Source organism: Miscanthus floridulus, chromosome 16 (genome assembly GCF_019320115.1).
Source record: "Miscanthus floridulus cultivar M001 chromosome 16, ASM1932011v1, whole genome shotgun sequence".
Taxonomy (NCBI): Eukaryota; Viridiplantae; Streptophyta; class Magnoliopsida; order Poales; family Poaceae; genus Miscanthus; species Miscanthus floridulus.
Window position 1 is genome coordinate 1,661,560 of NC_089595.1, and position 72,089 is coordinate 1,733,648.

General features: G+C 43.2%; 4 protein-coding genes and 1 pseudogene across 4 annotated transcripts; 1 reads left to right on the forward strand and 4 right to left on the reverse strand.

Annotated features, from left to right (window-relative positions):
• Positions 1-25,958: 25,958 nt before the first annotated feature.
• Positions 25,959-29,505, reverse strand: LOC136513605 (autophagy-related protein 18d-like; annotated as a pseudogene).
• A 12,551-nt stretch (positions 29,506-42,056) lies between these two features.
• LOC136513607 (uncharacterized) lies at positions 42,057-42,587 on the reverse strand. Its single transcript, XM_066507575.1, has one exon. The coding sequence runs from the start codon at positions 42,585-42,587 to the stop codon at positions 42,057-42,059; it is 531 nt and encodes a 176-aa protein (XP_066363672.1).
• Positions 42,588-56,437: 13,850 nt separating this feature from the next.
• LOC136513610 (uncharacterized) lies at positions 56,438-56,968 on the reverse strand. The gene has a single exon (XM_066507578.1). The coding sequence runs from the start codon at positions 56,966-56,968 to the stop codon at positions 56,438-56,440; it is 531 nt and encodes a 176-aa protein (XP_066363675.1).
• A 3,858-nt stretch (positions 56,969-60,826) lies between these two features.
• LOC136513611 (uncharacterized) lies at positions 60,827-67,220 on the forward strand. Its single transcript, XM_066507579.1, has 3 exons — positions 60,827-60,911; positions 66,279-66,675; positions 67,100-67,220. Exons 1-3 carry the CDS (start codon positions 60,827-60,829, stop codon positions 67,218-67,220), a joined length of 603 nt encoding a protein of 200 aa, XP_066363676.1.
• Positions 67,221-69,067: 1,847 nt separating this feature from the next.
• LOC136513612 (uncharacterized) lies at positions 69,068-69,571 on the reverse strand. The gene has a single exon (XM_066507580.1). It carries the CDS (start codon positions 69,569-69,571, stop codon positions 69,068-69,070), a length of 504 nt encoding a protein of 167 aa, XP_066363677.1.
• Between the last annotated feature and the right edge of the window lie 2,518 nt (positions 69,572-72,089).

Genomic DNA, 72,089 nt, shown 5'->3' on the forward strand with positions numbered 1-72,089 from the left:
GCCCTCTGTATATGCCGCCGGAAAATTCTGCATTCATTAGTGGAATGAGAAGTAGCGTTATGGAACTTGCAGAACTTCTTATTTTTCAACTGATCAGGGGCCAACATAACATGATTATCAGGCAACTTGATCTGTCCCTTCTTAAGCAAGAAATTAAAGAGCTTGTCTGATTTTGTGACATCAAAGTCATAGCTCTCCTCGACTCCTCTTCCCCAAGGATTTGGCACCATTACTATCTTTTTGCCCCAATTGCATTCAGCCGCAGCAACATCTTCTTCTTCATCTTCATAGCCATCATCGATTGAGTATGGATTATAAGCTTCGGCCACTATGGTACTCTTCTAGAATCGGGTATCTCTGTGTATACTCTGGAATTGGCTATTGAGCGCTGCCACTCGTTGTGCCAATTGACCCAAGTTGTCAAATTCTTGTCCCAGCAGTTTTTCTTTCCACATTGGTAGCATCCCTTGAATGGCTAAAGCAGCTAGCTGATCATCAGTCAAGTTTAATGAGAAGCATAAGTTCCTAGTCTCTTGGAACCTCTAAAGAAACTCAGTGCCTGATTCATTATTCTTCTGCCTTATAGATGCTAGATCGGTAATCTTCTTTTCTCCAGTCCTAGTATAAAATATGTATGAAATTTCTTTTCTAGATCAGCCCAATTGGTAATGAAGTTGACCGGTAGTGATGAAAATCAAGTGAAGGCTGGCCCTAACAGGGATAAGGAGAAGAAAAGAACTCGATGGGCCTCCTCAACTGATGCCTCACCTAATTGTGTAAGATACCGATTGACATGTTCTATTGTGTTTGTACTGTCTTGGCCAGTGAACTTAGCAAACTCTGGAAGCCTGTAATTTGCAGGAAGAGCGACCAAATCATACCATTCTAGATATGGGCGTTTCTACGAAAAGGTTAGCCCTTTTGGCTTCAAACCGAACTGATTCTTCATCATCTCAGTCACCTTTAGCAACAACTTGTTAGCACGTGAATTTGGATTTCTCTGCACCTACTGACCCATCTGTGGATTGAAATCCCATGTGCCTTGATACTCTAGATTTGGAATCATGTGAAGGGTGTTATAATCTATGCCATAATGATACCCTTGTGGAACATGCCGGTATTGCTAGATAGTCCTGAATGTGCGGCTCTGAGAGCCGATTTGTAAGGAAATCGACTAAATAGTTGATTCCAGCATACTCATAAGATTAAATCAATTAAAGCTCATGGAATTATGGAAGGTAAATCGGTTATCGCTCAGGATAGATCTTGTTATTTAGACAAACATTAGTCAATGGCAAAAGAATGTCAACAATGATTAATTTATGCTAAGCCAATGACTGCAAGTAACCAAATCCCTTTTTATATACAAGAAACAGCTCATCATCATTTAACCATTTAATAAAGATAAATCTAATGAACATATTAGATCTCCTCTATCGCTATGACGAGTGGGGCATGAGGCAGAATCATGCAGGCCATAGAAACAATAATAGATTCGATGATCCTAACTTATTACTAATATCAGTGGGGCATGAGGCAGAATCATGCAGGCCATAATACAATAATAAGATTATGGGGCTAACACATATTTCAACCTATCTTTACTTCAATGGTCTCGTGATGTGAACTATTCGTGAAAGCACTCGATATCGGCTAAAATAACCAATTCAGGCATAGCGCACAGTTAAGGTCATGCCCTATCAGAAACAAATCTACCAAGTAACGATCCCCACTCCACAGTGCTAACAGTGGGGTGTGGGGCAGAATCACACGGGCCATGAAACGGTTTTTGTTAGCCAACAGATCTATTCAAGACAAAACATGACTTAACCGCACACTATGCGCGATCAAGATTGACATAAAACGACCGATGAAACATAACTCATCGATTAAGATGCAGATTAGATCAGTTTAGATTAACAAATGATAGGTTAAACAGGATATAAGGCCGATGTAGATCAATCCCAATCAGGCGAAGTAATATTGTTGTAATTAAATAAATAATGGAAGCAATAAGCAATATCGGTAACTTAATGAATCTATCCGAAGGAACGCCACCCTTAGATAGAGCTGATAACTTGACCTTAATCTAGTTCGAGTAGTGGAGGTCGACCGGATCGATGCAGCCGTATGAACAGAAGTATAAGCCATGATGGTACTTACAGACAAGCCATGGAGGTCGACCGGATCGATGCAGCCGTACTTACTGAAGAACTCACCAAGATCTACTCTACTCCTACTCCTAAGGGGTGGCCAGAGCTGAAAAAAGTAAGTAACTTGTATTTGATTGATTGTGTGTCCTTTACAATAGCTGTGGTCCAATATTTATACCCGGAACGTACGCATGAATCCTACTTAAGCATGACTCATTACAATTTCTTGGCCTAAGAGAAAACATTTCTAATTTAAGATAACTTGGACTCTAATCTTTCCTTTTTGTAGAGTCCAACAGGCCTTGTCCTGGCGCCGATCGTAGCCTTTATTGTTATCTGCTGGCGCTATCTGAAGAAAGCCAATTCCAGTGTTGCATTTGAATCAGCTAATACCGACCTGCACGCAATTGATTCCTTGATGACATGATCTTGGGAGCCTTCGAGTCCCTGCAATTCTTCTTCCCAAATTCTGTTGTAAACAGTACAATACAATATATATATATACATATATATTCTCCTCTTCCATATTCTAGCTATGTATATATATGCATCGATCTATATTTATTTAGTTTGCTACATTTTACTTGGCACATTTTATATATTGAAATATATATTTATAGTCATATTTCTTGAATTTTATTAGGTGGGATGAATAGACCTCCCTCACCACAAGAACCAGGTTTCCACCCTGGTGATGATCCATTCGATCTTGATGTGGCCATTCCAAACCACCCTATTCCAGCTACTGTATGAAATATTTTTCAACATCTTATTTTTAGATACTAATTAATTAATAATTATAGTTTAAACTCCATCATAAGTGTTGTTTCATAATATGTATGGACTCATTCAAATAATATCATTGTTGCATATGTAGTAGACGATAGCCGCGACACAGTGGCTACAAGCAACACTTAGCTTGCTCATGGTGTCGGACATCATTGAGAACACAGCATCTGCTGATGATGGTCAAACTTGGATGTGTGAACTAAGCTTCTACATCCCTTCAAGGCTACCATCAGGGCATCAAGAATTTATCCGGCGAACAGGATCACGGATGCCTAGCAGGAGAAGTGCCTAGTTCTCTATCGTGCACAACTATTTGGTGGCACTTCAGCACATTTGCTATCAGGTGCCCAATTTCTCTCACTTCAAGATAGAAGCTTTACGTGCTGGTGATGTCCCTGTTTGCAAGTAAGTGAATACGGGGCGAGCTACAACCAAATGGATGTGGTAAAGTCGACGTCACTGATGCCTAAGTCATGGTTATTTATTGTATTGTTATTGTAATAACGATCTTTCATTTTTTATTTTGCCTGCTTGCAGGTGGTGCTCCATGACAGTATCTATGCTGCATTGGGCTTGTTGGCCATTCTAGACCAAGCTACGGAGAGACTTGGGTATGACTGGGAGTACTATACTAGTAACCTCGGCCATTACACTACTGCAAGACGCCAGTTCTGCATAAGATTTACTGACAGGACCAATCGTCGTTTAGTTGGTTACATCTATGGACGACCATGTCACCGGTCTTTTGAGGCATGAGAGTGCAATCATACGGGCATTGGCCTTCATCGATAGCTGTGATTATAGAATCTATGACATCAAAATTTGGCAGAAGAACATGGGAATTTGAAGGCTTCCAAGATCATGCCAATCAAGGAATCGATTGCATAAGGATCGATATCAGCTGATTCAGATACGACTCTAGGATCGGCTCTCTTTGAATGATGTCAGCAGATAACGATGATGAGCTGCAATTGGCGTTGGGAAACTACATATCAAACACTACAAAAAGGGAAAGATTAGGGTCCAAGTTATCTTAAGTTAGGAATATTTTCTTTCATACCAAGGGTCGTAATGAGTCATACTCAAGTAGGATTCATGTTTAGGCTCCAGGTATAACTATTGGACCCTGGCTATTGTAAGACACACAATCAATCAAATGCAAGTTACTTACCTTTTTGGCTCTGGCCACCCCTTAGGAGTAGGAGTAGAGTAGATCTCGGCGAGTTCTTCAGCGAACAGGGCTGCATCGGTCCAGCTAACCTCTGGCTTGTCTATAAGTACCTCATGGCTTATACTTCTGTTCATATGGCTGCATCGATCCGGTTGACCTCCACAGCGACTCTGGTATAAGCTAGTTATCGACTCTTGTCTAGTTCAAGTACTGCTGCATCGATCCGGTCGACCTCCACTGCTTAAACTAGATTAAGGTCAAGTTATCGGCTCTATCTAAGGGTGGCGTCCTTCGGGTAGATTCATTAAGTTAATGATCTTGCTGATGTTTTTCATTATTATCAGTTTACAGCAACATCAATCCGCCCGGACGAGATCAAATTAGATCAGCCTCATATCCTTTAGATCCATCGTTCGTTTTGCTACAACACGATGTTATCTACCTTGAACGACGGTTTATGCTTCATCGGTTGTTTTACTTCGATCTTGATCATGTATAGTACGCGGTTGAGGCATGAATAATCTTGAAGAGGTTTGCTGGCTAGTTGAATCTAGTTTATAGTTCACCATTATGGCTATAATGATCCGGTCGATCCCCACTAATGGCACTATAGATTGGGGGATGCTAGTTAGTAGATCTATCCCTGGTTAGGCATGACCTTAGCTGTTTGCTATGCTTGCATCGGCTAAATAGTCGATCGCCTATGCATTAACGCCTACGATGTGTGTCCATGATTCTGTTAAGCGTGAGTAGATCTGTGTGCTTTGATGGTTTGATTCGTCATCTTTTTCACGGTTGTATCGATCCGGTCGAACCCCACTGTTAGAGATAGCGGGTTGAGTCTAAGGAGTCCACGGGTTTGTTCATGCAAAATAATCGATTGTTCACACGCTGTAGTCCTTTTCACCTAAATCGGCTATTTTAGCCGATTCATCTGGGCCTTCACGTATAGCATGTCTTTTGGAAAGCCTATCGAGTTTTAGTATTTGGATGTATTTGCGGATTCTTTGGTTTTAGTTTGTTACTATCATCATAGCTGCCATCGATCCGGTCAAACCTCACTGTTGGTGGTAACAGATTAGATTCAGAGTGTTTGTAGATCCGTTCGTATTAGATAGTCGATTCATTCATGTGCTGTGTCTTTTTCCTAATTAGATTCATTGGCTTAATGGTTTACACTAGTAATATCTGTCTAGCTGATGATCTTACTTACATATATGCGTACTATACCTGTCAAAATTGAAATCAATCGCTACTCATAAGCTTTATAGTCCGTAACAGTCGATTTTCTATGTGGATCAGCTATTCAGTCGCTCTTACCATATGGCTGCTCTCGAAGCGGCACACTTGGAACTGTTTGGGCACAGACCAGCATGTTCCACTTTAAATTACTAATAAACTTTCTATCCTTATCAATTGCAGGGTTAAATTGATTGGCATGTCTTGGGAGGACTACACAGGATCGATCATCCCTGCGTTGAAGCCAGGTGGATCTCTAGCTCCATCAAGCGGAACCTTTTAGCTTGCTCGTGTGCCTCGGCACAAGATGAATTTTCATGCCAATAGGATGCAAATGTATGGTGCTTCGCATCCACACCCTCATTAGTGTTTGTTTAGGTTTAATTTGTAAGGTTTAAGTTTAATTCGGCTTGTGTTTCTCATTTAATTTATGTGCTGTGGAACAAGAACTCTAAATTCTGGTGCCATATTGGTCTCAAACTTTTTCTCAAGCTTGCACATGCTACAGGTGAATGAAACACCAAGTTTGGGATTTTTATGAGATGGTTTGATACTTTCTCTGATTTGATTGAATTTCTACGCGACGTCACTGATTAATTAGAAGTTGAACTGCGCCTACTCCGAAACGATTCAGAATGGTGCCAAACTTTTTCACAGGGTCTTATGTGCTCTAGGGACAATTTTTTTGGTCAAGGTGGATACAAAATTCTAGCGTGCCCAACATGTAATTGGGCCTCTTTTGTTCCTTTTTGCACAAAGAAAAATATAATAATAAAGAAAATAATCAGAAAAACCTAAGATCTTATGTGGGGCCATAATTTGGGTGTACATACTTGCAATAAAAATTTGTAGACATTTGGACATAGGCGGTACATACCTACTTCATAAACCTATAGAAGTCGTCTCATGTTACAGTGACTAAACACCTAGGTTCCCAAGATTTCTGTAGTTCATATGCATTCCAGTATTGTATTGGTCTCAAACTTTTTCTCAGGCTTGCACGTGCCATGAGTGAAGGAACCACCAAGTTTGGAATTTTTCTGAGAAGGTTTGGTACTTTCTACTGTTTCATTGAATTTTCGCGCGATGTCACTGATTAATTAGAGGTTGAACTGAGCCTACCCCCGAAACGATCTAGAATGGTGCCAAACTTTTTCATAGGGTATCATGTGCCCTAGGGACCAATTTTTGATCGAGGTGGATGCAAAATTCTAGTGTGTCCAACATGTAATTGGGCCTCTTTTGTCCCATTTAGCACAAAGAAAAATATAATAATAAAGAAAATGATTAGAAAAACCTAAGATCTTGTGTAGGGCCATAATTTGGATGTACATGCTTGCAAAAAAAATTCTTTAGGTGCAATAGGAATATAAATGCATGAATTTATTTAGTTTTAAAAAGGAAATATATATATATATATATATATATATATATATATATATATAATCATCATTGTCGGTTTACAAAAATCTACAGTGATGGGCAGAAACCGACAGTGATGACAACTACCTCTGTCGGTTTCATTTTAACAACCGACAGTGATAGGTATATTTTAAAAATCCTAAAAAATGTACCTTGCTTCGGGTTCGAGCGCGGGTCTTGGGGTCTAGAGTAGCGGGCCTTAACCACTGTGATATGATAGTACTCGCGTTAGCTATAGTTTTTAACTTTCTTTTATTTAGATATAGTGTAGTAAATTTATATTTGAAAATAAAACAAAATTAAAAAAATTGGCCCTCCTGAGTTCGAACCTAGGTCTCGGGCTCCAAAGTGTATAGACTTAACCGCTATGCTAGGATAGTAATTGCGTTAGGGTTTGTTTTTTATTTGCTTTTATTTATTTAGAGTGCAGTTAGGTGATTGAAAAATAAATCAAAAAGTTTGGCTCACCTGCGCTACATAGGGTTCAAACCTGGGCCTCGGGGTACAGAGTGTGGGGCCTTAACCGCTACGCTAGAAGTACGAGTTCGTAAGGAACCTAAAACTAAAACTACATAAAGGGTAAGTGGAACCGACAGTGTTGCATCTCATCACTGCCGGTTCTAGGCTACCACTGGTAGTGAAGAGGCTCATCGCTGTCGGTTTGGCTTTGCCATCGACAGTGATGCACCATCAGTATATTACCAGAGCACACGCTGGCGAAATATTTCGCCCTCTTTCGAATGCCCGCGCCGCTCTCTTCCTCCACACCAGCGAAGCACTACCTCTACCCGCCCCACCACCCTCTGTGCTTGCTCCCTCCTCTTCATCCACGCCGGCGGCCATTCTTCATAGTGTGCTCGGCGGTCCCCAGCGAGGAAGCCGCCCGATGCCGTGCCCCGCCCCGTGGTCCTCCACACCACGTTGCTCCATGCTGCCGTGCCACCACCAGTGCCACCATGCTGTCCCCCACACCACCGTTCGACGCCTGACACCCACATCTTCCTCGACACCACCCGACACCATCCACGCCATGCTGGCGACCTCGTCTTCCTCAACACCGCCAGAGCATCATTGGACCACCGTCAATGCCCGCGCCCTTGTCTAGTCATCCACATCGGTCGTGCCCTCGTCCACGCCTGCATCTCCCAAAGCTAGCCGTGAACCAAGGCCCTTAGAAGTGCACGGAGAGCTGCTACCACCCCTCCACATTGAGTGTATTCAGCCATGCCCCTTAGGTGTTTGCTGAAATGCCCGTGAGGATGACAACATCCTGTTTATCTCTTTTTCTCTAGATTTCCTATAAAATCACTTTAAATTTCCTTAGTAGCAAATGTTCTTTGATCTATGGCGAATAAATTAGCTTAAAACACTATGGTCATTTGAAGCATGGTTGAACACATACTAGTGCTCAAACATACAGTGAAATGAGTTAAATATTGAAATTCATGATTTAATTGTGTTGGAAATTGAAGTTTGAATATTTGAATATAGTCTACAACTTTGCTCGATGCACCAAACTTAGTTTGCTTGGTCTACAACATGTTTGAATGACATAGCACTATCAACATAATTTGGTTACATGTATAGGCAACCATGGCATGGTATGTAGTGCATGTTGGTCGGATGCCTGGTGCCTGCCTTACCTAGGAAGATTGCTATGCTCAAGTCAATCAATACCTAGGTAAATGTTACAAAAAATACAACATAGAAGCTAAAGCTTTGAGGGCCTACTATGGTCGAATGAGTGCAAACCATGTCCATCCGCTGGTAGTAGAGATTGAAGAGGAGCCACCCGCCGGAGATATGAAGATTAGGAGAATTGCTCCTTGGTCTTGGAAAGATGCCATGATTTTATTTATGGCTATGGTCATTGCTTTTCTAATTTGGAAGTTGTTGTAGGCTTTGTTTCATAGAACAGTAGGTGGACTTTGTTGCATGGAGCCAATCAAATAATGCATTTGTTGTACATGAACTATATGTGGAGTTATTATTAGAATTTGCATTAAATCTCTGTTAGTTGGGTAATATATATATATGCACAAATGCTACTAGTAGTTGTACGCAGCCAAAACTGACCACGATCATGTCACAGCCATGAATCATCATCGCCCATTAACCAGTCGCCTAAGAACTCATAGGCAACAAGAAGTGGCTGATATCGGTGGGATAGGAGAGCATCATGATCCGACAAACGGTGGTGGCAATAATCAGGACGATGAGAATGAAGTACCATGGACCCCTACCACTCTTCTCAAGCTGGATCAAGATGACCAAGATGGCCAGGTAACTTAGGTATCATGTGACTAGGTAGCCACACACGCTAATTAATTGAGAGTCTATTAGCTTACTTAGTGTCTCTAGCAGGAGGTTTAGCCGACTGAGCAGCTAGATGGTTTGGGTAGCAGCAAGGCCAGAACCAAGCGAGGCATGTCATAGCTTCCTACTAGTAGGAATGCACACTAGCACATCACTGAGTTTGACCAAGTTAGGGAGCCGCTCGCACCTAAAAAAGCTACGGCCAAATACAAGACTGTCATCGGGGCACTTGTAAGGGACTACATCCTGATTAAGTACAGGAAGTGGATTGGGAAAGACGATGACCCGTGGAGGGTTCCTAAAAGTGAGAAGGATGACATATGGGAGAAATGGATCCCATAGTATTTCACTTTCCCATAGGACTATGACAAGGAGCAAGTCAAGAAAAAAGCAAAAGAAATCATGGAGACATGCTTCAAGACTTTCAAGGGGACATTGTACAAGAAATTTATCCTCAAGTATAAAGAGCCAAATTGGGATGGTGGAGAGTACACCAAGCAAAAGGACTTCTGGCAGGAATTCAAGAAATATAGGCAATCCGAGGAGTACTTGGAACTAAGCAGGAAGAATAAGGAGAACTCACTTAATGCGATGAATCCTCATAAACTCAGCTCTCATGGCTACACCCGTAAGATGGATGCATTTGAAAGGGAACTTGAGGAGGTGGAATGCCTTAGCTTTGAGCCTAAGACTGCTAATTGGGAGCCCAAATTGATATATTTATGTATGGCGAGGGGTGTACACCATGGCTTGAACAGGAGCTTTAGCTCCACAAATCCAGCCATGAGCAGCCTCATCTAGAGGATCCCTGAGGTAAATGATGAGGTGAGGAAAGGGACCCATAGTACTAATAGGGATGACATGCAAACACAAGCACTCGGAAACAAGGAGCACCTTGGTTGTACTAGAGAAGCCAGTCTTGTTCCTTGGAAAATAGCATTCGAGGAAGAATCTTCCACTTATCGAAGCCACTCAAGGGGTAGAGCGGCACAATAGGTAGAGTATATGAGAGTTCTAAAAGGGATGAAAGAAAAATTCAAAAAATAGATTGATAAGAGGGTTCAAGAAAAAGTCAATGTACTTATGGCATCCATGGGATTAGGAGTAGTACCACAAGAACCTCTTCTGACTAGCTTTAGCCCACAGTTCATGGGTCGCAGCAGCCGTGGATCGACCCCTCTCGACGATGAAGAGGCGAATGCACCTCATTCGGTGGATAACATCACCGAACCCTTCAATGTTAGGTTGTACATCTGTCAGCAATGGATAACTAGCAAGGTGGCAGTTGGCCAGTCCTAGCCTGTAGGAGATAGGACCATTAATGGCCACCCAATTCCAACAGGGTGTGCCCACGTTAGCCTTGATACTATACTTGATAAGAAGTATAACAAGATGCACATTGATTACCCCACATAGGAAGACAGGCAATGCCTTGTTCAGAACAAGGGAGCTCATATGGCCAAGTGCAAGCACTTCATTAAGCTTGATCACCAGTTCTCTTCGGATGATGATGAGGCTAACAGCAAATCTTCGTCGCCTAGAGATGATCACTCACCACCTCCCTACAAAGGAGATCACACTACCTTCCTTGGTTCCTTGCCATCACCCTCGAGAAGACAGAAGTCTCCTTCTCTTCCACCTTGTCCTCCATCTTCATTAGCCCCAAGAAAAGAGCAGACTCCTCCTCCTCCTCCTCCTCCTCCTCCTCCCTCATCATCACCCCCAAGAAAACATAATTCTCATCCTCCTCCTCCACAATAGCCCAAAACAAGATCTAAGGCATCCTCGTAGTCACAGAAAAGGTCCTCAGATTTGGTCGCTAATGCACCCAAAGTGGACCAACAAAAAAAGAAAAGGACGATGAGTGGCAGCGTTACAAACTTGATGAACCAACAAAAGCCAGAAGTGGCCTCCAAGGAAGACAAAGTTTGATTTTGGAATCCATTTGCCTCACTGCCTAAGTGGAGGGTGCAGTCCGAATTCAATAGGCAAATAGAGAGTAAGCACAATTAATTAAGAGTCTAAGAAATACACCAAGAAGATCAAAGGAATTTCAACAAGATTGTCGAAGACAACCCCGGATTAAGTAGGGATGAAGCCACGAACATCTATTATGATTCACTATATGAGATGGCAAGACCGATAATGCATTTCAAAGAGGAAATTTCTTGGTGGATGAGGAGTATAAAAATTTGACAACATATATGCATGACTTGCATGATTATTACATGGCCCAAGCACTTGAGATGGGGCAGGTGGGTTTTGAATATATTATCCGCCCGCCGCATGTTTTCCATTATCCTAATGAAGAGAAGCACTTTGTCGGTTGGGATCACTTGTTTCAGCTATTTTTGAGACATGATCTCGATACACAAATGTTGACGCTTTGGACTATGTAAGTACCCTACTCGCATTATATTATAATTAAGTACTCTCTCGATACACAAATAGTTAACGACTGCACATACCCCATGAATTATGCAGGTGTGTAGCAAAACATTGCTTCAAAACAAAGTACGTTCATATGTCTTTCCTGGACCCCGAGCTAGTCAACGAGAGAACATACGGAAGCATGCATGGAAATAAAGTGGAAGATCTGTCGGAGACACTGACTGCCATTTTCAAAAATTTCAAGATGAGTAATAAAACCAAAATACTTCTAGCCTACAACTATGAGTATGTGTTCTCTGCTTTTATTTTTATGCTTGTTTTTTGTAGTTATGATTATTTGTTAACTAGGGTTTTGTGATTGCAGCAACCATTTCGTCTTCGTTGTTGTAGATATTAAAAGAAACTGTATCAAGATGTGGGACTTGAAGAAAAAGCCACTTTCTTTGCTCGATCCTCTAGTCGAAGTGCTTAATGCGTAAGCAAACCTAATAACATATTATTTTCTAATTGCACATAGCATATTCTAATGTTGCCCCTTTTTCACACTTTATAATGTGACACAGTGTCTAGGCAAGAATGGTCAGTGGGACGAAGGTCCCATTCCAGGTTGCACCAATGCAATTGGAGGCCCTAGACCAGCCGGCGGAAAACAATGAATGTGGGTTCTACGTAATGTGGGCAATGCTTCGCTACCTCAGCGTAAAATCAGAGGAGGCAAATGCTTTGGTGTGTATAATCCACATTTCATTTATATCTATTAATTCAACAAAATGATATACTTATTTCTCTAACATTTCTACCTTTTGAAACTAATTTTTTTTAATGACAGCACAAGAAATTTAAACACAATAGGCTGTTAGAAATGGAGGTCATAGCACTATCATTGGACCTAGCAGCTTTCATCATATCAGAGTGCTTAGAAAAAAAGGAACATTCTCTATTGCACAGTCCATGAAGTACAAGGCGTAGTACGGACCAGTGCGGCTCGCTAGACTATTGTAATTTCTTTTTCATTTCAAGGGATTGAGAGCTTCATAAGTACATTTCAACTATAACCGTAACATTTGTAATGTTTAATGTTGATGGACCTGTCGTCTACGTAGCGAATATAAAGCAAAACCCGATTACTCCAAAAAATAAAAAATAAATTATATAAAATAATAAAATGCGAAAATGAGATCACTACTGGTTTGCATGTCAAGCCGGTGGTGATGTCTTGAGCAACACTGCCGGTTCAAAGCTCAAGCTAGTAGTGTTGGCTTGAGCATCATTGCTGGCTCGAGCCACAAGCCGGCAGTGTTGGTTTGAGAATTACTGTCGGCTTGAGCCATGTTGACCGTCACTAACATCAATTATAAATCGTCAACATAACTTGTATTTATACTTAATTCCATCACCAAACATAGGTATAGGGGTTTAAACTAATAAATTCCATGAGTTTTGGTGAATGCATATTTTTAGCAGGGTTTATCCAGAAAACCATCAAGGGGGACCTTTTCATCAAAGGAAATTACGGAATTCCGCCACGTAATCGATGTGGGAAGACTCTAAAAGACTCTAGAAGGCGAATCACCGAAGCAGAGCCCGTGTCTCTGACATGTCGGGCTAGCTGGCCCCACCTAGAGGGCGCCCGACCTGTGGGCCCCTATGTCAGTCTCATGTTGTTATGTCGGTTCTCCACCACCTCCTAGGTTGTATCTACGTCGTCCTTTGAGTCAGTTTGATCCAAGGGCTCATGTTGGATGCTCTGGCCTATATATACTAGCCCCTGCCACCCTCCCTAGAGCTATCCTGAAACCCTAATTCAAATTCTCCTCATCAGGATCAGATCCAGTTATCAAGAGAAGATTAGTCCTTTATAAGATCTAGTCTTATGAATAGAAATAGTAAGATAGAGATTGAGGGAAGAGTTTGAAGGAGGTGAGGGCCTGTCGGTGCTCTCTTTACAGCTTGTACCTTGGTGGATCCATGTTCTACTTGAGCTTGCCTTCGAGATATCTCTGGTAATCAACTTCTAATTTGAGTAAGCATCTTGTTTATATTCAGGATCATGACTCTTTTGAGTGCTTTATTCCTGTTCTACACAGAGTAGAGTATTAATCTTAAGTGTAAGTGTGGTGCTTAGAATTGGGTTAATCGTGGATGCACCCTGCATTTTAGAAGGTGGTAGATCGCGTGAGTGACATAAGTTCTATATAGCCTGTACTATATAGCTTCGTTGTTCCTTTGTAGTCCACCTCAAATCTATAGGCGCACGTAGGACATGGTTGCGAAGGAAAGCATCCTCTGCTGGTGTCTTTCCCTAGTAATGTCTCTAGTTGAATAGTAGAAGGCATAATCTTACCCAAATCAGAACTAGAGAACTTTAGTTATCCTTTCTACACTCCTATTTATCCCAACCTTGTTGCTACCCTTAGTTAAGTTAGACCACAGTTAGTCTCATATGTTTCCCTATGGATACGATATTTGGAATACTTCTGGATGAAAGCTACAGCGGTATCCATGTGCTTGTGGATTTATCTGCGTACGTTAAATATACCAACAAGCTTTCTGGCGCCATTGCCGGGGAAACAGTTGCTGAATTAACTTCGAGCCTAGCTTAACATTTTATTTTACCTTTTCTTTTAGCATGGATTCCACTCCTATCTATTAATATGCTAAACCCACGAGCATAAGCCTAGAGCCACCAAAATCTTTAGAGCCCATCCTAACACCTGGCTATGAGCTGCGCCCGTGTTTTACAAAATTGATTTGGGATAAATCCTTCTCGAGAGAAGGCAACGAAAACCCATACTCACACATATAAAAGTTTGAAGAGACCTGTGCATGCTTGTGTATCGCTGGCATGTCTGACAAAACCATAAGATAGAAGTTGTTTTTGTTCTCTTTGACAAGAAGAGCTAAACATTGGTACAGTCAAACCATAGGAAGTGTGCAAGGAGATTGGGAAACGTTATGCTCTAAATTTTGTTTATGTTTCTTTTCAATCTCTAAAGTGGTTAGCCTTCAGAAAGAGGTTCTAAATTTTACACAACTAGAAGAAGAATCTCATGGTAAATCATGGGATTGTTTTAATGAACTCATCATCACTGGCCCAGACCTTGCCATTCAAGACCCTGTACTTCTTCAACATTTTTACATGGGTCTTAGCAAGGATTCCATAGAATCCCTTGATGCAGCCTCTAGAGGAGCTCTCCTTCATTTGTCTACTAGTGAAGCAAGGGCCATGCTTGATAGAATTAGTGGAAAGACTCCCTACACTAGCATTCATGATGAACTCTCCGAGAAAGAGAAGAAATTATCTCCCGATCAAGAAGAGGAAGTTCTAATAGCCAAATCACAACCACTTTAATCTCAAGATTTAGCTATCAATCCTAAACCACCAATACCCCAAAATCCCCCAAGAGAAGAAGGAATTACACCTTTGGAAATCCCTGTTGAAATTAAGGATGACCTCTTTGGTGCTGATTTTGGGAGAACATTAAATTCTCATCTTCATAAGAGACCTTTGAGCGAATATCATTCAAATTCTCCCAAGAAGGGATCTCTTAGGAAGCGTCTTTATTCCCATATAGGACATTGGGAAGAATTCAAGGATGGCATTTCAAGTAATGCCATAGAAGGAGAGCTAAGCCATCTAGAAGCCATTCCTATCCTCTCCCTTTCTATGTCCACATTAGATGTCTCATCTAAACCCATCTTTCAACCCATCCTGGACCCTGATGATCCCTCCTATGCTCTCTCTCCTAAGTGTCATGATGACCCTAGAAATCCACTAAGACAACCAAAGCATAGGAATTATGAAGGCCACAAGGATGACCGAAAAGAGCAATGACAATGGCTAGAATGTATTAAGAACTTGTATGACGTTGCTAAAGAATGGATGGATAAGGACAAAGCCTTATGGGTAGAATCCAAACTTGGCTTAGATCCAAACGGTGAGCTTAAATCAATCTCTTTAATAAATATGACTCATCCAGGTTTGGAGGAGGCCTTAGACGAGATCAACCTGAGAGTCACCAATCCAAGGGAAATCTTGGACAATAAAATGACCAATGAATGTCATAGGCATGGAATGATAAAGACAATGTTTCCGCCTATAGACATTCACGAAGAAACAACCTTGGAGTCTAAAAAAGAAGATGACATCAATGAGCATGGAAGCTATTTCATTAACACCTCATTAAATCCATGCTCGCATGAGAAATCTCCTAAATCAATTGGTCTCTAACATTGCCGCACATGAGGTCTTCAACCCCCTTATACTTTTTGTTCCTAAAAATTTTGAAAGGGTGGTTGTAGATACATATGTTTATCATAAATATTGCAAATCTCGTTGGCATGAATCTTGAAGATAGGTACACAAAGGTTGATGTTAGAGGGGAAATCACTTCACCAACTTGAGTGTAATTCGAAGGTTTCCCAAGGATGAGCTCCTGTCCTAAGACAAGCACATTTGGGAGATAATATAAGTTTTCACCATCTGCTATGATACCCTTGTGAAATAAGCCTAGAAATATAATTGTGAAAATATTTCTTTGGGTATTTTTGTTACTAACCATTCCAGGTTTGAAGCAAAAAGAATGAAGGATGACAAAGCCAGGTATGTCCAACCAACCATCATGCAACATTGAATCACATCCATCCAAATTTGATTTTGCCTTACAAAATTCAAGTGTGGGGGATGAATCTCTAAAAAATCTTATGCCATGTTGCTAATTCATCTTGGTTGTCTCTACCTTTAAGCCATGCTCAATTTGCTAAATAACAATCATGCTCTTTCATCTCTATTTAAATCAATCTCTATAATGCTTTCATGCTACCTTTGTTTGCTATAGTACGCTTAAGGTTTGGAGTATGTTCATACATCTTTTAAATTAAGCATGGAGCTTAGTTTAGTGGTGTTGATCATACTTCCAAAGGCTTTTAAATTAAGCATGGTGCTTAGGTTAAAATGCCTTCTTGAATCAAATTAGACATGGTGTCTAGGTTGATTTTTGAACCAAGAATATGCTATAGCAGATACTGGTCATTTTGTTGGACTAACCCTATGTAGGAAACTTTTAATTCAATATTGATAAGTCATGGTATGAATTCAAATCAGAGATGAAGCAAGACACAACTCATTCATTATAGATGTAAGAACTACATACCTCATTCAACAAGGATAAAAGAACTGTAAATACCAAAGTTCATTCACTTTGTCTTTTGCTAGAAGTTACCTTTACCTTGAGCCATGCTTGTATAAAACATGATCTCTATACTAAAGTAATCCCAAAATCATCTTTTCATTAGCATAGAGGGAAATTATAAAATTCTAGACAAACAACCCGTGTTTCAAAATTGTATATTCCTTCGGATATGTGTTGTCCACTAATCCTTTGCAGGCATAAAACAATGAGTGAGGCAAAAGGTCTAACAAGCTATCAAAAGATCAAAGTACAGAAAGATGGCATGACAAAAGGATGAGAAAGAAAAGGTGTGAACTAGGAAATAAGAAGCTCATGAACAACTCAAGGTGCAAGACTAGCCGAACAAGGAAAACTTCAAGCAAAAGGGAAGGATCATCATGAGTCATCTACCCTTCGTCATATGGTGACATTATGCTCCAACGACAAAGGTAACATCCTAAGGTAAATGATCATTATTTAAAAAAAGCTTTTCCTTGATTCTGGTAGGCATATAAATAAGAAATAAAATATGTTTGAGTTACAATTTACCTAATCAAACCTGATTAACTCAACATGTTTAGTTCTGCAAGCTTGTTCCTAGCACCACTTTCTTGATCTCATAGTTTTAACCAAATGAGCTAAAATATTACACATCCTATATCTGGAAGATGATAGTCATAATCATATAAAGATTAATACCTTATGGACAATCCTTCCATAGGTTAAGCAGCTGGATCTTTTGATCTTATCACCCATGACATAAGTGAACAAAACACACAACATCAACTTCATCTTGTTTAATGTGCCTAAGGCTAGAGAAGAATAAATAAATTTTTGGTTATGTTGGTGTTTTCCCACCAATAGAGCCCATGCACTTGACCTCCGCCTTGTCTTATGAGCAGGTCACACTTCAAGCAAAGTGTGGGGGAAGACAGTCGACTCCCCAATTCCTACAAGTAAAGGTTTTGAACCTACTAAATCAAAATCAAAACTCAAAACCAAGACGGGTTTGGCGAAAAAAGGTGACATCACTATTAGAGGCACCACTACAAGAATCCTCATCTTCAGAGTGAACCAAGGTACTTGATCAATGAACTTCACAAGGAGAAGTCTAGTTTGAAGGACTTAAAACACCAAAACCTCATCGAAAGAGCTACCTTGGGGGAAAAGCACTCCCGTGTATCCCGGTAAGTATGTTTTCACTTTGTTCTAGTTTTAGTTTCTTTTAAATAGTTAAGAAAATGGTGAATTGAAAACAAAATAAAAAGGTGTGTCTAGTTTGCTTTAATTTATTTTTAAGAGTTGAATAAAATATAGAGGACTTAGAATAATCCTTAAATAGAAATAATGAATAGTTGCTCTGCTGTAATTCCTTTCAAGTACCTAGTTTTCAGCCTTGAATTCTCCCAAGTTTTGGATACGACTGATTTGATATAAAGATTTACTTAGAACTTGAAACTCGTGGGTACCGAATGCTTGATCTAAGTCTAGGTAATTGACGGATATGATATGAGATGGCATGAGCTGTTGTTTATCTTGTTCCAAGTGACACTAAAGTTCTAGAGATTTATTTTGAAAAACATAAAAATGCTACATGATGAGTTCCTATATGACAAAGCTTGAATTCCCACCAGAGCCATACATGTTATTTAGGCTAGAAAAACCTCCACATATATGTTGCTTGCTTTTGCATTGAGTTTTGTCAAGCTTTGTTGACCCTTATGAGAGATTTGTCATGCTCTTAAAATCAAGATCATGTATACACCACATATACGTGCTGCTCCTACACTGGGAGTACGCAAAACATGCCTTCCATCTAGATCCACCCAAAAAATGTTTTACTCCTAACTAGGAGTGAACACAAAACATGCTTGATAGGTTTTTCATCCACCAAATAAATGCTCCAAGTTCTTGTTGCTATCTCTCAAAGTTTTGTTGCAAAAAAGAGACATGGGGCTATGCAAAAGTTATTCATAAAAAAAGAAAAAAAGAGATGAAAAAATAGACAAATGTTTGAGATATTTAAAACAATGGGTACTTAGATGCCCGCCTAAAAAAAGAGAAAGAGAGATGAATAAGATAGCACCTGCTCTCTAGCAAATATTTCCAAGCTTCTAAGGAGAGATATGTTTTCAAGGAGCATAGTAAAATTAGGTTAGCCACCATATATCTACACACATGACATCTTGATTTGATTGTATGACTCAAGTCTCTTTGGATCCGTTGTTTGACTTTACAATATATGCATTGCAAGTATGCTATAGCTTTCTCTCTACCTATGAACTCCACATAAGCTTTAGTTGTAGGAAGAAAAAAAGGGGCATAACATCTTTACTGCCTTTGGTGAGGATCCACAAATACCACATAAATTGAGAGACTTGAGAGTGTAATACAATGAAATCTTTGAGTTTTATTTTGGAAACTTATAAAAACTCCGGAACACTGGTGGAACAAAGAACTTGAGACATAGTGCTTGACTTGATCGTTCTGTCTTTCAATTGCTCAAGACCCAAGTGAAGGTTAAGAAGCCCCATGGTTGAAGGTAATATGGGTAAGTTTAAAAGTCAGATTAGTTTATTCTAATCCGGAGGAGAATTTTTTATTGAACGCATGTGTACTTTTGAGGCGTGAAAACATTGTAGCAACTCCTGATCCATTGCTGAGTTTAGCTTTACTCAGGAACTGGCAAAGGTTAAGCTTGGGGGAAATTGTTGACGGTCACTAACATCAATTATAAACCGTCAACATAACCTATATTTATACTTAATTCCATCACCAAACATAGGTATAAGGGTTTAAACTAATAAATTCCATGAGTTTTGGTAAATCTATGTTTCCAGCAGGGTTTATCCAGAAAACCATCAAGGGGGACCTATTCGTCAAAGGAAATTACTGAATTCCGCCACGTAATCGATGTGGGAAGACTCTAGAAGGCGAATCACCGAAGCAGAGCCTGTGTCTCTAACATGTGGGGCTGGCTAGCCCCACCTAGAGGCCGCCCGGCCTATGGGCCCCCCATGTCAGCCTCGCGTTGCTATGTCGGTTCCCCATCGCCTCCTAGGTTGCATCTACGTCGTCCATTAAGTCAGTTTGATCCAATGGCTCACGTTGGATGCTCCAGCCTATATATACCAGCCCCTGCCACCCTCCCTAGAGCCATCCTGAAACCCTATTTCATATCATGACGATCAGAGCCAGCTATCAAGAGAAGATTAGTCCTCCATAGGATCTAGTCTTAAATAATATTGAGATAGAGAGTGAGCGAAGAGTTTGGAGGAGGTGCCGGCCTGTCGGTGCTCTCTTTACGGCTTGTACCTTGGCGGATCCAAGTTCTACTTGAGCTTGCCTTCGAGATATCTCTGGTAATCAACTTCTAATTTGAGTAAGCATCTTGTTTATATTGTTCATCAAGATCATGACTCTTTTGAGTGCTTTATTCCTGTTCTACAGGCAGTAGAGTATTTAATCTTAAATGTAAGCATGGTGCTTAGACTTGGGTTAATTGTGGATGCATCTTGCATTCTGGAAGGTGGTAGATCACGTGAGTGACATAAGTTCTATATAGCCTGAACTATACAGCTTCGTTGATCCTTTGTAGTCCACCTCCCGTTTGTAGGCGCACGTAGGACGCGGTTGCGAAGGAAAGCATCCTCTGCTAGTGTCTTTCCCTAGTAATGTCCCAAGTTGAATAGTAGAAGACATAAGCTTACCCAAGTTACAACTAGAGAACTTTAGTTATCCTCTCTATGCTTCTATTTATCCTAACCTTGTTGCTACCCTTAGTTAAGTTAGACCGTAGTTAGTCTCACACGTTTCCCTGTGGATACGATACTTGGAATACTTCCGGATGAAAGCTACATCGGTATCCGTGCACTTGTAGATTTCTCTATGTATGTTAAATATACCAACAAGCCATAAGCTGGCAGTGTTGGCTTGAGCATCACTGTCGGCTCGAGCCACAAGCCGAAAGTGTTGGCTTGAGAATCATTGTCAGCTCATGCCACAAGCGGGTAGTGTTTGCTTGAGCATCACTGTCGGCTTGAGCCACAAGCCGGTAGTGTTGGCTCAACTGACACTGCCGGTTGGTGCCAGAAACTAATAGTATTGCCTACACATCACTAGCAGTTCTGAGTACCTACAGTGATGTGAACTGCACATCACTGCCGGTATGCCACTGCTGATTCAAAATCTGGTAGTGAAGTGGGATTTTGAACCAATAGTGATGTCCTGATCTAGGGTAGTGTATGCCTCTCCTATCATGTGCAACCAGGCATACAACACATGCTTATCATCCGGCGACTGCTACCCTCTAAACAAACTTTATGTTGCCTCTATTGAGCCAAAGGCAACGAATCTTCTTCGTCATCACAAAGATGGGAAAGTCTAACTTGGTCTAGGGATAGAAAGTGTCCTCCGATGGCAATGGCTTGGAGAAGGACGTCGATCTTAGACTCTAAGTCCTTGTCCTTGTCTTGGTCCCTAGCTATCAAGGTGGGGTAGTGGCGCCTTATCCATGTGCACATCACATTCTAGCCTTGAGATGGCTAAGTCGAGGGCATGGACGTGCTCGGCACCATCACGAATAGGGCCCTCTGAAGCTCGTTGACATTTTGGGATAGCTATGCAATGCTGAAAAATCAGAGGGAAAAGATCGGCGAAAGACTTGGTGAGCTCAGCAAATTTCTACAACAGTGGGTTGTGTTGGCCCAATTGGCTCTCATATTCGGATCTAGAACTAATAGAGGGTAGCTTGGCCCTTGGAAGCTTGGATTGAATGGAAAATGCAATGGCCATGGGCCAAGCTACCCTCTATTAGTTCTAGATCTGAATCTAAGATCAAATTGGGCCAATAATCTAGTATTGGAGCCAAGAGGGTTCTTGAGTGAGCGAGCGCCATGTCCACCGCCAGCCAAATCGTGAGCACGTGCGCCACCATGGGTGCTAGAGCAAATGATCACACGACATGCCTTGCTACCGCAAATGGAGTGAGATCCGGAGCCAGCTGGAGGATCATGTAGCCTGGTCGGGAGCCGCCGCCAGTCACCATCACCAAAGTGGCATCGTGGTCGGCGTGGCCGCTCCCTCGTGTTTCAGATGGTCTACTACGACTCTGGAGTGAGAACGCCCTGGCTGATGCTCACCAAGTTGAACTACCATGAGTGGAGTCTGTTGATGAAGGTCAAGCTATAGGCCCGGCAGCTGTGGGAGGCAGTTCACGTTGGCGGCGTCGACTAGGATGACGATCGCCGGGTGCTAGAGGCGTTGTGCGCCACCATCCCCACCGAGCTTGGTGCCTCCCTCGTCAACAAGGCTATGGCAAAGCTAGCATGGGAATCGATCGCCATGGCACACATCGGCGGAGATTGTGTGCACCGAGCGACGTTGCAGCGCCTCCGAGGGAAGTGGGAAGGCCTCACTTTTCAGCTTGGTGAGCAAATCGAGGACTTTGCCCTTCGTCTTACCAATCTAATGGAGTAGATGACGCGCAACAACGACACTGACCTCACGGAGGAGCATGTGGTGGAGAAATTCCTCTGCTGCATGCCAAGGAAGTATGCGTAGACACTCCTCGACTTCGAGTAGCTCACCATCAAGGATGTGACCTAGAGGCTCAAGGCAGTGCAGGACCGCGATGGGCCTCACACCAAGCCGAGTGTCGCCGAAGGCAAGCTTCTATACACGATGGAGTAGTGGCATGCCTTCGATAAGAAGAAGAAGGAGGAAGGTTCTAGTTCATCCAGATCTAAGGAGCCTCGCCGACGTCCACGAGGTGGCAAGAAGAAGGAGAAGGGACCCTGGGGCCAGGTCGGCGCTGATGGCGGTGCCGCCGGTGAGCGCTAGGTGACCTAGGATGACACCTGCAACAACTATGGTAGGACTAGACACTAGGCCAAGGACTGCTGCCTTCCTCCATGCCACAGTGGGCAGGCTCACATCACATAAGCAGAAGAGCAGGATGCCACCCTATTCCTAGTGCATAGGTGCGTTGAGCTACAGCAAGACATAGGAGAGGGGGTGAAAGGTCCAAGCTTTCCCCTTTCTAGGTCGACTGGCTCTGCTAAGCTCCACCTTGATGAACTGCATGCCCATGCCTTCCTCGGCAAAGGTGCCACCAATGACAAGATCAACGGCTGGTACCTCGACACCGGTGTGACGCACCATAGGACTGGTCAGCATGAGTTCTTCTCCGACCTAGACTCCGACGTGAAGGGCTCCATCAAGTTCGGTGATGCCTCTACCATCGAGATCAAGGGCATCGGTTCGATCATCTTCAAGGCCAAGACGGGGGAGCACCGTCTTCTCGCCGGAGTGTACTACACCCCAGCCTTGAAGAACTCCATCATCAGCGTCGGGTAGCTAAACGAGAACAGCTCATGGGTGGAGATTGAGGACAGCGTGCTGCGCATCTAGGATAGAGGTGGCCGTCTTCTTGCCAAGGTGAACCAGGGAAGCAACTGCCTTTATGTGCTCCATGTATTGGTGGCGCACCTCCTCTGTCTTGCCGCGTGCTGCGATGATGAGGCGTGGTGCTAGCACGAGAGTTTTGGGCACCTTCACTTTGAAGCCCTGAAGTAGCTCGACAAGAAGGAGATGGTTCGTGGCATGCCCTGCGTCGACCACGTCGATCAGCTTTGCGACAACTATGTGGTGACCAAGCTGAAGCGTCGTTCATTCCCGCGTTAAGCCTCCTACCATGCCACCGAGCAGCTCAAGCTGGTGCACGGTGACCTCTGTGATCCAGTGTCACTGGCCACTCCTGGAGGTCGGCACTACTTCCGACTACTCGTCGACGATGCCACCCGCTATATGTGGGCTGTGTTGCTCGATTCCAAGGCAGCAGCTGCGGACACCATCAAACACCACCAGGCAGCCATGGAGCAAGAGTGAGGCCGCAAGCTCTGGGTGCTCCGTACAGACAATGGCGGCGAATTCACGACAGTTGAGTTCGCAGTGTACTACGTCGACAAGGGGATTCAGCGCCACTACTCCACGCCCTACTCACCATAGTAGAAGGCGTGGTCAAGCTCCATAATCAGACAGTGGTGGTAGCGGTTTGCGCGCTCCTCAAACAGCGCGGCATGCCGTCGGTCTACTAGGGAGAGGTTGTGATGACCGCTGTACACCTGCTCAACCACTCTCCAACCAGTGCGCTCGATGGCAAGACATCGTATGAGGCCTGGCATGGGTGCAAGCCAGTGGTCAGCTATCTACGCATCTTTGGCTGCCTCGCCTTCATCAAGAAGCTAAACCACATCAGCAAGCTGGATGATCGCAGCTCGCCAGGGGTCTTTATCGGCTACGCGGAGGGGGCTAAGGCCTACCGCGTACTCGACCTGGCGACACGACGCGTGCGTGTGGCGCGCGATGTCGTCTTTGATGAAGGACATGGCTGGGCATGGGACAAGGCGGTGGATGATGGGTCGGCGACCACGCTTCGTGACTTCACTATTGAGTACACATGGGCTGGAGGTGCTGAGGAAGCACAAGGTGCATCTTCATCGACGTATGGGTCTTCATCACCAGCGCTGACCTCTTCACCAACTCCACCTCGTTCGCCATCACCAAATCCTAGGGAGCTTGGTGGCTCATCGGCGGTGGTCGGCAGCCCATCGGCGGTGGTCGACAGTCCATCGGTAGTAGCTCCGACCTCTCCAGCACCGCAGTCGACCTCTCTGACCTCTACATCATCGTAGCTGATCTCTCTAGCATACCAGCCGACCTCCTTGGCATCTTCTACCTCGCCCGCTACGACACCAGCGCATGCATGGCAGCCGGAGGTCGAGTACGCCACACCGCTGGAGGACGATAAAGACCGCCTGGACGCCTACTACGATAATGAGCCTCTACGATACTGCACCGTGGCAAGCATCCTCGGTGACTAGTCTTCACCGGACCAACTCGAGAGGCTCTTCGCCAAGCTTCAACTGACGCACGCCGGTCAGCAGACCACTTACAGTGAGGCGCAGGGTGATCCGGCGTGGCGGTCGGCGATGGAGCAGGAGCTCAAGTCCGTCGAGCAAAACCGCACCTAGGAGCTGGTGCCACTGCCTGACGGCCACCGCCCTATCACCCTGAAGTGGGTGTTCAAGCTCAAGAAGGACGAGCTGGGCGCAGTGATCAAGCACAAGGTGAGGCAGGTGGCATGCGGCTTCGTTCAGCAAGATGGGATCGACTACGACGATGCCTTCGCCCCCATGGCACGCATGGAGTCAGTCTGTGTCCTCGCGCTGGCTGCTCAAGAGGGGTGGTAAGTCCACCATATGGACGTGAAGTCCGCCTTCCTCAATGGCGATCTCAAGGAAGAGGTCTACGTGTGCCAGCCACCTGGCTACGCCATCGCCGGAGAAGAGAGGAAGATGTACCGCCTGGGCAAGGCACTCTATGGCCTACGTTAGGCACTGCACGCCTGGAACGCGAAGCTTGATGCCACACTCAAGAAGATGGGCTTCAAGCAGAGCGCTCATGAGGCGGCGGTGTACCGGTGAGACAGCGGACGCAACGTTCTACTGGTCGGCGTCTACGTCGACGACCTCATCATCACCGGCGCTAAAGAGCAGAAGGTGGAGGTGTTCAAGGCGCAGATGAAGAAGGCGTTTGACAAGAGCGACCTCGGCCTCCTCTGCTTCTACCTCGGCGTCGAAGTGCGCCAGGATGCCACCGGGGTCGCCCTCCGCCAAACCCACTACGCCAAGCGCATCCTTGAGCTCGGCGGCATGACAGGCTGCAATCCGGCCCACACCCCAATGGAGGAGAAGCTCAATCTGAATCTGAGATCCAATCGGGTCAACAGGTTGTGAATTGTGCCATTGGACCGAGACCAGGGCAATCTAATAGATGTAATGGCGATAGATAGTGGGCGTGAGTAGCCTTACGTGAGCCTTAGGTCTTGGGTACAAGGGACTGCCAGCGATGGCAGCTACAATAAACACCTGACCCTGAGAGCACAAGGGAGGAAATAGAGATTGATCTATTACTTGAATCTCTGAACTGATTACAACCGGCCATATATAAAGGCCAATAAGCAATCCAACAAAGTCAAGATAAACTCAAATACACATTCTCTTCTCTATATAAACATGGTCAAACTTAATTAGGGTGGGTTGACATGGGATAAACTCAAATACATTATACAGTGATGAGTAGAATATACAAATGCATGCGTGGAACCGAGAGTGAAACTTTCTTTGCACAAGAAGCCCAGACATCATGACGCTCAAGTTGTCAATTAAACTCTGGCCCTAAATGGAGGGGAGTCCTTATCCTTGAGAAACCGGAAATATTCCTTTCGCACCATGTCCTTGCCATTTACAGGGCAAAGCTACATCTATAGAAACTGAAAATGCCAAAAAAATAAAGAGTGAGTATACAAGTGACAGGGAGCGTCGTTTCAAGAACGATCTAAAATCAAACAATTCTTAGATAACTTCGTTACATTCTTTGTTCTCTATATAAATTATGAGTTTGTCCGTACCTGACATCCATCCCGATAATCATCACAGTGTTTTGTTGCTCTGCAAATGCTGTAACGTAGGTTGTGGTTTCTGGTAAACGGAACTGAGCGAATGACCATTCTGAACTGAAGTAATCCGGCAGAATCACTGGAGAGCACATAAAATAGTGTGGAATATATAAGAAGAAAATCCAGATACTAGTAATATGGAACAAAGAAATTCCACAGCTACAACTTGTGATTACTAACAACAAAACTGGCTAGTGATTGCTACTAGTAACCCACATGTGTAGACTAAATTCATGATTGAGTAGAATGCATAAATAACTACTCCCTCCATTCCAAATTATATGTTGTTTTGGCTTTTCTACATATGTTACTTTTTTATACACTTAGATATACACTATGTATAGATGCATAACAAAAAGTTAAAAACATTGTATGTAGAAAAGCCAAAACGTCTCATAATTTAGAATGGAGCAAGAAGTCATATTCCCTTTTGATGACTGTAATAACCCACACCAACTTACTTTATAAGGACAAACTAAGCCAAGGATTATACGATGACATAAATACATTCATGCCTCATTCTCAAGAGAGTTATATACAAAATTATATATCTATTGCCTTTTGCAACACATTTTGCAATTGCTAGAAAAAATAGTGAAAACAATGTATTGAAGTCGTAGAAATAGCTTATTTTAAAGCGATTCAATGAATGTGTTACTCACTAGATCATATAATGCATGGATTTGAATGACCAAGCAAACCCACCATCACCAAAAGAAAAAAAAGAAATTGAAAAGGAATGAAAGACAAGGCTGATATTGCATTGGATGCAGTTTTTGTTTTTTTGACAGAACGTGCTGCTTGATCAGCAGATTGCTTGTGACCAGCTGCATCTTTCCCCCCAACTCTAACTCTCAAGCTGAAAACATGCAGGGTTTCTTTGTTACTGCACACCGCCAACCACTGCAGGTCTCGTGACAGGGCAATGCTATGTATCTCAGCTGGATCAAGCCCTCCACGCACCTGCAGATTCAGAAGAACATCACATTATTGCTTAATTGTTAAAGTGAGTCTGCCTCTGTGGCAGATATTCACGTAGTATAGATGTAATGTTCACGTAGTACATGATGTTCTATAATATTGTGATGTTCACGTAGTATACATGTGACGTTCTATGATATTTTTTGCGATATTCAAGTGATACACATGTGATTTTCCGTTATGTTTTATGATGTATTTTAAAGTTTTATGATGTTCTTAGACGGCTGCTAAAATACATATGATGTTGTGTGCTATATTTTATAATGTTCTGTGGTGCATTTTGTGATGTTCCAATAGTATACATGTGATGTTATGTAAAAATTGACTGACAAGAAAACAAAATATCAGGCAACTGCATTTGAGTAAATCTGATTGTTAAAATTTTATTAAGTGTTACATCTAAACTGATTGTTTGCAATTAAATATAGTTAATCTCACCTGCTGCAAACAGGTCCCATCCATGCACTACCGGATACAGTTATCTTTGCCAAGTGCCCCAAAACACTCGGCAAATCGTTTGTCGAGTGTTACACTAGGCAAACAACACTCGGTAAATTGTTTAACGACAAACAATCTTTGCCGAGTGCCTGACAAACATTCGGCAAACATTTTTTCAAAAAAAAATAAAAAAAAACAGCACCACCACGCTAGCCCCTCCACCAACAACGCCGCCGCCATCGCCGGCGAGCTCATCGCCTCCTCGCGCTCGACTGGCTCGCGCAGCTCCTGCGCCTGCCACCACGCCCGCTGCTGACACGCCAGCCGCCGCCACGCCCACCACCGACACGCCCGCCGCCAACATGCCACCACCACCACCACCACCACCACCACGCCTCCCACCGACGCCATGCCACCACCAGCACCACACCGCCACCAGGAGAGAGAGGGGGAGCGGCGGCAGTCGGATCCGGGGAGGAGGAGGAGGGGAGGGGCGGTCCCCGGATCCAGAGAGGGAGGGGAGGCAGGGACCGCGTCGGAGGAGGGGAGGGAGCAGCGCGGCGGCGCCGGAGAGAGGGTGTGGGCGGGCGGATCTAGGGAGGAGGGAGGGGAGCTGAGGGCCGGGCGGATCTAGTGAGGGGTGGGCAGGGCCGCGCCGGAGAGGGAGGGGAGGGGCGCGCCGTGCCGGCACCAGAGAGGGAGGAGGGGAGGGAGGGGAGCGGAGCGGCGGCGCCGGAGAGAGGGCGCGGGCAGGCGGCTCTGGGGAGGAGGCAGGGGAGGAGGGTGGGGAGCTGAGGGCCGAGCGGATCTAGTGAGGGGAGGGCGGGGCCAGGCGGAGAGGGAGGAGGGGAGGGCAGGGCCGCGCCGACGCCGGAGAGGGAGGAGGGGAGGAAGGGGAGGGGGCATGCCAGAGAGGGAGGGGAGGGGGCACCGGTGCCGAAAAGGGAGGGGAGGGAGGATGAAGCCGGTGGGGTCGGTGTCGAGCAGCGGCATGCGACCCTCGCGGGCGAAGCAGCGGAGCATGGTGATAGTGTCGCCCTCGAGCACAATGAAGCGCAGCAGGCCAGCGCTCCCGAGGACGGTCACCGTGAGTTATATAGTATAGGAGCTTTGTCGAGTGTCCTAGATCTCACACTCGGCAAAGCGGTGTTTGCCGAGTGTCCCAGATCTGACACTCAGTAAAGGATTTTTTTTATTTTTTATTTATTTTTCTCATTTCATGGAGGGACACGTGGCTCGATGTTTGTCGAGTGCCGTAATTTGCCGAGTGTTTTTCCCATATTTGCCGAGTGCCGGAGTTTGCCGAGTGTTTTTCAGTAGAATTGCCGAGTGTCAGAATGTTTGCCGAGTGTTTTCTAGTAAGGCACTCAGCAAACAGAGAGTTTGCTGAGTGTCAGAATCTTTGCCGAGTGTTTTTAGTTTAGCACTCGACAAAGAGATGGTTTGCCGAGTGTCCGATAAAATACACTCGACAAAGAATATGACACTCGCCAAAGCCTTTGATTCCGGTAGGTGTGCTGAACACTCTGACGAGGGTGCCATTGACGCTGGCCGTGGCCAGCACGGCCCCGTCAACGGTCATGGCCATGCACATGATGTGCGAGCTATGCGCGGCGATGAACCTCGTCTCGGCTTCTTCCTGAGCCTGTCGACGCGGACCTGCCCTCGCGTCGTGCCAAGGCAGGCCAGCACGTCCACGTCCACATGGCAGCAGAGGCACTAGAGCCCCCGGCGGTTGAGCGCCATGGCGATCCTCCAGAGCGAGCGTGCCAAGGCACGCAGGCCATAGACCCTGACCACCCGGTCGAGGATGACGATGAGGTAGTCCTTGGACACCCGGACGGCGTGGACTACATCGGACTGGAACTCGAGGATGTCAGAGATGCGCCGGTTCTCGCGGTCGTCCCAGACCATGACCCGGCTCCTGGTGCCACCGCCCTCGCCCCCCCGCGGTGGCGATGAGCGTGAAGATCTCGCTGCGGAACAGCATCTCCATGGCCATCATGGCGTACCCGTCGCTGGCGTCGTGCGGTAGCACGCAGCATAGCTTCTCATGGAATGGGCTGCTGCAGTCGAAGACACGGAAGTCAGCGGTCGTCACCATCCTAAAGTGGGTACTGTCCTGGTTCCAGGACACCGATACCAGCCGGACGCCGTCAGCGGCGGCGGCCTCGGCATTGGCGCCGCCTGCTATGGCATGGCCCATCGATGGATGCCGGTATAGTAGTTGCCGGCCGTGACGAGAAACAGGGAGAAACAGAAAGTTTTTCTACCAACAGCTAGTGGGTGGCAAGGCTGACGCCACCATTGCGCTGCGAGAAAATGCGATCCAGCCAGGCGGCGAGTTGTCTATACTCCGACGGGAATGCGTGATATCACTAGAGACCGCGCCCCGTGGGCCTTAATGTTAGAATTGATCTCATCCGTCTTGACCCCACGGTTGAGACGGACCCCTTGACCACGTCCTGATTGGGGACGTTCAGCCATCTAGTGGCTGGTGGGCCCCTGACGCACAGTGCCTATAAAGAGGAGGTGTGGCAAACAGCTCTAGACATGAGGTTCACCGCCGCCACAGCCCCACTGTCCTAACCCTAATCTGATCCAGAGGGTGGCACTGCCAGCGGCGGGAAGCGCCACTGCCTCCACCACCACCGGTCTCCACAGCTACACCAAATGTCGCTGCCCGTGCGCAGATCTTCACCGACAAACCAGCGAAGGCAGGGAGCTCCTCCGACGGTCAGATGCTCCTACATCTCCCTCTCTCTCTGTCTCCTACTCCTGAAGCAAACTCTAGGTCTATGTGATTCAATTAGAAAAGGACTCACCCATTAGATCCACTACTAGATGATCCAAACTATATAACAATGGTACCAGAGCAAGGTTTAGTATGTGGATCTGGATCGGGGAAAGAAAAGCAAATCGAACCCTAACCCTAGATCGGGTACGGGAAAAGTGGGGATGAGATTAAAACACGGTTTCAACAAAGAACCCTAACCCTAGCAGTTCGCCACCCTAGGGTGTAGATCTAGGGTTTTCCGAATCAAAAGCAAAGAAAAACGAATGGAAAGAAAGAGTGGAGTTCGAATTCGATTCGGATCCAACAGACCAGAACCCTAACCCTATGAAGAAGCGCATGGGGAAGAAGAACAGACTCTAACCCTAACTGGGTGAAGACGGAAGGGGCTTGGCTTCAAGACCGCTTGATCCGAACCCTAAACCCGTGACCAGATCTTGGGGAAAGAAATAGAAAGAAAAAGAGAGAAGAAGGTGATTCAAATCGACCCAAAATTTCACCAAACCCTAACTCTAAAATCCCCAGTCTAGTTCGTAGATCTAGATCGGGGACAGGAAAAGAAAAGAGAGAAAGATTGACTGATCCGGATCGGATCGGGAAAGAATAGACCGTAACCGTAACCCTAACTGTGATCTCGAATCAAGAAAGAAAGGACGGATTGGAAGGGGTTTTCTCCTACCTGGGGATCCCCAGCACCGTCACCACTGCCTATCGTCGCACTGGACGTCGCGCGGAACAGGGCACCATCGCTTGGCTACTCGGCAGCGGCCCGCTCAGCCACGGGCGAGCACGCACGCTGACGAAAAGCCCAACGGCGGCGCTGGCTTTGCGCACGCGCGGTCACGGCAACAGGGCACCACCATGCGGCCCCTCGACAGCAGCGTGCCTAGCCTCGGGCGAGCACGCACGTCGATGAGAGGGCGCGGGGCGGAGCCCCTCTTCTTCTCCCTCGGCCACCGACGACGGCTGCTGCTGCGGCTGTTTCTCTGAGCGGCGCTGCGCGATGAGAGAGAAGGGAGGGAGGGAATGAACTAGGGTTTAAGGGAACGACGACCGTGGGTGCTTTTTGATCCTCCGCTAGGCGCGGACGGCCGTCCGATCTCCATTGACGGCTGAGCACGGTTGGGTCGAAAGCGGCCTAGGCCTGCATGAGTGGCTGCTGGGCCGAACAAGAGATCAGGCCTTTGGGCCAAGCAGGCCTCCAGGCCAAATGAACAAGATGTTTTTAGTTTTTTTTTTCAGAAGCTATTTTGAATGAATAAAGTTAAGTTTAAATGTTTTATCTCTACTCAAATTTGATCCAACGTGATAATTTGTTTAGAGAACAGATGAGTAAAGTAAAAATGCTTCTGAATTAGTATTATTTTTAAGAATTTTTCATGCTACCATTACAAAGTTAAAGAATGTTATCTTCTCATTAAATTCAAACCAACAGGAGAATTTAATTTGAAGAGCACTTATAGTTTTCAATAAATGATGAAAAGTTGATCCTCCAGTTAAAATTAGAACCAATGGGAAAATTTTAATTGGAGGAATAGTCGGTTGATAGTTAAAGTTAAATTATGGTATTGTTATTTTCTGACCAACGTTGATGATAACAATATTATAATTCTATGAGTTCTATGTTTAAAGTTTAAATCTCTAATGAATTTTGCATCAAAGTGACAAAATTTTCAAAGAAAAGATAAAGATCAAGGAATGCTCTTAAACTAGAGAAATATATTTTCATGTTTCCGCTGCAATGAAGTTGATTGTCTTCTAATTAAATTCAAACCAACGGGAGAATTTAATTTTGAGGAGCAGTTCTATGTTTTCAAGGTTATTGAGGTTCTATACGTTAATTCCATCTCTGCCCAACGGTGATGTATAATTAACGTAGAAGAATGATGTTTTATTCTATTTCTGCCCAACGGTGATATAGAATAGAACATAAAGATTTTAAAGTTTAATGAGCATTATTGTTCAATATTTTTTTTCAGACAAAAGACCTCCATGCTTTCATTCTTGAAGGCAGTAAGAGAAATGAGCTGGGTACTTGTGACTCCGATGATGAAATGCCTAAGGGCAAGTTATGTATGAAAGAATGCCATTGTTTAAGGGACTGTGTTCTCTTTAAAGAATTGCTTCAAAATAAAAGAATTCTAGGATATTGATCCAAGAAAAGAGATAGATCAATGAGAGTCTTCATTGAGAAATGTCTTTTATGTACTCTATGTGAAGAAAAAATTTATTTTCAGTTTCACTTATGAGAGTTGTAAAAGTCATATACATGTTTAATTTGACCAACATTGGATTAAACATGTGTGTTAAAAGAATATTCGGATTTGTTTCTAAATTTGATGATTGAACACGAGCCAATCCTGGCATTTATGTCTGTTTAAGGGAATTATCTCGCATAACGGTAAAAGTCTGTGATAGTACCCGCATGACGGGAAAAGTTTGAGAAAATACCCACATGGCGGGAGAAGGATGTGATGACTCATGTGCTCTAAGTGTATCCCGCACATGGAGAGAAGTTTGGGGTAGCTCTTATGCTATCCTAGAACAAAAGAAAGTTGCATATGAACCAAAAGATAAGAATGATATGCAAGCGTGACTTGCAAAAGTATTGATAATAATAGACTATGTTGAGTTTTGAAATGAAATGAGGAAAATGTACTCCCATATGAATTTTGTTTGCATGATGTAATCATGTGGATGAAGTCAGTAATCAAAGTTTCCTCATTCACAAGAGTTCTGAATGTTTCGAAATTGTGGTAGAAAAGTTCATACCACATTTCGAGGGGGAGAAGTGTAAGATTAATTAAGAAAGACAATTAAGAAAGATACTTCCCCATACTTCAGATAATGCAATGCATACTATGCATTGAAGGTAAAACTGATCTATAAAAATATGATCGTTGAGGGAGTAAGACGGTCATAATAACGATATCCCTAAAGTAAAGAAATAGCTAAATTCCTGGACCTTTTACAGTTCCAATAGGAAGATAGCATAGTCGGCTAGTATTCATACTGGATGAGTTCAGAGTTATCAAGGCGGTGCTAAACGCGCCATATGAGTTTTTAGCAGATTAAACCCAAAATAAGAAATTTGAAGATACACCATCTTTACAGAAGATAGAGTAATCTGGAGGAGCATGGTATGTACATACCTAAGGCTTGAATAGAAGTGGGATTACATATCCACTATAGTGTTTTAGAGCAACAAATTGCTTAATACATGTTGATGTTGTATGACATATACAACACCTGATGTTAGCTCTTAAAGAAGATGAATAAGTAAATAAGGATCTGGTGACTAAGGAGGAGGCTATAGAATAATTGCCTTTTGGCAATGAAGAGTAACAATAGCCCCATATGAAAGAAGTGCCACGAGGCCCTAGAAGGTCTCAAAGAATAAGAAAATTAGATATTTCTGGTGACTAAGGAGTCAATGTTAAGAAAGAAATTCAAATGGAGGGTAATTCCGCCTCATTTGAAAAAAAACTATGAGAGGCGTTCACTCATCTAAATGGCAAGAAGCAAAGGAAGATGAAATGAAATCGATAAATACCAACGATGTTTAGAAGAAATTCCCAATGGAGCCAAAACAGTAGGCTGTAATGGGTCTGCAAGACAAATGTGACTCCAAAGGGAATATGGAAAGCTATAAAGCGCCACTTGTGGCAAAATGATTTACACAAAAGAAGGAATAGATTATAATGAGAATGCAACAATTCTTTTAGAATCATAATGGCGTTAATGGCACACTATGATTTACAGAAAGATGTAAAGACACATTCCTCAATGGGGATTTGTATGGAAAAGTTTACATGGCATAACTCAAAAGGTTTTGTCGTGGAAGGAAAAGAACGTAAGGGATGTTGCCTGAAGAAATCTATTTATGGATTAAAGCAAGCTTCAAGACATTGGTACTTGAAGTTTGACAGTACAATAAGAAAGTTTGGGTTTAAAGAGAATGTAGTACAATAAGAAAGTTTGGGTTTAAAGAGAATGTAGAGGATAATTGTATTTATGCAAAGTTTAAACATGGGAAATTTATTTTCCTAATCCTGCATGTGGGTAGCACCTTACTCGCTAGTAGTGGTGTTAATCTACTATTGGAGAAGAAACAGTTCTTGTCCTCAAGTTTTAATGAGAATGATCTTGGTAAAGCGTCATTCGTTCTAGAAATTGGAATTTACCGAGACAAAAGGAAAAGGGGTATTAGAACTATCTCAAGTGTATACTTAGAGAAGATTCTAAAGAAATAAAGTATATATGTGAATAAACCTGCATCTGTTCCTCTAGTCAAGGGTAATAGTTTTGGGAACTTTCAGTGTTCCAAGAACCAATGTGAGATCGAAAGGACGTCCTATATGCTTCAGCTATTGGAAGCTTAATGAGTGCTTATAAGTAAGAACTTACCCTGACATAGTTCATGTATCCGGGATGTTTTGGCAGAAGTCCAGTCCAGATATAGATCACTGGAATGGAGTTGAGAATGTTTTGCAATTGTGCAAAGATTTATAGGCCTCATGGTGAGTAAGAAAGAATAAGTACTCTCAAATAGTTATGGGTACAAATGTTAAATTTTGACGAGATGTTTAGTGAAACCCACATAGTAGCTAACACTCGCAGTTGGAGTTTTATTGTGGAAAAGCTCCAAAGAAACAGTTGTGGTGTCATCAAAGATGCATACCCACAGTATAGCTTGTTATAAGGCTTAAGGACAGGCGAAATGGTTAAAAAAACTTACACCCGGAATTGATAATGGTATACAACAGCAATAACCATTTAAGTAGTTCGCTCCCATAACAACGGGTCAAGTGTGGTGCCAAACACATTAACGTTAAAGTTATACGTTGTGAAGGAGAAAGTCTAGAATCATACTAAAAGTATTAAAGTAACAAGCAAGTGCTTGTGGATCCACGTACAAAAGGCTTACCACCCAGTGTGTTTGGAGAACACACAGTCGACATGGGTTTATGGTATAGCCTATGATTTTCGGACAATAAAGGGTCCAAAAGTTAAAGAATCTGTTTTAGAACAGAGATGTGTATTGTAGCTGTTAAGTCTATCGGCGATTGACCGTGACGATGAAGCATGCTCTATGCACTAATCTGTGATGGAACAAATAAAAGTGAAAGGGATTAAAGTCAAAGTTTAAAGTTAAAGTATGAGTTGAGATCAAGGGGGAGAATGTTAGAATTGATCTCATCCGTCTTGACCCAATGGTTGAGACAGACCCCTTGACCACGTCCTGATCGGGGACGTTCAGCCATCTAGTGGTTGGTGGGCCCCTGACGCACAGTGCCTATAAAGAGAAGGTGGGGCAAACGGCTCTAGACACGAGGTTCACCGCCGCCACAGCCCCACTATCCTAACCCTAATCTGATCCAGAGGGTGGCACTGCCAGCGGCGGGAAGCGTCACTGCCTCCACCACCGCCGGTCTCCACAGCTACACCAAACGTCGCTGCCCGTGCGCAGATCTTCACCGATGAACCAGTGAAGGCAGGGAGCTCCTCCGACGGCCAGATGCTCCTACATCTCCCTCTCTCTGTCTCCTACTCCCGAAGCAAACTCTAGGTCTATGTGATTCAATTAGAAAAGAACCTACCCACTGGATCCACTACTAGATGATCCAAACTATATAACACTTATAAGCTGCCTTAGCACAGGAAGATCTACATGGGTGCTTGTAGGGACTGCCGCCACCGGCGGCGGGTCGTTGGTCATGTTGTTTGGTCCAGTTGGCACCTTCCTCAGCACCAGGAGGTCGATGACAACTGCGCTCTTGGCCACTTGAGATGCGGGTGGCGGCGGTAGGTCACTGGTCATGTTTTTTTTTAGAAACAGAGGTCTCCCCCGCTTTATTGATCATAAAGCGTCAGTTTAGTTCAGAAAGCGTATTGGCGCGCCCGCCCACAGAAGGCCTAAAGGCCATAAATCTCAGCAGTATTAACGCTCATTACAAGCTCAGAACTCTGCTGAATCACACCGATGCAACCCGTCATCGAAGGCAGCAATACCGATGCTTGAGAATGTAACGGACTCCAGGTGATTCCAGGTGGTCTGCTTGCCTCCAGTTCGATCTTTTGGATTATCACCATCAGCTCTTCCTCCATCACCATCTTGTACATTGGTCTCCCGCGTCGTAATGTTCTTGTAATCCCTGTCAGCACCTTTTTCATCCCCATCCAGACATCCCCCTGAAAGCAGATTTTATTACGCATGTTCCACAAGCACCAAAGAGCAGCAACATTCACAACATTAGCCAACATGAACTTTTTGTTTGCTATCCATAAGGAAGCAATATATTCATAGTTCCAAAGCCCTGGTAAATTCAAAATGTCAGCTAAAACTAACCACATGCATTTGGCAACACAGCAATCAAAGAATAAGTGATGAACTGATTCTGTTTCAGAACAGAATAAACATGACAAGTCATCTAGTTTTTTCCTTTTAGCTAGATTTGTTCTTGTTAAGATCTTATTTTTTGAAAGCAACCATAAAAAGATTTGGATTCTTGGAGGTATTTTCAAATTCCACACAGACTGATCATACACTGGTTTAACACCCCGATGGTTAATAACAGCATATAAGGACTGAACCAAGAATTGACCGTTAGAGCTAAAGCTCCAGATAATTTGATCCTCTTCCTCTACTAAATTGACTTCTACAATTCCTAAGAGTTCAAACCACATTTCCATCAATCTTTCGGAAACAGATCTCCTAAAGGAGAGTTTCAGAGTATCCCCATCCCAAACCTGATCAATAGTTCTACCCTGTTGCTCATTTATCACATACAGGGGCCAAAATTGTATGGCCATGCTAGAATTGCCCAACCAATGGTCATCCCAAAATCTGATTTTTTTTTCCATTCCCAACCTGCCACCTAATGCCCAAATGAGCAGCCTGTAGAGCCCAAACAACACCCTTCCAAAAGAGAGATGCTTGATTATCTGTACAGCAACATATATTTGGGTTATGAGTTCTATACTTGTGATCCAAGATCTTAGCCCAAATGGCATGATTATGCAAATTGTATCTAAAAATCCATGAGCTCAAAAGAAACAAATTTAAATTCCTGAGATCCGGAATGCCTAAACAACCTAATTCTTTTTTTCTGGGCAACTAACTGCCAATGAGCGAGGTGATATCTGTGCTTCTCCTCACTGTTATTCCATAGGAACCAAGCCATATGAGAATTTATTACATCAATCGCCCATCTAGAAAATTTAATAATTGACATCAAGTAAATTGGAATACTTGCCAGACAACAAAGTGAGTCGCCCAGCATAGGATAATAATCTCCCTTTCCACCCAGCTATTCTTTTCATAATTTTATCAACAATAGGTTGCCGATCTTCTCTTCTAAGCTTTGTGTAATGCAAAGGCACACCTAAGGAACTTAAGTGTAAATTCTCCTGTTTTGCAACAAAAGATTTTAGCAAAATCATTGACCCTTTCTTCATCAACACCAATGGTTAGAAGATCACTCTTATCATAGTTTATTTTCATCCTAGTCATTTGTTCATAGCAAAAAAGAAGCCATTTCAGATTGTTAGCTTTCCCAATGTTATCTTCTAGGAAGAGTAGTGTATCATCTGCATATTTTAAGCTAACAATACCTCCCTCAATCACTTGAGGCATCAAACCAGAAACTAGATTATTCCTAGCTGCTTTAATCAGCATCCTAGTAAAAATGTCAGCCACTAGATTGAATAAAAGGGTCGACAAAGGATCTCCCCTTACCTGGTTTAAAATATGAGCTATTCTCGTCATTAATTCTCACACAAATAGATCCACCTTGAGTCACTGTTCTAATCCATCTTCTCCAGGTAGGCCCAAACCCCCTAGACACAAGCATATCCTCCAAAAAGACCCAACTCATCCTATCGTACGCCTTTTCATAATCTAGTTTAAGAATTACACCACTTTGCTTATTCTTATGAATATCATGTATCACTTCATGGGCTGCCACTACACTCTCGAGGATAAACCTCCCTTTAATAGAAGCTTATCAGCCACCTTGATGAGTCTGTTATTCAAAGCTTTTGAAAAAATTTTAAAACTGCAATTCAGAAGACTAATAGGCCTAAATTTCTTAAGAACTTTAGCCTCAGGTTCTTTGGGAATCAAAGTAATCACGGCATAGTTTAACCTACCGAAGTTTACATTCCCAAATTCAAACTCTCTAACCAAACTCATGAATTCTGTCTTGATAGTCCCCCAAAAGACTTGGTAAAACATAAAAAAGAAGCCATCTGGGCTAGGAGACCCTTCTGCATAAGATTCAAACACAGCTAACCTAATTTCTTCCTCGGAGAAGGGAGCTTCGAAAAGCTCGTTCTCCTGACTGGTTACTTTATCACCTTCATCCCAAAAGTTCTCCCCCAACTTCACACCTAAGCTCTCTTCAAAACCAAACATATTTTTGTAAAAAAAAAAACTGCACGTTCTAACATATCTTTCGTATCTTCTAAAACTCCCTCTTCACTCTCTAACATCGAGATTCTTTATTTCCTAGCCCTCTGATTTGCTAGAGCATGGAAGTAGGAAGTATTCCTATCACCTTCCTTAACATTCCTATCTCAAGATCTTTGTCTTGCCTTTATCTCTTCTAAATTCCAAATGTTCTCCAGGTCCTGAACAATCAGGTCCATTCTATCCTTATCCCCTGTCAGCAGGAGACCAGCCTCATATTTCAGGTCTAGTTTTTCAAACTCCTTAAGGAGCTCTCTTTTTTGTTTCTTTATAGCTGCATCTGTATTGATAGACCACCCTTTAACTTTTTTCCTTAATAACCAAATCTTAAACTGCCATATATCCATTGGGTCTGTAAAATCTGCCTTACCCTCCTCATAAGCTGAGCCATAGACACTAATAAAGTCGCTGGTCATGCTGTTTGGTCCAGTTGGGACCTTCCTCTAGCACCGCAAAGCCCACACGAGTGGCGTGTGGGCGACGCCATGGAAGAGAGCACTGTTATCGGCAAGACCGCAACAGGATGAGCAGAGGCAACAATGCCACTGCGATGATCTTGCACCCCTGGCCGGCCATAACTCCTTGCTAATTCTATCTACCACGAGAGCTCTATCTTAGGTTGTGCTTTGTTGGTGTAATGGTGTGGTAGCAACGATAGATACGCATGGGAACGTATTTATAGGGTCTCCGTTCGATCAAAAGCTCTGAAATGAGTAATTGGTCGGTAAGCACAGGCCAATCTCAGTAGATAGTTTCATAATGTTGTTTCTAAAACTATCATGTCAAACTTCGATAAAACACCCACTCTCAATGAAAAGTTTTATTTTATAGTTTCATAATCATTTAATTTCATGACTCATAGAAAGTTGGTAATCGTGTCAAGAAGATGAAACTCATTTCTTCTCTCTCTTCTTAAATACATTGTCATGTCATCAAAAATAACTACGTAGCAACCTATTTAATGCAGATGAACTCTCGTGAAACTCCCAGTGAGACTGGTCTGATGAAACGTGAGATTTGCTCTGTGTAAATACAGTGTATTGCTTTTAAACGGAAATCTGCTGGCAGGGTTAATATCACCAATTAATCCCCTAATCACAAACTTGAGGAATTTTCTCCTCTGGCTTTGACTTCTATGTTTGTAGCTCCGTTGCATTATGTTGCACCAAACCGAGGGCCTATTTGGATCCCATGGTCAAAGATTAGCCACTAAACTTTAGATTAGACCATTTTAGCTCTTGAGGCTCCAAACACAAAGTCTGAAATGTTGTTTAAAGATTAGACCACCTCACAAAACTTTAGACCACAAAAGTGAGCTAAAGTGGTCTAAAGTTTTGAACTTTAGCCACTAAACTTTGTACTAGAGAATCTAAACAGGCCCCAAATCAAAATTCAGATTTGTATTGTTTTTGTCTCTGGCAATTAAAAAAGGGTGTTTTGCGCATGCCTAGAATTTCAATTGTGATTCTATCTTTATTTTTTTCAACTTTTTGATTTTACGATCGTTGGTTTGAAACGAATGAGCTGTTTGCCCCTAGTTTGGATGACCGTAATTTGGACAAGAATGACCGAACTACCCTTATCCTAGCTACCAACCATCGTACTAGACCCATCCAAAACGTGTTCACCCGTGGCTTTTCAGATTTCACCCCTGGCAAACGCGGGGCGGCATGGCAGGTAGGGGCGGGATGGGCGCACGCTGGGCAGGCAGGTTGAGGGCGTGCAGCAGGCGGCGCAAGTCCTAGTATTTGGGATGGCAGGAATGCAAAGGAATGTGTAGGCACGATGGGGGTCTCAAATCAACAACCAAGGAAGAGCAAAGGTTATTTGTACAACCAAGGGAGAGCAAATCTCGATCACCTGACAATCACTCATCACTCAACACATATGAACATATATCCACCATGTGTGTGGACATTTAATTTCGTAGCTTGGGTTTGTAGTTTTTGCTACATCACGGCAAAAAAGGACGGAGAGCATGATTTTAAGGTATCAAAATCCAAACAGTATGGTTCAGTATCGTATCAAGGATATACCTCCTCTTGAACGACAACTTTATAAGTGACTTAGATCTAAATGTACAAAAGAATATGCACTATAATAAATGGCTATTTTTTTGCCTGGTGAAGTCTCTCGGGATTAAAAAAAATTGTTATTTTTAGGTTCAGATTTGTGATTTTTAAAAAATGATTTGTAGGTACGTCTTATTTTTCAGTCCCTCCTACGTAACCATGGGTAGCCTCCTCTAAAAAACCTCTGTGTAGTAGTGCAAGATACCATCACTACTACATATTAGATTTCAACAGAGCCCTATGAATTAACAGGGGTGAACATAAAAGTGCACCGTCTCTAGAATTGTAGAAGGGTGCCAGGGTAAAGGCCCATCTGTATGAACTCATAAGCTGCCCGTTGCAGTCCAGATTAATCATGGTTTAAAATCGTATACTATGGCAAATAGTGGCATTTTTTTAGGAGCCATGAAGCTATACTACTGATATGACATATAGCAGTTTTCTAAAAAATATGAAAATATAAGTAATTGATACACAAAACACATGAAAGATATGAATTACATCATGATTCATGAAACTGTAACATATTGGTATCATCAGTCAGTTGCGGTTGTGAAGTAGATATGTTGCTTCTGTACATATCGGTACTTAATCAACGTGACAGATTGTAAAAAAAACACTGGCGTACAGAAAACAACACCACAAGAACTTAGGAAACCACTACCTCTCTCCTGCCGTGGACGGGGATTATACATGCGTCGTCTCCATCGTCTCCTTCTCTGACGTATATATTCCTCTTCGCCCGAAGCCCGGAACCGGCTTGAGCTCTGGATCAGAGCCCTTTTGCCGCCACCGTGAGCTGGCGTTTCTGGCCCAAAGCTCAGGCAGCGCTGCAGGTACGGTCTGTCTCCGGCTCCTGCCGCTGCGACTGCGACGTCAGTTTGATTCTGTGCGAACTCGGAGGACGAGGTGGGTTCCGGCAGGAGTGGTCCTGACGTGTTCTTCTATATCGATCCATGCAATGGAAAAAACAATCACAACATGAACTCATTGATCATATATGTAATATTTCTTTTCCACTATGGATCCAAAGGAAATGTTACGATCACGGCATATGCATTATATTATGTCAGTACAAATGTGAGTTTGCATGATGAAATCCCAATGCATGATAACGGCAGTACAATCATCAAAATCGCCCCTGCAGCTCTGGGAACCAAGCGCTCGTGGCGACTGACGGCGGCGGTGGTGGATCGCTTGTCACGTTGCTTGGTCCAGTGGGAACCTTCCTCAGCACCGGCAAGTCGACCACAGGTCTCTCAGCCACTTGAGACGGCGGTGGTGGTGGGTCGCTGGTCTCGTTGCTTGGTCCAGTAGGAACCTTTCTCAGCACCGGGAAGTCGACGACAGGGCTCTCAGCCACTTGAGACGGTGGCGGCGGCGGGTCGCTGGTCTCGTTGCTCGGTCCAGTTGGGACCTCCCTCAGCACCGGGAAGTCGATGACAGGGCTCTCAGCCACTTGAGACGGTGGCGGCGGCGGGTCGCTGGTCTCGTTGCTTGGTCCGGTTGGGACCTGCCTCAGCACCGCAAAACCCTCGCCGCTCAGTGCTGCCGGCGAGCGGCGTGTGGCCGATGCCATGGAAGAGAGCGTCGTCAGCCGCAGGAGGATGAGCAGCGGCAGCAGCGCCACTGCGGTGATCTTGTGCCCCAGCCGGGCCATAGCTACTTGCCAATTCTCTATCTCTATACCACGACCTCGATCTCAACTTGTGCTTGTTGGTGGTGTGGTGGCAAACGATACGCAGGGCCATGTATTTATAGGGTCTCCGCTCTGTGAAACAATTAATTTTGTTGGTGAGAACTGAAACGAGATTTACTACGTGTAATGCAGTATATTTATTGCTTTTGAAACATAAATCTGGCAGGTTTATTAGCACCAATTAATCCCCATCCCCACACTTGCTGAATTTTCTTCTCTGGGTCTCCGTCCACTAAAGAATCCAATTATGGGATCTGTATCGGTCAAACTAGTTCAAGTTTGATCAAGTTTTTATAAAATGGTACTAACATTTATGTCTCTAAATAAATTTATTATGACAATATATTCTATCACTAATTTAATGATACTTATTTTGTATCATAAATATTAATACTCCCTCCCTTTTAAATTATAAGTCGTTTTGACTTTTTTGGTATATCTATTTTGCTATGTATCTATACATAGCAAAATGGATGTATCAAAATAGTCAAAGCGACTTATAATTTAGAACGGAGAGAGTATGTTTTTATATAAATTTAGTCAGAGTTCAAACTGTTTGACTCAATTGCGTTCTTTTGTGAACGCAGGGAGTACTCTATATTTTGTCCACCGATTAAATGATTTGGTTTCCGTGTCTGCTGTATTGCACCTAACCAAATCAAAATTCAGAATGATTTTGTTCTAGTTTCTGCTCTTGTCTGCCTGGCATCTGAATTTAATTTTTGAAACATATATTATTGCAAAAAAACTTAATTTGGAACATATATGGTCCATCTAGCATGGCCGCAGGGATGGTTGGACCTTGCTTGGAATGAGGAATGCAAGCCAAATAGCAAATATACATGGGCCACGTACATTCGAAGTAGGATATGCATGGTACGACGCGATCAGGATTGGACTTTTTAAATAAAATAAATTGGACAGAAAAACTGTCAAATATATTAAAAAAGGAAGATGACTAGATATAAAACAAAAAAAATTAGAATGGAGCAATCGGCTCTCAATAACAAAAGCAACTAGCGACGAGCTAACAACTAAAGACTACACGAGAAGGTTACATCGAGACATCAACACGGCCCACATAAGAAGGAAAGATTAGGCTTATTATTAATCACAATACACATCACAATTGATTGACATCTTTGGAATTTGGAAAAATAAAAACCTCAAGAATAGCATCGAGCACACAATAAATTATCCTTGAATTTAAGGCTACACGTCTACTCTCCCGTGATAAGACATACACGCATTTCTAGTATAATTCAACAAAAGGGAAATGGAATAGTAATAACCCAAAAAACAAAAACAGGAAACAAAATGGATTTTTTTTATTGTTTCAAAAAGAAAAGAAATGGATTTTTTTTTCCTTTTTAGGCAATCTATGCACTTTTGTTTCAGGAACACCCAGACAGCCAGCCAAAATACTTAACTACATGCTTTAAATTGATTTTTTTCCTTTTGAGGAAATCTATGCACTTTTGTTTTAGAAAATTTAAAATTCACTGATCCTGACTAGCAATTATTCAAATTATGTTGGTGTTAATTTACAAAGTTGTATACCAATTCAATATTCATAATTGATATACAATTTTATACATTATATGGATTTATTCAATTTGATATTCAAATTAATATTAAGATGGTTTTATATGGGTGTTAATTTGAATTGATATACAAATACAACTTTGTACAACCATCTTAACTAAGATGGTTTTATTAGTACAAATTATCACCCTGGACATTCTATTGTTGACAGGACAAAACAAATCACCAAAGAGAGTATACATTGAATTTCATAACAAAATAATTGAAGGTCGATTCTACAGTGCACCAGTTTAGACTTGTGTAAGCGTCCAGGCTGAAATACTTGACAAAAATCCAGTGTGTTAAAGTTGTCTCATCAAGTGCCAACCCAACTGCATTGGGGATACCCTGACCAAGAAGTCCTGCGGAACAATCATATGGAAACCGAAACTTTCAGTTTTACAGTACAGCAGAGAAACTTGCACGTGTAAGCTCTGTAGGGAAGAAAACAGACCAGACGAAACTTCAACTCACAGTCTCAAAGTTTTCAGGGTGCCCGGTGTGATGCTTCCCCGTTGCCTGAACTGCTTCAAGTCGTCGTGCAACACTATAGTAGCCGTTAAAACAGCAAGCAGCTCAGCTAAACATGAGTGATGAGGGGTCCACTTGTGTAAGGTAGTTCAAAAAGTACTTTGCTTTCTTGAGTTTATTTTATTCATGAAGCAAAATCTAACCTATATATTGAATCTACCATGGTTTAGCTTTCTGTGGGACATAGTTCATGAAGAAATAGTAGTAATTAACAAGTGTAATTGGTCAGACTGTCCAGGCTATGTAGCTCTAGTCTGGTATATAGTATATGTGCAGGTGTGATGCGTTCAATGAAATGCCAATTCTTTTGGAAAAATGGAGCAGAGAAGCTATATATAGCACTTAATCATAGGAACACTACTGCCATTGGAAATGTGTTATATTGCCGACTTGTTAACTCATGCATATATTATATTCAGACATTCAGTTAACAACTACGGATGTTTCAGTTAGAATGGTTCTGAAAACAGAACATTAGCATGATTCAGTAATAATTACAAAACATATAGAGCATCTGCTAGTTAATGGTTTTCCATAGCATGGATCAGTTTACTGAAAATAACTACATGTATTCAGTTGACAAATATTGCACATATAAATCTTAAAATAGGCTGTTTCAGTTACCATGGTTCTGAAAACAATATATTAGCATTGTTCAGTAATCTGAAAAAAACGTATTACTAATAACGATGATGAGGAGTCGATAAGGATGATAAGGAGTCGGCGCGCGTCGGGGGACCTCCACCAGCTCCAAGCCTCCAATGGGTTAGGCTGATCTGGTGTGACGACCTCCATGGCGATGGCCATGAAGGTGAGGTTCCAGAGCACGACGATGACCTTGGAGTAGGCCTAATTGGTGTGGCGCTGCTTGAGGTATTGTTCTGCAATGCAAGCATTCACAATAATTTCGATTTTTTATACGGCTCGACCAATTATCCCATCTCTCATGTTCATGCGTTGTGATTATGTAAGCAGGGTATATGATCTGAGAAAGCCTGAAATGACAGGAGCAGAAATACGAATACCTGCTGACGAGCAACTGAATCCTCCTCTCCTCGTCCCCGACCTCCACATCCCAGTCGGTCCTGAGCCCCGGACGCTTCTGCTCCTTCCTCTCCGTTGCATCCGCCTCGATGCCGTCGTCCAGTAGGCAACGGAACCCGTCGCCCCTCCTCGCCACGAGCATCTCCCTTAGGCCCTCGAGCCCGCCCTCCTCCCCGTCCCAACCGCATGGGGGCCCCACGAGCGCGCGATACTCCGCGGCAACCGCACGCAGGTGGGTATCCTCCTCGTCCTTCGTCCCAATCTCCTCGTCGCATGGATTGAGTGACGCAGCAGCAACTGCCACGACCGTGGTCACACCGAATCCATCCCTCGCTCAATGGATCAGGGCGCCGTCCCAACGGACTGGACACCGCCACGCTGGTCAGTGATGGACACGGAAGGCGTGCCGCTGCCGTCGTCGCCCCAGCCGGCCACGGGCCGCTGGGCGAGCGCGCGAGGGAGGCAGGTGGAAGGTCGGTAGCGAGGGGTGAATAGGCTATAAATTTTTTTTCTATAAACATACTAGAGCAAGTGATTAGTAACATAAATGACAAAATATAATTTTGCTCAGCTCTACAGAGGTTGCAAGCCATCTATGCAATAATTCTAGTTACTATGATCACTAGACACAAACAATGGCTATGTCACTACTCACTAATAGCTCTCAACAAGTTTACACAAAGAGCTCCACTATGTGATACTAAACTAGCAAGTAAGATAAAGCTCTCAAATCTAATTATACTAAAGAGCTTGACAACTAGTTTGCAAAGAATGTAAAAGAGTGAGTATAATGATTATACCGCCACGTCGAGGAATGAACCAATCATTAGACGAAGACAATCCAATCACCGGGAGAAATTCAATCATACAAAAGACACAAGATTTTTCTCCTGAGGTTCACGTGCTTGTCGACACGCTAGTCCCCGTTGTGTTGACCAACACTTGTGGTTCGACAGCTAAGAGGTGTTGCACGAATTTTCTCTACACAATTGGACACCGCAAGAACCTATCCACAAGTGAGGTAGCTCAATGACACGAGCAATTTACTAGAGTTGCATTTGGCGCTCCACTGGAGAAGACACAAGATCCCTCACAAGCAACAGTCAATGTTCCAGGTTTTCACCACTAACTCTTTAAAATCAGGTTGCTCAAGCCACCATTTTTCAAACCTAAACAACTTTGATTTTTTCTGTTCATGAATACCACAATTCAAAATCAAAGGTAAATGATCACTTCCTACCCTAGCCTTTGCTATAACACTAGAGAGAGGATATTTCTGATCAAAAGCTATGTTACAAAAGAACTTATCAATAGCAGCCATAATTCGTTGCTCTTGATTATTTGTCCAAGTATATGATCTAGTAGAGTTTTTCAATTCCATCAAACCAAAGCCATGAATCCATTCGTTAAACAGGTCCACCCATTTTTGGAGATTTCATTACTTTTGTCTTTTGAATTAGAAACCAAATTAAAATTGTTATATTCTTTAGATCGTCTAGGTGTAGATCCAGTGGGTGAGTTCTTTTCTATTTGGGACAATTAGTGATTTAGAGATTCAGAGGGAGTAGGAGACAGAGAGAGAGAAAGGGAAATGTAGGAACATCTGACCGTCAGAGGGGTTGGAGGAGCTCCCTGTCTTCGGCTAGTTCGCCGGTGATGATCTGCGCTAGGGCAGCGACGGGCGATGAAGTAGCGGTGGAGACCGGCGGTGGTGGTAAAGGCAGTGGCGCTTCCCGCCGCTGGCAGTGCCACCCTCTGGATCGGATTAGGGTTAGGACCGTGGGGCTGTGGCGGCGGTGAACCTCGTACCCTGAGCCGTTTGCCCCCACCTCCTCTTTATAGGCACTGTGCGACGGGGGCCCACCAGTCAGTAGTTGGCTAGACGTCCCCGATCAGGACGCGGTCAAGGGGTCCGTCTTGACCGTTGGGTCAAGACGGATGAGATCAATTCTAACATTATCTCCCTTGATCTCAACTCATACTTTAACTTTAAACTTTGACTTTAATCCCTTTCACTTTTATTTGTTCCATCACGGATTAGTGCATAGAGCATGCTTCATCGTCATGGTCAATCGCCGATAGACTTAACAGCTACAATACACGTCTCTGTTTTGAAACAGATTCTTCATCTTTTGGGCCCTTTATTGTCCGGAAATTATAGGCTATACCATAAACCCATGTCGACTGTGTGTTCTCTAAACACACTGGGTGGTAAGCCTTTTGTACGCAGATCCGCAAGCACTTGCTTGTTACTTTTATGTTCAATACTTTTAGTATGATTCCGGACTTTCTCCTTCACAACGTATAACTTTAACGTCAATGTGTTTGGCAGCACACTTGACCGTTGTTATAGGAGCGAACTACTTAAATGGTTATTGCTGTTGAATACCATTATCAATTCCGGGTGTAAGTTCTTTTAACCATTTCGCCTGTCCTTAAGCCTCATAACAAGCTATACCATAGTTATGCATCTTTGATGACACCACAACTGTTTCTTTGGAGCTTTTCCACAATAAAACTCCAACTGCGAGTGTTAGCTACTATGTGGGTTTCACTAAATATCTCGCCAAAATTTAACTTTTGTACCCACAACTATTTGAGAGTACTTATTCTTTCTTACTCACCATGAGGCCTATAAATCTTTGCACAATTGCAAAACATTCTCAACTCCATTCCAGTGATCTACATCTGGACTGGACTTCTGCCAAAACATCCCGGATACATAAACTGTGTAAGGGTATGTTCTTGCTTATAAGCATTCAGTAAGCTTCCAACAGCTGAAGCATATAGGACGTCCATTTGACCGATCTCACATTTATTCTTGGAACACTGAAAGTTCTAAAAACTATTACCCTTGACTATAGGAACAGGCGTAGGTTTATTCACATATATACTTTATTTCTTTATAATCTTCTCTGAGTATACACTTGAGATAATTCTAATACCCCTTTTCCTTTTATCTCGGTAAGTTCCAATCCATGGAACAAATGATGCTTTACCAAGACCATTCTCATTGAAACTTGAGGACAAGAACTGTTTCTTCTCCAACAGTAGATTAACACCACTACTAGCGAGTAAGGTGCTACCCACATGCAGGATTAGGAAAATAAATTTTCCATGTTTAAACTTTGCATAAATACAATTGTCCTCTGCATTCTCTTTAAAACCCAAACTTTCTTATTGTACTGTCAAACTTTAAGAACCACTGTCTTGAAGCTTGCTTTAATCCATAAATGAATTTCTTTAGGAAACATCCCTTTATGTTCTTTTCCTTTCACGACAAAACCTTTTGAGTTATGCCATGTAAACTTTTCCATACAAATCTCCGTTGAGGAATGTGTCTTTACATCCTTCTGATGTAACTGTAAATCGTAATGTGCCACTAATACCATTATGATTCTAAAAGAATCCTTGCATGCTCATTATAATCTATTCCTTCTCTTTATGTAAATCATTTCACCACAAGTGGCGCTTTATAGCTTTCCATATTCCCTTTGGAGTCACATTTGTCTTGCAGACCCATTACAGCCTACTGTTTTGGCTCCATTGGAAATTTCTTCTAAGTCCCTAACATCGTTGGTATTTATCGATTTCATTTCATCTTCCTTTGCTTCTTGCCATTTAGACGAGTGAACACCTCTCATGGCTTCTTCAAATGAGGTGAAATCACTCTCCATTTGAATTTCTTTCTTAACATTGACTCCTTAGTCACCAGAAATATCTGATTTTCTTATTCTTTGAGACCTTCTGGGGCCTCGTGGCACTTCTTTCATATAGGGCTATTGTTACTCTTCATTGCCAAAAGGCAATTATTCTATAGCCTCCTATATCACAAGATCCTTGTTTACTTATTCATCTTCTTTAAGTATGTCATACAACATCAACATGTATTAAGCAATTTGTTGCTCTAAAACACTGTAGTGGATATGTAATCCCACTTCTATTCAAGCTTTAGGTATCTACATACCATGCTCCCCCAGATTACTCCATCCTTTTTAAAGATGGTGTATCTTCAAATTTCTTATTTTGGGTTTAATCTTTCAAAACTCGAATGGTGCTTTAAGCACCGCCTTAATAACTTTGAGACTCGTCCAGTATGAATACTAGCCGACTATGCTATCTTCCTATCGGGACTGTAAAAGGTCCAGGAATTTAGCTATTTCTTTACTTTAGGGGTATCGTTTTTATGACCGTCTTACTCCCTCAACGATCACATTCATCTTTTATAGATCACTTTTACCTTCAATGCATAGTATGCATTGCATTATCTGAAGTATGGGGAAGTATCTTTCTTAATTGTCTTTCTTAATTAATCTTACATTTCTCCCCCTTGAAATGTGGTATGAACTTTTCTACCACAATTTCAAAACATTCAGAACTCTTGTGAATGAGGAAACTTTGATTACTTACTTCATCCACATGATTACATCATGCAAACAAAATTCGTATGGGAGTACATTTTCCTCATTACACTTCAAAACTCAACATAGTCTATTATTATCAATACTTCTGCAAGTCACACTTGCATATCATTCTTATCTTTTGGTTCACATGCAACTTTCTTTTGTTCTTAAACTCATTGAGTACTTAATGACCATGACACAATCAGAGTGTACGGTCAATACTAGGATAGCATAAAAGCTACCTCAAACTTCTCTCCATGTGCGGGATACACTTAGAGCACATGAGTCATCACATCCTTCTCCCGCCATGCGGGATAAGTACTATGCCAAACTCTCCCGCCATGCAGGATTGGTTAACATATGTATTATGCCAACTTTACCCCGCCATGCGGGTATTTTCTCAAACTTTTCCCGCCATGCGGGTACTATCACAAACTTTTCCCGCCATGCGAGATAATTCTCTTGAACAGACATAATTGCCAGGATTGGCTCGTGTTCAATCATCAAATTCAGAAATAAATCTGAATATTCTTTTAACACACATGTTTAATCCAATGTTAGTCAAATTAAACATGTATATGACTTTTACAACTCTCATAAGTGAAACTGAAAATAAATTCTTCTCCACAGAGAGTACATAAAAGACATTTCTCAATGAAGACTCTCATTGATCTATCTCTTTTCTTGGATCAATATTCTAGAATTCTTTTCTTTTGAAGCCATTCTTTAAAGAGAACACAGTCCCTTAACCAATGGCAATCTTTCATACATAACTTGCCCTTAGGCATTTCATCATCTGAGTCATAAGTACCCAGCTCATTTCTCTTACTGCCTTCAAGAATGAAAGCATGGAGGTCTTTTGTCTGAAAAAATATTCAATAATAATGCTCATTAAACTTTGAAATCTTTATGTTCTATTCTATATCACCGTTGGGTAGAAATAGAATAAAACACCATTCTTCTACATTAATTCCACATCACCGTTGAGCAGAAATGGAATTAACGTATAGAAATTCAATAATCTTGAAAACATAGAACTACTCCTCAAAATTAAATTCTCCCGTTGGTTCGAATTTAATTAGAAGACAATCAACTTCATTGCAGCGGAAACATAAAAATACATTTCTCTAGTTTAAGAGCATTCCTTGATCTTTATCTTTTCTCTGAAAAATTGATCACTTTGATGCAAAATTCATCAGAGATTTAAACTTTAAACATAAAACTCATAAAATTATAATATTGTTATCATCAATGTTGGTCAGAAAATAATAATACCATAATTTAACTTTAAACTTAAACTCATAAATAAACTTATAATATTGTTATCATCAACGTTGGTCAGAAAATAACAATATTATAATTTATCTTAACTATCAACCGATTATTCCTCCAATTAAAATTTTTCCAGCTGGTTCTAATTTTAACTGGAGGATAAACTTTTCATCATTTACTGAATAACTATAGCTGCTCTTCAAATTAGAAGACAATAAACCTTTAACTTTGCAGCGGAAAATTGACAAAATTTCTTTTCTACATTTCAGAAGCATTTTACTGTACTTTTCTACTCTCTGAAAATTCTAACACGTTGGTGCAATAATTATCAGAGATTTTAAATCATTCTTTGAATGAAATCATCAAAATTTGCTTCTGAAAAATAATAAAACAATTCTTAATCATCACTGTGCATTCTGGCCCGGTCCAGCGCTGTGTAGCCCGGAGCCCAGCAGCAGCAGTGCGCGCGGCCCAGCTGCTCACGCGCTCGGCCCATATGCTACAGCAGCGCGCGGCCCGCAATCAGCAGCAGCGCACGGCCCACCACTACGCGCGTGCCTTCCTCCCCACGCCCAGGCCGCAACCTGGGCCTGGGCCAGGAAAGCTCAATCCCGCCTGGGCTGCGAAACGGCCCATTCGATCTCCTCGCCGTCGGATCTTGATCGGACGGTCGTCCTTGCATTTCGCGCGAACAAAACCGGCACGAGTGGCCTCACCGTGAAACCCTAACCTCATTTCCTCCCTCCCCTTCTCTCTCATCGCGCAGCGCCGCTCGGAGACGCAGCCGCAGCAGCAGCCGTCCTCGGTGGCTGAGGGAGAAGAAGAGGGGCTCCGCCCCGCGCGTGCGCAAAGCCGGCGCCGCCGTTGGGCTTTTCGTCAGCGCGCGCGCTCGCTCGTGGCTGAGCAGGCCGCTGCCGAGTAGCCTGGCGACGGTGCCCTGCCCCGCGTGACGTCCAGTGCGACGGTAGGCGGTGGTGACGGCGCAGGGGATCCCCAGGTAGGAGAAAACCTCTTCCAATCCGTCCTTTCTTTCTTGATTCGAGATCACAGTTAGGGTTAGGGTTAAGGCATGTTCTTTCCCGATCCGATCCGGATCGGACAATCTTTCTCTCTTTTCTTTTTTTGTCCCCAATCTAGATCTACGAACTAGAGTGGGATTTTAGGGTTTGGTGAAATTTCTGGTCGATTTGAATCACCTTCTTCTCTGCTTTTCTTTCTATTTCTTTCCCCGAGATCTGGTCGCGGGTTTAGGGTTCAGATCAAGCAGTCTTGAAGCCGAGCCCCTTCCGTCTTCACCCAGCTAGGGTTAGAGTCTGTTCTTTGTTGAAACCGTGTTTCAATCTCATCCCCACTTTTCCCGTACCCGATCTAGGGTTAGGGTTCGATTTGCTTTTCTTTCCCCGATCCAGATCCACATACTAAAACTGGCTCTGGTACCATTGTTATATTCTTTAGATCGTCTAGGTGTAGATTCAGTGGGTGAATTCTTTTCTATTTGGGACAATTAGTGACTTAAAGATTCAGAGGGAGTAGGAGACAGAGAGAGAGAAAGGGAAATGTAGGAACATCTGACCGTCGGAGGGGTTGGAGGAGCTCCCTGTCTTCGGCTAGTTCGCCGGTGATGATCTGCGCTAGGGCAGCGACGGGCGATGAAGTAGCGGTGGAGACCGGCGGTGGTGGTAAAGGCAGTGGCGCTTCCCGCTGCTGGCAGTGCCACCCTCTAGATCGGATTAGGGTTAGGACCGTGGGGCTGTGGCGGCAGTGAACCTCGTACCCTGAGCCGTTTGCCCCACCTCCTCTTTATAGGCACTGTGCGACGGGGGCCCACCAGTCAGTAGTTGGCTGGACGTGCCCGATCAGGACGCGGTCAAGGGGTCCGTCTTGACCGTTGGGTCAAGACGGATGAGATCAATTCTAACAAAAATCACCCCCAACAAGAGTGGGGCCATCCCAGTTTTCTAGTAAAGAGCTTAGCTCTTGAATAAAATCTGCCTTACCCTCCTCATAAGCTGAGCCATAGACACTAATAAAGTCGCTGGTCATGTTGTTTGGTCCAGTTGGGACCTTCCTCCAGCACTGCAAAGCCCACACTGCTCATCGTTGCGGATGAGTGGCGCATGGGTGACGCCATGGAAGAGAGCATCGTTATCGGCAAGACCGCAACAGGATGAGCAGAACAATGCCACTGCGATGATCTTGCACCCCTGGCCGGCCATAGCTCCTTGCTAATTCTATCTACCACGAGAGTTCTATCTTAGGTTGTGCTTTGTTGGTGTAATGGTGTGGTAGCAACGATAGATACGCATGGGAACGTATTTATAGGGTCTCCGTTCGATCAAAAGCTCTAAAATGAGTAATTGGTCGGTAAGCACAGGCCAATCTTAGTAGATAGTTTCATAATGTTGTTTCTAAGACTATCATGTCAAAATTCGATAAAACACCCACTCCCAATGAAAAGTTTTATTTTATAGTTTCATAAATATTTAATTTTATGACTCATAGAGAGTTGGTAATCGTGTCAAGAAGATGAAACTCATTTCTTCTCTCTCTTCTTAAATACATTGTCATGTCATCAAAAATGACTACGTAACAACCTATTTAATGCAGATGAACTCTCATGAAACTCTCAGTGAGACTGACCTGATGAAACATGAGATTTGCTCAGTGTAAATACAGTGTATTGCTTTTAAACGGAAATCTGCTGGCAGGGTTAATATCACCAATTAATCCCCTAATCACAAACTTGAGGAATTTTCTCCTCTGGCTTTGACTTCTATGTTTGTAGCTCCGCTGCATTATGTTGCACCAAACCAAGATCCCATGGTCAAAGCTTAGCCACTAAACTTTAGATTAGACCATTTTAGGTCTTGAGCCTCCAAACACAAAGCCTAAAATGTTGTTTAAAGATTAGACCACCTCATAAAACTTAGACCACAAAAGTGAGCTAAAGTGGTCTAAAGTTTTTAACTTTAGCCACTAAACTTTGGACTAGAGAATCTAAACATGCCCCAAATCAAAATTCAGATTTGTATTGTTTTTGTCTATGGCATTTAAAAAAGGGTGTTTTGCGCATGCCTAGAGTTTCAATTGTGATTCTATCTTTTTTTTTTCAACTTTTTGATTTTACGCTCGTTAGTTTGAAGCGAATGAGCTGTTTGCCCCTAGTTTGGATGACCGTAATTTGGACGAGAATGACCGAACTACCCTTATCCTAGCTATCAACCATCGTACTAGACCCAACCAAACCGTGTTCACCCGTGGCTTTTCTTATTTCACCCGTAACAAACGCGGGGCGGCGTGGCAGGTAGGGGTGGGATGGGCGCACGCTGGGCAGGCACGTTGAGGGCGTGCAACAGGCGGCGCAAGTCCAAGTATTTGGGATGGCAGGAATGGCAAGGAATGTGTAGGCACGATGGGGTCTCAAATCAACAACCAAGGAAGAGCAAAGGATATTTGTACAACCAAGGAGAGCAAATCTCGAGCACCTGACAAATCACTCGTCACTCAACACATATGGGCATATATCCACCATGTGTCTGGACATCTAATTTCGTAGCTTGGGTTTGTAGTTTTTGCTACATCACGGCAAAAAAGGACGGAGAGCATGATTTTAAGGTATCAAAATCCAAACAGTATGGTTCAGTATCGTATCAAGGACATACCTCCTCTTGAACGACAACTTTATAAGTGACTTAGATCTAAATGTACAAAAGAATATGCACTATAATAAATGGCTATTTTTTTGCCTGGTGAAGTCTCTCGGGATTAAAAAAATTTGTTATTTTTAGGTTCAGATTTGTGATTTTTAAAAAAATGATTTGTAGGTACGTCTTATTTTTCAGTCCCTCCTACGTAACCATGGGTAGCCTCCTCTAAAAAACCTCTGTGTACTAAAGATACCATCAGTGGCGGATGCACGATGCGGGATAAGGGGGCTAAAACAATGGAGATGTTGATTTGCATGAAGATTTAATGGTGAAATCAAGCTTTTGCTACAGTAATTAAGCTTGAAATCAAGAAATTAGGGGGGATGTGGATCCGCCGCTGGATACCATCACTACTACATATTAGATTTCAACAGAGCCCTATGAATTAACAGGGGTGAACATAAAAGTGCACCGTCTCTAGAATTGTAGAAGGGTGCCAGGGGAAAGGCCCATCTGTATGAACTCATAAGCTGCCCGTTGCAGTCCAGATTAATCATGGTTTAAAATCGTAGACTATGGCAAATAGTGGCATTTTTTTTAGGAGCCATGAAGCTATACTGCTGATATGACATATAGCAGTTTTCTAAAAAATATGAAAATATAAGTAATTGATACACAAAAGACATGAAAGATATGAATTACATCATGATTCATGAAACTGTAACATATTGGTATCATCAGTCAGTTGTGGTTGTGAAGTAGATATGTTGCTTCTGTACATATCGGTACTTAATCAACGTGACAGATTGTAAAAAAAACACTGGCGTACAGAAAACAACACCACGAGAACTTAGGAAACCACTACCTCTCTCCTGCCGTGGACGGGGATTATGCATGCGTCGTCTCCATCGTCTCTTTCTCTGACGTATATATTCCTCTTCGCCGGAAGCCCGGAACCGGCTTGAGCTCTGGATCAGAGCCCTTTTGCCGCCACCGTGAGCTGGCGTTTCTGGCCCAAAGCTCAGGCAGCGCTGCAGGTACGGTCTGTCTCCGGCTCCTGCCGCAGCGACTGCGACGTCAGTTTGATTCTGTGCGAACTCGGAGGACGAGGTGGGTTCCGGCAGGAGTGGTCCTGACGTGTTCTTCTATATCGATCCATGCAATGGAAAAAACAATCACAACATGAACTCATTGATCATATATGTAATATTTCTTTTCCACTATGGATCCAAAGGAAATGTTACGATCACGGCATATGCATTATATTATGTCAGTACAAATGTGAGTTTGCATGATGAAATCCCAATGCATGATAACGGCAGTACAATCATCAAAATCGCCCCTGCAGCTCTGGGAACCAAGCGCTCGTGGCGACTGACGGCGGCGGTGGTGGATCGCTTGTCACGTTGCTTGGTCCAGTGGGAACCTTCCTCAGCACCGGCAAGTCGACCACAGGTCTCTCAGCCACTTGAGACGGCGGTGGTGGTGGGTCGCTGGTCTCGTTGCTTGGTCCAGTAGGAACCTTTCTCAGCACCGGGAAGTCGACGACAGGGCTCTCAGCCACTTGAGACGGTGGCGGCGGCGGGTCGCTGGTCTCGTTGCTCGGTCCAGTTGGGACCTCCCTCAGCACCGGGAAGTCGATGACAGGGCTCTCAGCCACTTGAGACGGTGGCGGCGGCGGGTCGCTGGTCTCGTTGCTTGGTCCGGTTGGGACCTGCCTCAGCACCGCAAAACCCTCGCCGCTCAGTGCTGCCGGCGAGCGGCGTGTGGCCGATGCCATGGAAGAGAGCGTCGTCAGCGGCAGGAGGATGAGCAGCGGCAGCAGCGCCACTGCGGTGATCTTGTGCCCCAGCCGGGCCATAGCTACTTGCCAATTCTCTATCTCTATACCACGACCTCGATCTCAACTTGTGCTTGTTGGTGGTGTGGTGGCAAACCATACGCAGGGCCATGTATTTATGGGGTCTCCGCTCTGTGAAACGATTAATTTTGTTGGTGACAACTTAAACGAGATTTACTACGTATAATGCAGTATATTTATTGCTTTTGAAACGTAAATCTGGCAGGTTTATTAGCACCAATTAATCCCCGTCCCCACACTTGCTGAATTTTCTTCTCTGGGGCTCCGTCCACTAAAGAATCCAATTATGGGATCTGTATCGGTCAAACTAGTTCAAGTTTGATCAAGTTTTTAGGAAATTGTACTAACATTTATGCCTCCAAATAAATATATTATGAGAATATATTCTATCACTAATTTAATGATACTTATTTTGCATCATAAATATTAATACTCCATCCATTTCAAATTATAAGTCGCTTTGACTTTTTTGGTACATCCATTTTGCTATGTATCTAGATAGATATGTCTAGATACATAGTAAAATGGATGTATCAAAATACTTAAAGCGACTTATAATTTAGAAAGGAGGAAGTATGTTTTTATATAAATTTAGTCAGAGTTCAAACTGTTTGACTCCTCCAAAAAGAGAATTACGTTCTTTTGTAAACGCAGGGAGTACTCTATATTTTGTCCACCGATTAAATGATTTGGTTTCCGTGTCTGCTGTATTGCACCTAACCAAATCAAAATTCAGAATGATTTTGTTCAGTTTCTGCTCTTGTCTGCCTGGCATCTGAATTTAATTTTTGAAACATTTATTATTGCAAAAAAAAAACTTAATTTGGAACATATATGGTCCATCTAGCATGGCCGCAGGGATGGTTGGACCTTGCTTGGAATGAGGAATGCAAAGCCAAATAGCAAATTTACATGGGCCACGTACATTCGAAGTAGGATATGCATGATATGACGCGATCAGGATTGGACTTTTTAAAATAAAATAAATTGGACAGAAAAACTGTCAAATATATTAAAAAAAAGGAAGATGACTAGATATAAAACAAAAAAAATTAGAATGGAGCAATTGGCTCTCAATAACAAAAGCAACTAGCGATGAGCTAACAACTAAAGACTACACGAGAAGGTTACATCGAGACATCAACACGGCCCACATAAGAAGGAAAGATTAGGCTTATTATTAATCACAATACACATCACAATTGATTGACATCTCTGGAATTTGGAAAAATAAAAACCTCAAGAATAGCATCGAGCACACAATAAATTATCCTTGAATTTAAGGCTACACGTCTACTCTCCCGTGATAAGACATACACGCATTTCTAGTATAATTCAACAAAAGGGAAATGGAATAGTAATAACCCAAAAAACAAAAACAGGAAACAAAATGGATTTTTTTTATTGTTTCAAAAAGAAAAGAAATGGATTTTTTTCCTTTTTAGGCAATCTATGCACTTTTGTTTCAGGAACACCCAGATAGCCGGCCAAAATACTTAACTACATGCTTTAAATTGATTTTTTTTCCTTTTGAGGCAATCTATGCACTTTTGTTTTAGAAAATTTAAAATTCATCACTAACAATTATTCAAATTATGTTGGTGTTAATTTACAAAGTTGTATACCAATTCAATATTCATAATTGATATACAATTTTATACATTATATGGATTTATTCAAATTAATATTAAGATGGTTTTATATGGGTGTTAATTTGAATTGATATACAAATACAACTTTGTACAACCATCTTAACTAAGATGGTTTTATTAGTACAAATTATCACCCTGGACATTCTATTGTTGACAGGACAAAACAAATCACCAAAGAGAGTATACATTGAATTTCATAACAAAATAATTGAAGGTCGATACTACAGTGCACCAGTTTAGACTTGTGTAAGCGTCCAGGCTGAAATACTTGACAAAAATCCAGTGTGTTAAAGTTGTCTCATCAAGTGCCAACCCAACTGCATTGGCGATACCCTGACCAAGAGGTCCTGCAGAACAATCATATGGAAACCGAAACTTTCAGTTTTACAGTACAGCAGAGAAACTTGCACGTGTTAGCTCTGTAGGGAAGAAAACAGACCAGACGAAACTTCAACTCACAGTCTCAAAGTTTTCAGGGTGCCCGGTGTGATGCTTCCCCGTTGCCTGAACTGCTTCAAGTCGTCGTGCAACACTATAGTAGCCGTTAAAACAAATTCAGTCGCACAAGAGGTAATGTACATGTTCCATACGAAACAGCAAGCAGCAGTGGCGGATGCACGATGCGGGATAAGGGGGGCTAAAACAATGAAGATCTTAATTTGCATGAAGATTTAATAGTGAAATCAAGCTTTTGCTACAGTGATTAGGCTTGAAATCAAGAAATTAGGGGGGCTGGAGCCCCCCCCCAGCCCCCCCTTTGGATCCGCCGCTGGCAAGCAGCACAGCTAAACATGAGTGATGAGGGGTCCACTTGTGTAAGGTAGTTCAAAAAGTACTTTGCTTTCTTGAGTTTATTTTATTCATGAAGCAAAATCTAACCTATATATTGAATCTACCATGGTTTAGCTTTCTGTGGGACATAGTTCATGAAGAAATAGTAGTAATTAACAAGTGTAATTGGTCAGACTGTCCAGGCTATGTAGCTCTAGTCTGGTATATAGTATATGTGCAGGCGTGATGCGTTCAATGAAATGCCAATTCTTTTGGAAAAATGGAGCAGAGAAGCTATATGTAGCACTTAATCATAGGAACACTACTGCCATTGGAAATGTGTTATATTGCCGACTTGTTAACTCATGCATATATTATATTCAGACATTCAGTTAACAACTACGGATGTTTCAGTTAGAATGGTTCTGAAAACAGAACATTAGCATGATTCAGTAATAATTACAAAACATATAGAGCATCTGCTAGTTAATGGTTTTCCATAGCATGGATCAGTTTACTGAAAATAACTACATGTATTCAGTTGACAAATATTGCACATATAAATCTTAAAATAGGCTGTTTCAGTTACCATGGTTCTGAAAACAATATATTAGCATTGTTCAGTAATCTGAAAAAAACGTATTACTAATAACGATGATGAGGAGTCGACAAGGATGATGAGGAGTCGGCACGCGTCGGGGGACCTCCACCAGCTCCAAGCCTCCAATGGGTTAGGCTGATCTGGTGTGACGACCTCCATGGCGATGGCCATGAAGGTGAGGTTCCAGAGCACGACGATGACCTTGGAGTAGGCCTAATTGGTGTGGCGCTGCTTGAGGTATTGTTCTGCAATGCAAGCATTCACAATAATTTCGATTTTTTATACGGCTCGACCAATTATCCCATCTCTCATGTTCATGGCGTTGTGATTATGTAAGCAGGGTATATGATCTGAGAAAGCCTGAAACGACAGGAGCAGAAATACGAATACCTGCTGACGAGCAACTGAATCCTCCTCTCCTCGTCCCCGACCTCCACATCCCAGTCGGTCCTGAGCCCCGGACGCTTCTGCTGCTTCCTCTCCGTTGCATCCGCCTCGATGCCGTCGTCCAGTAGGCAACGGAACCCGTCGCCCCTCCTCGCCACGAGCATCGATCTCCCTTAGGCCCTCGAGCCCGCCCTCCTCCCCGTCCCAACCGCATGGGGGCACCACTCCGCGGGCGCCGGCGTCCTAGGGTCGCCCCACGAGCGCGCCATACTCCGCGGCAACCGCACGCAGGTGGGTCTCCTCCTCGTCCTTCGTCCCAATCTCCTCGTCGCATGGATTGAGTGACGCAGCAGCAACTGCCACGACAGTGGCCACACCGAATCCATCCCTCGCTCAATGGATCAGGGTGCCGTCCCAACGGACTGGACACCGCCACGCTGGTCAGTGATGGACACGGAGGGCGTGCCGCTGTCGTCGTCGCCCCAGCCGGCCACGCGCCGCTGGGCGAGCACGCCAGGGTGGCAGGTGGAAGGTCGGTAGCGAGGGGTGCCTATAAATTTTTTTCTATAAACATACCAGAGCAAGTGATTAGTAACATAAATGGCGAAATACAATTTTGCTCAGCTCTACAAAGGTTGCAAGCCACCTATCCAATAATTCTAGTTGATATGATCACTAGACACAAACAATGACTATGTCACTACTCACTAATAGCTCTCAACAAGTTTACACTAAAGAGCTTCACTACGTGATACTAAACTAGCAAACAAGACAAGCTCTCAAATCTAATTATACTAAAGAGCTCGACAACTAGTCTGTAAGGAATGTAAAAAAGTGAGTATGGTGATTATACCGCCGCGTCGAGGAATGAACCAATCATAAGATGAAGACAATCCAATCACCGGGAGAAATTCAATCATACAAGACACATAAGATTTTTCTCCTGAGGTTCACGTGCTTGCCGGCACGCTAGTCCACGTTGTGTCGACCAACACTTGGTGGTTCGACAGCTAAGAGGTGTTGCACGAACCTTGTCCACACAATTGGACACTGCAAGAACCTATCCACAAGTGAGGTAGCTCAATAACACGAGCAATTTACTATAGTTGCATTTGGTGCTCCGCCGGGAAAGACACAAGATCCCTCACAAGCAACAGATCGAGGCCGGAGACAATCACCAACTCCGCTCAACGATCCTCCAATCACCGGGCCGTCTATGTGTATGTGTCGACAAACACCAAGAGTAACAAGCTCACAACCAGCCCAAATCACCCAACTAGTGCCATGAGATGATGCAACTCAATGCAATGCACTAGAGGCTCTCTCACCCAAGATGATGAAATAAAGTGAACAAGTGAGTGGAGTGTGTTGCTCAGCTTTCAAAGGGTGTGCACAAGTGTATAAGGTGCCAAGAGAGTGATCAAGACCGGCCGCACCCTCTATTTATATCCACACAAGCAAATAGAGCCGTTATACCCCTTGAAGTTGTTTCTGCGAGATCACTGGACAGGGCGATGCCTGGCACCGGACATGGCGGTGACCTGCCCAATGGTCGAATTCTAACTGCTAAAAACTAGCCATTGGGGCACCGAACAAGGTGGCGGTGGCACCGCCATACGGTGGCGGTGACCACCTAGCCGAGCCCCCCTGATTTCAATGCTCTCTGGATAAAAGGGACGGTGTGCCACCGCACCCATGACTGTTACCATGATGGTGCCCCCTTTGTTTTCGGTGCTCTCGGGTAAAGAGGGACGGTGGCACTGCCCTGCCTATGCTGGTGACCGGCGGTGCACCGCCGTGCACCTGGCGGTGTACACCGGACACGCCAGTGACCACCCTCCAACACGCTGCTCTCGGCCACCTCCAGGTGGGCACTGCCCTAGGGGTGGCGGTGCCACTAGAATAGTGGTCGTGCTAGCCCCAGCACCAGAGCTTCTCGGCTTCAGCCAGCCCCGGTCACCGGACAGGCCAGGGCAGGGCACCACCACACACATGGTGGTGACCACCCCGAGGCAAACTCCTCCGTTAGCTGTGATTTCATTTCTCGATTCGATCCACAAGCAGTCTAACATTATTTTTCAAGCGTTGCTAACCCTCAAAGTGTTTTCTCAAAACATGTTAGAGCCAAGTTAGCATTTCCCAAAATATTTTCGATAAATATTTTCGCTTGCTCTCCGATGTGCACTAGGCCTAAATGCAATGCATGAAGTCCAACACCTAGTGGCACTAGATGACCGAATTGTCTAGTTAAAAACCCCGCTTAATAGTACGGCCATCTATCCTAAATGTGATCACTCTCCAAAGTGTCTTAATCACCGAGACAAAACCCCTATTTATACCTTTGCCTTGATCTCCATAGGGTTTTATTTTTCTCTTTCTTCTTTTCCAAGTAGAGCACTTGATCATCATCACATGTGGCCATCTTCATTATTTCATGTGATCATCATCACTAATTGAGTGCCACCATGCTCCATACTCACCAACCTAGATCATATCATATCTCATGATAAAGGTTAGTGCATAGGTTTCATCAATTATCCAAAATCAAACTAGGGCTTTCAATCTCCCCTTTTTTGGTAATAGATGACAACCTATTTACAAAGATATTCAATAAAATCTTTTTAGATTCATATTGCTTGCCCAAGCATATTACCATGTGTAAAGGTTATGGACAAGTTTCATAAACCTGAAATTGGTAGCATTAGCTCCCCCTATATATGTGCTAAGAGTTTAGATTTGAAAGCTTACACATATGCATAGATTAGAAAGTGTGGGGAAGTAATGTCTATCAAGTGATGCTAAGGTGTAAAGAATGGACCTTTGAAGCGTGATACCAATCAAAGTTGCCATTTGTACACCATCCTTAGCACCATTAGTAACTAGACACTCACAAAAACTAGAAAACCCTGTGAGATCAAAATTATATGAAAGGGTCTAATTTTTACAAGATAAGCACAAGTCTAGTTACTCTTCCTATGCATGCTAGTGCTTCATTCATCATTCAAGTGACTACTAGCATACACCACACAAGCATGGATATGTAATTTAAAACTTATGTTATACAAGCAAACATATGTAATGCACATACAAATGCATCATATAAGTTTATGAGCTTGTTCCCCTACTTGTGTGCTTCAAATTTTAATTGATCCCCTTACAATGTCATTTCATTTGTTTGCTCCCCCTATCTCTTACTATCTTTACGAATTTCTCTCCCCTATGTCAATAATTAGCACAAAAGGTGAGCTCAAATTTTAGATAGGTTGGGGTAAAACCATGTAAAGTGGGGATCATTTTCTCAATTTGGTTCAATCTAGATCATTTGCAAAAGATATTTAACTCGGTTTGATCCAAGGGCAAGCTTCTTCACACCTCCAAATAAGGGTTATCATGCACCATGTTGAGTTAAACACTTATAGCTCATTTTCTAGATTAAACACTAGGTTCACAAGCCTACGAATATGTCATATGTTACCACTAGTGTAGCATCCAGTTTTAAGGACAAAACCAGATACATACTATATGTGAGCCTAGGAGGTTAAATCTCACATATAGCTACAAATAAGGGTAATATCGAAAGACAATGCTCAATATACAATGTACTTAGTATAAAGGATATAACCTTAGATAGAAAACAGTGGAAAGACAACTCCGATCTTCGGGTGAAGACTCCAATTCCACAGGGACAACTGACCAGTTGATCACAAGCCTAATTCCTCTAAACTCTAGCAATCTGGTACCCATTCGGGATTTTTATCCCAATATTTGAAAAATAAAGCAAGCGTAAGTACATGTCGTACTCAACAAATATAACATGGGGTTTATGAGGCTCAAAAGGCTGACACTGGTTAACTGCGATTAGCTTTTAATGAGTCATCTTTTAGCAATTGGGTGGCAACAAGTTTATTCACAAGCCCATATAAACACATGATCAGGTAAACATGAATAATGAATAGCATAAATAATAATCATTAGTGAGCATCTTCATCATCAGTATTATCAGTGTTCATCATCTACTCCGTAAGGGTTCTAAGGCCGCTCGTGACCGTGAGCACAACTGATATACCAGTTTTACACTCTATAGAGATTGTACACTTTCACTTTGAGTCGTGATTTACCCTTTAGCCTGACGTCGCGAGCCTCTTAACCCACTACCAAGAAAGGTCGGTAGGGTTCACTATGAAGCCTTTCAAAGGTTCATCTAACAAGTTAGGGTCATTAGATTCACTTGGTAAACAGATATAGGAACCCTCCTGTCGAATGGCATAATTCCATCACAGTTATACACATAAGAGTAGAGGTTGTCCTATACCCGATTCGGTAAGCCATTCTTAAGCTAATAAAGGTAACCACTAGTAAGCTAGAAAAGGTCCTCATACTGAGCTAAAGCCAGAGCCATGTAGCTCTCACAGTTGTACTATAAATCCCGGATGATCACTTACAGATAACACTACCGGAGACGGCTTCTTTGTCGAGTGTCCCAAACTTTGTCGAGTGTTTTTATCGGGCACTCGTCAAAGAGGCTGTTTGCCAAGTGCTAGAGAGAAACCACTTGGCAAACAACTGGCACTCGGCAAAGAGGTGGCTTGCCGAGTGCTGAGCACTCGGCAAACAATAACACTCGGCAAAGGAGTGGTTTGCTGAGTGTCAGGACGGCTCGGCACTCGGCAAAGGACCGCCTCCGCTAACGGCCAGCAGGCGCCATTAATCCTTTGCCGAGTGTTATTTTTTTACACTCGACAAACCATATTTTTTCACTTTTGACCTCCAAACTTTTTCTACAGTCCTCATACAATACCTAGTACTCCATGTTCCAATGTGGCACATTTCTCGGACTTTTTCTATATTTCTTTAATTTATTCCATTTAATTGAATTTTCTTGGATAATTCAAATTATAACTGCTAGTCATTCGAATAATGAAAAAAATGAATGGAAAAATGATATTAATGTTATTTAGTATAATGTGAGGCCATATCGAGGAACAGACCACCAATTTTGAACATCTTGTTCACGAAACAAGACCACGAACTTACGGCCGAGTTGTTTTTAAATTCTATATAAAGCAAACGAAGTCCGAAAATCATGAAACTTGTCAAGATGTCATAATATCATATGTGGAGGCTGTGATAAAAAATTGAGAAGGTTTCGCGCAAGTTGTGACGTACGATGCTTGCAAACCAAAGAATCTCCGAAGTAGTTTCATGATTTCGTGAAGAGGCCAATAAGGTGGTAAGCATCGTACATGACAAACTTGCGCGAACCCTCCTCAATTTTTTATCACAGCCTCCACATATGATATCTTGACATCTTGACAAGTTTCATGATTTTCGGACTTCGTTTGCTTTTTATAGAATTTAAAAACAACTCGACCGCAAGTTCGTGGTCATGTTTCATTAACAAGATGTTCGAAATTGGTGGTCTGTTCCTGGATACAGCCTCACATTATACTAAATAACATGAATATCATTTTTTTGTTCATTTTTTTCATTATTCTAATGACTAGCAGTTATAATTTGAATTATCCAAGAGAAATTCAATTAAATGAAATAAATTAAAGAAATATAGAAAAAGTCTGAGAAATGTGCCATATTGGAACATGGAGTACCAGGTATTGTATAAGGACTGTAGAAAAAGTTTGGAGATCAAAAGTAAAAAAATATGGTTTGCCGAGTGTCAAAAAATGACACTCGACAAAGGAGACTCTTTGCTGAGTGTCAGGACGGCCGGCACTCGGCAAAGTTTTTTAATTTTTTTTAGAAACCCCTCTTTGCCGAGTGTCAGATCGGGGCCACTCGGCAAAGAATTTTTTAAAAAAAAACTCTTTGCCGAGTGCTAGGCCAAGTGGCACTCGGCAAAGAAGTAAAAAAAATATAAAAAAAAACCTTTACCGAGTGTCAGATCGGGGGCACTCGACAAAGGGGGGATTTAACCCCACCGGCTGGCCGGCCCGCACACACGCACACGCCAACGCTGCCGCCACCCCCGCCCGCGCCCGCGCCGCCCACGCCAGCGCCCTCGCTGCCCACGTGCCCACGACCGCGCCCACGCCCGCCCGCGCGCACGCGCCAGCGCCGCCGCTGCCCGTGCGCCCGCACCAGCACTGCCCCCCACGCCGCGCCACCAGAGGAGGAGAAAGAGAGGAGGAAAGGAGGAAAGAGGAAGAGAAGGAGGCCGCCGAAGCAACGGCGCCTTTGCCCTCGCGCGCTCCTGCAGCGGCGCCGCAACAATGCTGCCGGGGTGCGGCGTGGCCCCACAGCAGCGGCGACCCGCATCCGGCCATCTCGGCCACCATTCTGTAGTGGTGAGCCCCTATGTCGTCTCCGCCTGATGGATGTGGATGCATGAATAGGTTAAGATGTCCTGGTTAGGGTGCCTTCGTGGACGCTGGTTATGGTGCATAGTTGCAAATCTGAGGTTTAGCATTGATGGATTGTGGATGCATGGATTGATGTTTGTCATAAATTAATATAGCTTATGGAATATATTAGCAATGGGATACAGATCCTGAATTTGTAATCCCTGATCCTTGCTTATCCTGATTACGTTGCTAGGTGTTCCTTATATAATCTTGTGCATGTCGGCCATCGTGTCGTTCATATATATGTGCATGTCGGCCATCGTGCCGTTGGTTTTCTTGCAGGTTTTGGAAACCTCACCGTGCAGGGGAGGTGCTGCCGAAATTTTGTATTGACAGTTTTATGTTTCTTTTTTTTTTGCAGAGAAGAGCCCATCGGAGCGGAGCCAGAGTACCTCGGCGACCCTGATTGCCTTCCTCGCCACTGCGGGTCTGCCTGCACCGCGTCGCCTCGCCACTGCACCAACCCGCCATGGCCCCGCTAGCCTGACTCCACCGCCACCCTAGGTATAACCCCTCTTTCCGTATCATGGTCGTAGATCACGTAACCCAGTTAGGCGTCTCTCATTCGAAAGAGATACGGTTGGAAATATGCAGATATTTCCATATCTAAAACCGTATCTATTTCAAATTGTCCACATTTTTTGGATAGCCTGCGGATGCGTAGGTGGGGTTAGTTTTCATGGTCTGCTCCGATCTGAGATAGAGTTTCGGCATCATCTCCCTTTTGTTCTCCGGATACACACTCTCCCTAGCCGGACGTGTATTTGGAGAACAGCGGGGAGGTGCTGTCGAAATTCTGTCTCGGATAGGAGTAGAGCATGAAAACTAACGTCATCTACGGATCCTCGTGTGGGATTAGGACCTATCCTCACCTATTAGATAGTAGGAACGTCGTGTAGATGCAATTGATGTTTATATTACTCGTCGCTATATATGTTAGAGGATGAAGGACCGTGAGTGGATGTACACGGGCCACGCAAGTCAGGGTTAGGTCACCAATGAATGGATCGACAAGACCGATGCTTTCTTGGAATGGGCATTTGGCGTGGCTGCTAAAGGAGCGAGTAAAATTTGCTGTCCCTGCAGCAAATGTGTAAACAGGAAAAGACAAACGAAGAAGGTCATGGGAGAACATCTTTGGAAGAATAGATTTACGACAGACTATACCCGATGGGTCTACCATGGTGAAGACGATCCTATGAGAGAGGAGGTGGTGAGACCACGCGTCGAGGATTATGATGCTGATGCCGAGGTAGCAGACATGTTAAATGACTATCATGAGGCACAGTTCGCTGAAGGACGTATGGAGGAGGAGCCAGAGGTAACCGCAAAGGCGTTCTACGACATGTTTGCCGCGGCATAGAAATGGCCAGACAAAGGTTTCTCAACTGGATGTCATTGGACGCATAATGGCGTTAAAGTCCCAGTATAGCCTAAGCCGAGACGCCTTCGATGGTATGTTTACAGTTATTGACAGCCTGCTTCCGGAGGGTCACCTTCTGCCAAAGAGCATGCACGACTCACAGAAACTCCTTCGTGCACTTAAGATGTCGTATGAGCAGATACATGCTTGCCCGAAGGGGTGCGTCCTATTTAGGAAAGAATACGTGGAAGCAAAGTATTGTCCAAAGTGTAAATCCTCTAGGTTCTTGGAGGTAGATTCTGGTGATGGCCAGAAGAGGTAGCTTGATATTCCCGTGACAATCGTACGGCACCTTTCGTTCATACCGAGGATCCAACGGCTATACAAGACCGAGGAATCCGCGAAACAGATGACATGGTACAAAAATGATAAATGATACAATCCTGACGGGATGGTACATGCATCCGAGGGTGAAGCATGGACCCACTTTGATGGCATTCATCTTGAGAAAGCTAAAGAGGCTCGTAATATACGTGTTGCACTGGCAACAGATAGGTTCAATCCTTATGGAATGATGGCTACCCCATACACATGTTGACGCCACCGTGAGCCGGCGTTTCTGGCCCAAAGCTCAGGCAGCGCTGCAGGTACGGTCTGTCTCCGGCTCCTGCCGCTGCGACTGCGACGTCAGTTTGATTCTGTGCGAACTCGGAGGACGAGGTGGGTTCCGGCAGGAGTGGTCCTGACGTGTTTTCTATATCGATCCATGCAACGTAAAAAACAATCACAACATGAACTCATTGATCATATATGTAATATTTCTTTTCCACTATGGATCCAAACGAAATGTTACGATCACGGCATATGCATTATATTATGTCAGTACAAATGTGAGTTTGCATGATGAAATCCCAATGCATGATAACGGCAGTACAATCATCAAAATCGCCCCTGCAGCTCTGGGAATCAAGCGCTCGTAGCGACTGACGGCGGCGGTGGTGGATCGCTTGTCACGTTGCTTGGTCCAGTGGGAACCTTCCTCAGCACCGGGAAGTCGACGACAGGGCTCTCAGCCACTTGAGACGGCGGTGGTGGTGGGTCGCTGGTCTCGTTGCTTGGTCCAGTAGGAACCTTTCTCAGCACCGGGAAGTCGACGACAGGGCTCTCAGCCACTTGAGATGGTGGCGGCGGCGGGTCGCTGGTCTCGTTGCTCGGTCCAGTTGGGACCTCCCTCAGCACCGGGAAGTCGACGACAGAGCTCTCAGCCACTTGAGACGGTGGCGGCGGCGGGTCGCTGGTCTCGTTGCTTGGTCCGGTTGGGACCTTCCTCAGCACCGCAAAACCCTCGCCGCTCAGTGCTGCCGGCGAGCGGCGTGTGGCCGATGCCATGGAAGAGAGCGTCGTCAGCGGCAGGAGGATGAGCAGCGGCAGCAGTTCCACTGCGGTGATCTTGTGCCCCAGCCGGGCCATAGCTACTTGCCAATTCTCTATCTCTATACCACGACCTCGATCTCAACTTGTGCTTGTTGGTGGTGTGATGGCAAACGATACGCAGGACCATGTATTTATAGGGTCTCCGCTGTGTGAAACGATTAATTTTGTTGGTGAGAACTGAAACGAGATTTACTACGTATAATGCAGTATATTTATTGCTTTTGAAACGTAAATCTGGCAGGTTTATTAGCACCAATTAGTCCCCGTCCCCACACTTGCTGAATTTTCTTCTCTGGGGCTCCGTCCACTAAAGAATCCAATTATGGGATCTGTATCGATCAAACTAGTTCAAGTTTGATCAAGTTTTTAGGAAATTGTACTAACATTTATGTCTCCAAATAAATATATTATGAGAATATATTCTATCACTAATTTAATGATACTTATTTTACATCATAAATATTAATACTCCCTCCCTTTTAAATTATAAGTCGCTTTGACTTTTTTGGTACATCCATTTTACTATGTATCTAGATAGATATGTCTAGATACGTAGCAAAATGGATGTATCAAAATAGTCAAAGCGACTTATAATTTAGAACGGAGGGAGTATGTTTTTATATAAATTTAATCAGAGTTCAAACTGTTTGACTCCTCAAAAAGAGAATTACGTTCTTTTGTGAACGCAGGGAGTACTCTATATTTTGTCCACCGATTAAATGATTTGGTTTCCGTGTCTGCTGTATTGCACCTAACCAAATCAAAATTCAGAATGATTTTGTTCAGTTTCTGTTCTTGTCTGCCTGGCATCTGAATTTAATTTTTGAAACATTTATTATTGCAAAAAAAAACTTAATTTGGAACATATATGGTCCATCTAGCATGGCCGCAGGGATGGTTGGACCTTGCTTGGAATGAGGAATGCAAAGCCAAATAGCAAATTTACATGGGCCACGTACATTCGAAGTAGGATATGCATGATATGACGCGATCAGGATTGGACTTTTTAAAATAAAATAAATTGGACAGAAAAACTGTCAAATATATTTAAAAAAGGAAGATGACTAGATATAAAACAAAAAAATTACAATGGAGCAATCGGCTCTTAATAACAAAAGCAACTAGCGATGAGCTAACAACTAAAGACTACACGAGAAGGTTACATCGAGACATCAACACAGCCCACATGAGAAGGAAAGATTAGGCTTATTATTAATCACAATACACATCACAATTGATTGACATCTCTGGAATTTGGAAAAATAAAAACCTCAAGAATAGCATCGAGCACACATTAAATTATCCTTTAATTTAAGGCTACACGTCTACTCTCCTGTGATAAGACATACCCGCATTTCTAGTATAATTCAACAAAAGGGAAATGGAATAGTAATAACCCAAAAAAAACAAAAACAGGAAACAAAATGGATTTTTTTTATTGTTTCAAAAGGAAAAGAAATGGATTTTTTTTTTCCTTTTTAGGGAATCTATGCACTTTTGTTTCAGGAACACCCAGACAGCCAGCCAAAATACTTAACTACATGCTTTAAATTGATTTTTTCCTTTTGAGGCAATCTATGCACTTTTGTTTTAGAAAATTCAAAATTCACTGATCTTGACTAACAATTATTCAAATTATGTTGGTGTTAATGTACAAAGTTGTATACCAATTCAATATTCATAATTGATATACAATTTTATACATTATATGGATTTATTCAAATTAATATTAAGATGGTTTTATTCAATTTGATATTCAAATTAATATTAAGATGGTTTTATATGGGTGTTAATTTGAATTGATATACAAATACAACTTTGTACAACCATCTTAACTAAGATGGTTTTATTAGTACAAATTATCACCCTGGACATTCTATTGTAGACAGAACTTGACAAAACAAATCACCAAAGAGAGTATACATTGAATTTCATAACAAAATAATTGAAGGTCGATTCTACAGTGCACCAGTTTAGACTTGTGTAAGCGTCCAGGCTGAAATACTTGACAAAAATCCAGTGTGTTAAAGTTGTCTCATCAAGTGCCAACCCAACTGCATTGGCGATACCCTGACCAAGAAGTCCAGCAGAACAATCATATGGAAACCGAAACTTTCAGTTTTACAGTACAGCAGGGAAACTTGCAAGTGTTAGCTCTGTAGGGAAGAAAACAGACCAGACGAAACTTCAACTCACAGAGTCTCAAAGTTTTCAGGGTGGCCCGGTGTGCTGCTTCCCCGTTGCCTGAACTGCTTCAAGTCGTCCTGCAACACTATAGTAGCCGTTAAAACAAATTCAGTCGCACAAGAGGTAACGTACATGTTCAATACGAAATAGCAAGCAGCTCAGCTAAACATGAGTGATGAGGGGTCCACTTGTGTAAGGTGGTTCAAAAAGTACTTTGCTTTCTTGAGTTTATTTTATTCATAAAGCAAAATCTATCCTATATATTGAATCTACCATGGTTTAGCTTTCTGTGGGACATAGTTCATGAAGAAATAGTAGTAATTAACAAGTGTAATTGGTCAGACTGACCAGGCTACGTAGCTCTAGT

Excerpts from the sequence above, each read along its gene's own strand:
- LOC136513611 (XM_066507579.1), top strand. The coding sequence starts at position 60,827 with ATGGACACGGAGGGCGTGCCGCTGTCGTCGTCGCCCCAGCCGGCCACG. Across the intron at positions 60,912-66,278 it reads GCCAGGGTGGCAGGTGGAAG|ATCGGGGGCACTCGACAAAG; the intron begins GTCGGTAGCGAG and ends ACCGAGTGTCAG. Across the intron at positions 66,676-67,099 it reads GCCATCTCGGCCACCATTCT|AGAAGAGCCCATCGGAGCGG; the intron begins GTAGTGGTGAGC and ends TTTTTTTTGCAG.
- LOC136513612 (XM_066507580.1), bottom strand. The coding sequence starts at position 69,571 with ATGGCCCGGCTGGGGCACAAGATCACCGCAGTGGAACTGCTGCCGCTG.
- LOC136513607 (XM_066507575.1), bottom strand. The coding sequence starts at position 42,587 with ATGGCCCGGCTGGGGCACAAGATCACCGCAGTGGCGCTGCTGCCGCTG.
- LOC136513610 (XM_066507578.1), bottom strand. The coding sequence starts at position 56,968 with ATGGCCCGGCTGGGGCACAAGATCACCGCAGTGGCGCTGCTGCCGCTG.